At 45.4% G+C, this 71,082-nt stretch overlaps 4 gene segments (V, D, J or C); all 4 read left to right on the forward strand.

Moving 5' to 3' along the window:
* Positions 1-27,420: 27,420 nt before the first annotated feature.
* On the forward strand, positions 27,421-27,910 carry LOC125444344. The segment is given in 2 exon segments: positions 27,421-27,497; positions 27,600-27,910. Coding segments are annotated over 2 exon segments (357 nt in total).
* An 8,910-nt stretch (positions 27,911-36,820) lies between these two features.
* Positions 36,821-42,076, forward strand: LOC125444770. The segment is given in 2 exon segments: positions 36,821-36,868; positions 41,754-42,076. Coding segments are annotated over 2 exon segments (369 nt in total).
* Positions 42,077-42,775: 699 nt separating this feature from the next.
* LOC125444345 lies at positions 42,776-55,218 on the forward strand. The segment is given in 4 exon segments: positions 42,776-42,791; positions 42,890-43,054; positions 48,299-48,399; positions 55,006-55,218. Coding segments are annotated over 4 exon segments (495 nt in total).
* A 10,455-nt stretch (positions 55,219-65,673) lies between these two features.
* On the forward strand, positions 65,674-68,611 carry LOC125444346. The segment is given in 3 exon segments: positions 65,674-65,719; positions 65,818-66,199; positions 68,338-68,611. Coding segments are annotated over 3 exon segments (702 nt in total).
* Positions 68,612-71,082: the final 2,471 nt, after the last annotated feature.

Consider the following 71,082-nt stretch of genomic DNA (forward strand, 5'->3'; position numbering starts at 1 on the left):
ACCACCCCAGGTGTAGAATATAAGCACTTCGTAAATCTTATATTCTGCCAGGGAATTAAGCCTGAACTTCTCAGGGGCTACCAAGAATGGTACAAATCCAATGAGCGTCACTTACCATATGGAGTTACTATTTGGCAATCAGAGGCTCATTCCGCATGTGGAGAATAATGCACTTTCAAACTGCTTTCAGTGCTCTTTGAAGCTGTGCGGAATGGCAAAATCGACTTGCAAACAGTTGTGAAAGTGGTTTGAAAATGCATTATTTTGCGTGTGCGGAAGGGGCCAGAGGCACACTGCCCCTGTACCTAGTGAAAATCGTAGGTTCATTTTCCACACCCCATTTAATTCTTTATTTTCTTAGACTCTGTATGAATGAATCACCTTAAGATGACTGTAATAATATTTATTATTTTTCTGAGACTCAATAAAAACTCTATTGTCAAAATAGTTCTTATTATTGAAAGGTCAAAACACCTGTATACATTAGTGGAGAGATTCCACAGTTACCCACCTCTTGCATCAATTAAAAATCCCCACCATAATTTACTTGGTTGCAGACCACTAATGTGGGTAACACAATGACCGTCCTTTCTACGGCAGTGGCGTAGTGGTTAAGAGCAGGTGCATTCTAATCTGGAGGAACTGGGTTTGATTCCCCCACCCTGCCGCCACGTGTGGAGGCTTGTCTGGGGAATTCAGGATTGGCTTGTGCACTCTGCACACACGCCAGCTGGGTGACTTTGGGCTAGTCACAGCTTCTCGGAGCTGTCTCAGCCTGCCCACCTCACAGGGTGTTTGTTGTGAGGGGGGAAGGGCAAGGAGATTGTCAGCCCCTTTGAGTCTCCTGCAGGAGAGAAAGGGGGGATATAAATCCAAACTCTTCTTCTTCTTCTTCTTCTTCTTCTTCTTCTTCTTCTTCTTTTTCTTCTTCTTCTCTCTTCTTCTTCTTCTTCTTCTTCTTCTTGTTGCATATTGTGATACTGTTGTCTGAAAGCTAAATCAATAAAGCAGAGATGAAATGACCCCATCGCGCTCTCACCACTAGGTGGGAGCAGCTACCTTCCTCAATACCTCATTCTCAATTTTGATCCATTTGGGCAGCAACAAATGAGAAGGAAGCGAGGAGCAAATCTCCCGCTCACGCCTGCTTCCAAAACCATCATTATATTTCATAAGAACATAAGAACTAGCCTGCTGGATCAGACCAGAGTCCACCTAGTCCAGCTCTCTGCTACTCGCAGTGGCCCACCAGGTGCCTTTGGGAGCTCACATGCACGATGTGAAAGCAATGGCCTTTGCTGCTGCTGCTGCTCCCGAGCACCTGGTCTGCTCAGGCATTTGCAATCTGAGATCAAGGAGGATCAAGATTGGTAGCCATAGATTGACTTCTCCTCCATAAATCTATCCAAGCCCTTTTTAAAGCTATCCAGGTTAGTGGACTCATAACTCACAGGAGGAGGGACTCATGCAAATCCCACCTGAGGTCCGTGGGGTCACGATAAACTCAAAAAGGGACCCAAACACTTACGAAGCTCACTTCTAGTCCAAGGTCATCGCTTCACCCTTCCTGCTAAACGAAGCATTTTCTTTTGTTTACATCATGAAAATAATTATATTTTCCTTCTTTTTGGTGGTGGCTGCCCCGAGATGTAAGCATACGCCCCATGAGAATGTTACGAACATTGGTTTAGTTACAACTCCGATTCTATGAGGTTCTGAATTCATTGCAATGTTCTTTTTTCCCAAGGGGCCTTTTCAGATATTCAGATGACATCGTCTGGACCAGGAATAGTGAAACTCGGAGAGCGTCTCAGCCTGGTCTGTAAAGTGACAGGATACTCCATTTCTACTTCCGACTACGCTTGGAGCTGGGTCCGGCAGCCTCCTGGAAAAGGTCTGGAATGGATTGCAAGAGTGCACCCATATGCTGCGAGCAAGTACTTCAACCCTTTGCTGCAAAGCCGGGTGACTATTTCTGCAGACACCTCCACCAACCAGTTCTCCCTCCAGCTGAACTTTGTAACGGCTGCCGACTCTGCTGTGTATTTCTGTGCCAGAGAGGCACGGTGGAGCAAGGTCCATTGGAGACGTATCAAAAAGAGGAACACATTTATTTGGTCCCTATAAGTCTCAACTGTAGTGTTGGAAAACAAAGACTCTTAGAATGCAGCAGGCTTTTCCTCTGGAGCACGCTCCCATGCTTCCTGTAACATTCATGCACAACACCACGACATCACACATGCAAAAATCTGAAGCGTTCCGCTGCCGTAGTTGACAGGAGTGCAAGATAGGGTTGCAGGCAGAGGTGGGATCCAGCAGGTTCTCACAGGTTCCCGAGAGTAGGTTACTAATTATTTGTGTGTGCCGAGAGGGGGTTACTAATGGGTGATTTTGCCACGTGATTTTTGCCTTAGTTACACCCCTCCTCTCAACAGTAGCGCGCAGAACGTGAAGCAGTCTAGCGGGAGGTGCACCGGCGTGCGTGGCAGCCTGCGCCTGGGTGCACTCGTTTCCCGCCCAAGGACCGGCGCAGAGGCTGCGTCCTTGCCACAGCGCCCTCACTCGGAATGCCCCCCCGCCCCCAGAATGCCCTCGCCATGCCCTCTGTCAGTGTGTCTCACCCAGCCCCATTGGCACTATGCCACAGTTTGAATCCCACCACCATGGGAACCTGTTACTAAAATTTTTGGATCCTACCACTGGTTGCAGGTCAGATTAGCAATTAATGCTGCTTCTCTTGTACCTTTGGCAGCAAATTGATAGCAGAAGAACAAGTTTTTTTCTGCCAAAAGGAGTCTCAAAGCGACTTATTCACCTTCCTTTCCCCACCCCACAATAGACATCCTGTTAGGGGCTGACAGAGTTCTGAGAGAATTGTGACTGGCTGAAGGTCATGTGGAGGATTGGGGAACTGAACCCAGTTTTCCAGATTAAAGTCTGCAGCACATGGGTTGGAGTGGGGGATCAAACCTGGTTGTCAAGATTAGAGACTGTGTTGGAGGGGTGAATTGAACCCAGTTCTCAATAGTCGAGTCTGTGGCTGATGTGTTGGAGTGGGGAGTCAAACCCGATCCTTCAGACTAGAGTTTGCGGGTCACGTGTTGGAGTGGGAAATTAAACCCAGGTCTCCAGACTAGAATCTTCAGTTCACGTGGCAGAGTGGGAAATCAAACCAAACTTTCCAAATAAGAATCTATGGCTCATGTGCTAAAGTGGGGAATCAAATTCAGTTCTCCAGATTAGAATCCACTATTAGGAGCAGCAGTGGCGTAGGAGGTTAAGAGCTCATGTATCTAATCTGGAGGAACCGGGTTTGATTCCCCGCTCTGCCACCTGAGCTGTGGAGGCTTATCTGGGGAATTCAGATTAGCCTGTACACTCCCACACACGCCAGCTGGGGGACCTTGGGCTAGTCACAGCTTCTCGGAGCTCTCTCAGCCCCACCTACCTCACAGGGTGTTTGTTGTGAGGGGGGAAGGGCAAGGAGATTGTAAGCCCCTTTGAGTCTCATGCAGGAGAGAACGGGGGATATAAATCCAAAGTCGCTGCCGGGTTGCTGCCGTCAGTCAGTCAGTCGTCAGTTGCCGCTGCCGTCGTCTGCCGTCACTGCCGCTGCCGTCAGTCGTCTTCTTCGTCTTCTTCTTCTTCTTCTTCTTCTTCTTCTTCTTCTTCCTACTACTACTACTACTACTACTACTACTACTACTACTACTACTACTACTACACCAAACTGTCTCTAAAGTGATTGTGGAGAGTATCATATTCCTATCCTACCAATTCACTCAGCAAAGTTTATTGTCTTTATTAAAATGTGTATACCCGAACCTTTCCACAGACCTAAGCTTGAAGTCTTCTACAAGAGTCAAGGGCAGTGGCGGAGCTACCACAGGGTACAGTGGAGATAGGCACCGCAGACAGTCACCATTGGGGTCACGGAGGGGGTGGAAAATTGCCCCTACACCCTCCCCTCCATCCTCCCTCACCCTGCCCAATCAAGCCTGGCAGAGGCTGCTGCCAGGTGCTCCTGCATGGCCCCGCCCACACCAGGCCCTGCCGCCAGCTAAAGTAACTGGGGCATGGGGGGCAGGGGAGGCACGGAGATCCATGGGGGGCCCCCGGAAAACTCAGAGTCTGCCACAGGCTCCATTTTCCCTAGCTATACCCCAGATCAAGGGACTTCCTCCATCTCAAATGGCTGTTTGGTTGGGGGAAGATTCCCTTAATTTGGAGGAATTGCAACATTGAGGATAATTAGATCTACACACATTATCGCTATTCCATATTCAGAAGATTTATGCTCCACTAGAAGAAGAAGAAGAAGAAGAAGAAGAAGAAGAAGAAGAAGAAGAAGAAGAAGAAGAAGAAGAAGAAGAAGAAGAAGAAGAAGAAGAAGAAGAAGAAGAAGAAGAAGAAGAAGAAGAAGAAGAAGAAGAAGAAGAAGAAGAAGAAGAAGAAGAAGAAGAAGAAGAAGAAGAAGAAGAAGAAGAAGAAGAAGAAGAAGAAGAAGAAGAAGAAGAAGAAGAAGAAGAAGAAGAAGAAGAAGTTTGGATTTATATCCCCCCTTTCTCTCCTGCAGGAGACTCAAAGGGGCTGACAATCTCCTTGCCCTTCCCCCCTCACAACAAACACCCTGTGAGGTGGGTGGGGCTGAGAGAGCTCAGAAGAACTGTGACTAGCCCAAGGTCATCCAGCTGGCGTGTGTGGGAGTGCCCAGGCTAATCTGAATTCCCCAGATAGGCCTCCACAGCGCAGGTGGCAGAGCGGGGAATCAACCCGGTTCCCCAGATTAGAATGCATCTGCTCTTAACCACTATGCCATTGCGACCTCTGTTGATGTCTTCAGCATTATTTTCACCCCATCCACTCATTCCCGCTTCTTACACCCTCTTTATATCTCCTCTGCTGCTGCCGAAGGACTCATGCAAATGTCTCCCGGAAGCCTTAAGGGGCCTTCCTCAAAAGGAAGACCCTCCCATTCATGATCCTCACTTTCTCCCGAGTTCAGAGCTTCAAGATTCCTGACAAGCCAAGCCAACGGTTCATCTAAATCATGGCAATTTTTCTGTTCTTGTTTTCTTTGGTGACCATTCCAAGACGTAAGCATGTACTTAAGGATAATTTTATTTATTTATTTATTTATTAGGTTTATAGACCGCCCTCCCCCGGAGGGCTCAGGGCGATGAACAATATAAAGAGAACAATCAATTAAAATACAATATCAATATAAAATTAGGATGGCTCTGATAAAAATAAACCTTACTCTATTAAAATGCAGCATTAATAATTTAGTTCCAGATGGCGCCTACTATCATTCTCACAGAAGCCCCAGAGTGGGGGTTTGTAGGTCTTCATGATGTCAAAGAACAAGAAGGGAGGGAGGGAATTTTAGAATTCTACGTTTGGTTAAATCCTCTCTAGCAGTATGTTATTGATTGATTGCCATGTTCTGTTTTTCCCAGAGGCCCTTTCAGATGTTCAGCTGGTCTCATCTGGGCCAGGAACACTGAGACCTGGACAGAACCTCCATCTGGTCTGCAAAGTGACAGGTTTCTCCATCTCTAATAGCGGCTATACTTGGCACTGGATCCGTCAGCCTCCTGGGAAAGGTCTGGAATGGGTTGCACGAATATACCCATACGATGGGAGGAAATACTACGCCCCTTCTCTCCAGAACCGTGTCACCATTTCTGCAGACGCCTCCAAGAACCAGTTCTCCCTCCAGCTGAACTCTGTGACAGCTGCCGACTCTGCTGTGTATTTCTGTGCACGAGATGCACAGTGAAACAAAGTCCATTGGAAGCTCATCAAAAAGGGGAACCCACAGTTCTAGTTTTATTTCATGTTGACAAATCTTTAAATATTTCATATAAATGGTCAGCTAATGTTTTCTAAATTTTGTTTTCTAAATTGTGGTTCTAAATGATAACAAGGCAGATGTACCATGTATGATGGCAAGGGCAGGAGAAACCGTCACAAAGAAAGCCAAATCTTATCCAACCAGTGGCCCTTATTTTGATTACTTTGTGCACGCCTTCTTTAATAGAGAGATGAGTCAGCCACGATACACAGTGGCCCAGGAATGAGCTGGCACAACTAGGGAAAGCCACTCGCTTTCTCTCGATCGCAGCTTGATCACAGCTTCGATCCATCTGATCACAGCTTCGATTTAACTGTTAGGCTTAGAAGACAGAGAAGTCCAAAGAGCAGTCTGCTCAACCCTGGTTCTGATGCCCTCTTTAAAGATCATCTGCTGCTGGAGGAAGAGCTCATGCAAATGTTTCAAAGAAGACTTGGGGGTCCATGTGACCTCTTCCTCAAAAGGAAGAACCTCCCATTCATGATCCTTGCTCTCTCCCAAGTTCAGAGCTTCAAGATTTCTGACGAGCTCAGCCAATTGTTCGTCTGAATCATGGCAATTTTTCTGTTCTTGTTTGCCTTGGTGACCATTCCAAGACATAAGTATGTACTTTAGGAGGATTTTAGCAATCTACATTTGCTTTAATCCCCTCTAGCAGTATGTTCTCAATTGATTGCCATGTTCTGTTTTTCCCAGGGGTCCTTTCAGATGTTCAGCTGGTATCATCTGGGCCAGGAACACGGAGACCTGGACAGAACCTCCATCTGGTCTGCACAGTGACAGGTGTCTCTATCACTACACAGGTTTATGATTGGAACTGGATCTGTCAGCCTCCTGGGAAAGGACTGGAATGGATTACAGCAATAAACTGATATACCGGGACCAAATACTACTCCTCTTCTTTCCAGAGCCGTGTCACCATTTCTGCAGACACCTCCAAGAACCAGTACTCCCTCCAGCTGAACTCCCTGACAGCTGCCGATTCGGCAGTTTATTTCTGTGCTCGAGACACACAGTGAAAGAAAATCCATTGGAAGGTCATCCAAAAGAGGAACACACATTTCTAGTTTTATTTCATGTTGACAAGTCTTAACTGTAGGACAAAAAGGGCTCTAGAAACGGAGCAGGCTTTCCTACCTGAACATGGTTCTATCACTGGCATAATGCCCATTGGACAAGGTGGGCAGCAGCCCAGGGCATCACCTTGTGGGGGGCATCAAAATGCTGGGTTCGTTTTTGGGTATTTTAGTGGTTTTCCATTTTTGGCCTGCAGGGGGCGCAGCTTTTAGGCTAGCGGCACCAATATTTCATGGTATCATCTGGAGATGATGGCACCCCCCAAGTTTGGTGCAGTTTGGTTCAGGGGGGCCAAAGTTATGGACCCTCAAAACTGTAGCCCCCATCTCCTATTAGCTCCCATTGGAAACAATGGGGGATGGGGCACCCCTTTGGGAGTCCATATCTTTGGACTCCTTGAACCAAACCTCACCAAACTTGGGGAGTCGCATAAGGACAGTCTCCTGATGATAAGGCTGGAAATTCCTTTTGGTGCTGGGATAATGCCTAAAAAATGCACTCTGTGCAGGCACCAATGTCCTGGTGCAAAAAGAAATTTGGTCGTGGTGGAGTGGCCACCCATGGGGGGGGTGGGGGGGCGCATCCAACTCAGGTTTTGCCCAGGGCTACAGTTTGCCCAGGGCTGCCTCGTTACGCCCCTGGGTTCTATGCTAGCTTTAAAGTTCATGCACAGCACAACAACATCACTCACGCAAAAGTTCTGAAGGGCTCCACAAGACAGAGTTGCAAACAGGACAACCAATTAATGGCGCTCCTCTTGGGCCTTCGGCAGCAACTTCATAGCAGGAGAAACTGTTCCTGCCATATGGAGCCTCAAAGCATCTTACAATCACCTTAAGAACATAAGAACATAAGAACTAGCCTGCTGGATCAGACCAGAGTCCATCTAGTCCAGCATTCTGCTACTCGCAGTGGCCCACCAGGTGCCTTTGGGAGCTCACATGCAGGATGTGAAAGCAATGGCCTTCTGCTGCTGCTGCTCCTGAGCACCTGGTCTGCTAAGGCATTAGCAATCTGAGATCAAGGAGGATCAAGATTGGTAGCCATAGATTGACTTCTCCTCCATAAATCTGTCCAAGCCCTTTTTAAAGCTATCCAGGTTAGTGGCCATCACCACCTCCTGTGGCAGCATATTCCAAACACCAATCACACGCTATGAAGAAGTGTTTCCTTTTATTAGTCCCAATTCTTTCCCCCAGCATTTTCATAATGAATGCCCCTTGGTTCTCAGATAGTGAGAAAGAGAGAAAAATTTCTCCTCTGTCAACATTTTCTACCCCATGCATGCTACTCTTATATAGACTTCAATCATATCCCCCCTCAGGACGTCTCCTCTCCAAACTAAAGAGTCCCAAACGCTGCAGCCTCTCCTCATAAGGAAGGTGCTCCAATCCTTTCAATCATCCCTCGTTGCACCTTCTCTGCACTTTTTCTATCTCTTCTCAAGTATCCTTTTTGAGATACGACCAGAACTGTGAAACACAGTACCTTAAGTGCTGCCGCATCTGACGGTTTTATATAAGGGCATGACAATCTTTGCAGTTTTATTCTCAATTCCCTTCTCCCACTATCCCCAGCATAGAGTTTTGCCTTTTTTTTCACCGCTGCCATGCATTGAGTTGACATTCCTAATGGAACTATCAACTAAGACTTAAATCCCTTTCCTGGTCTGTGACTGATAGCACTGGACCCCTGTAGCGTGTATGTGAAGTTTGGATTTTTTGCCCCTAATGCATCACTTTACATTTTGCTACATTGAACTGTATTTGCCATTTCTGAGCCCACTCACCTAATTTATCAAGGTCCGCTTGGAGCTCTTCGCAATCCTTTGTGGTTCTTACCACCCTACATAATTTGGTATCATCTGCAAACTTGGCCACCACACTACCCACCCCTACTCTGTCAGGTCATTTATGAATAAGTTAAAGAGCACTGGTCCCAAAACGGGATCCTTGGGGGACACCACTCCCTACATCTCTCCATTGTGAGAACTTCCCATTTATACCCACCCTTTGCTTCCCGTTCCTCAACCAGTTTCTTAATCCATAGGGAGGGACTTCCCCTCTTATTCCTTCATTGCTGAGTTTTCTCAATGTTCCCAAGAGAGGAACTTTGTCGTGCCTTTTGGAAATCCAAGTAGACAATGTCCACTGGTTCCCCCCTTATCCACATGTCTGTTTACACCCTCAAAGAACTCTAGTAAGTTTGTAAGACAGGATCTCTACCTCTACAAAAGCCATGCTGACTCTTCCTCAGCAGGTCTTGCTTTTCTACATGTTTAATAATTTTATCTTTAATGATAGATTCTACTAATTTACCAGGAACAGATGTCAAACTGACTGGCCTGTAATTTCCCGGGTCCCCCCCCAGACTCTTTCTTAAAGATTGGTGTGACATTGGCCATCTTCCAGTCTTCAGGGATGGAGCCTGATTTCAGGGATAAGTTGCATATTAATGTGAGAACATCAGCAATTTCATGTTTGCGCTCTTTAAGAATGCTTGGATGATTGCCCTCTGGGCCAATAGGATCGGTAAAGCATTTAGTTTATCAAATGGCTGCCAGAACTTCTTCCTCCTTCTTGTCTCATACCAACTTCGCTTAGTTCCCTCGGATACACCTCCTAAGAAGCTTGGTTCAGGTGCAGGAATTTTCCTCAATTCCTCTTGCGTGAAGACAGATGTAAAGCACTCATTCAGCTTCTCTGCAATCTCTCTGTCACCCTTTTAGTACTAACCTTTTGTTCCTTCATCGCCTAACGGACCTACCGCTTCCCTTAGCTGGCTTCCCTGCTTTTGATGTAATTTAGCAACTGTTTGTTGCTAGCCTTGATGTTCGCAGCCATGCGTTCCTCATAGTCCTTTTTTGCCTCCCCTACAGCTAACTTCTGCTTCTCTTTTGCCACCATTTTGTGTTCTCTCTGGTATTCTTCATCAGTTAAGTTGGACTTCCCCCATTTTCTAAAAAGACATCTTTTTTTTTCCTAATAATTACCTCAACCTCCCTTGTTAACCACCATGGTGGCTTTCTTTTGGACTGGGAGCTGCCTTTTCCTAACTCAAGTGGAACATATTCCAGCTGAGCTTTTAAGACTGTGTTTTTAAATAACCTCCAAGCACCTTGGACATTTTTGACTCTCTCTTTGATTTTCCTTTTCAGCTTCCCATGCGCACTATCCCCCTCATCTTTGAGAAATTTCCCTTTCTGGAAGGCAAATGTAACTACATTAGTAGTTGTCACTTGTTCGCATGCAGAGATACTGAATCTGACAGTATTGTGGTCGCTGTTCCCTATCGGCTCAACAACACAATTGACTTCAAGCATTCAGGTCCTGGGTCCTACATAGAATTAGATCTAGGATCACCTCTCCCCTGGTTGGTTCTACAACCATCTGCTCTAAGCCACAGTCATTTAGCATATCCAGGGAATGTTCTCTCCTTACTAAGGACCTGAACATGCATTTTTCCAGCTTATGTGGGGATAGTTAAATCATTTCCCATTACCACAACATATTTTGCTTTTGTTGGCTCCCTCTAATTTTTTTTTTTTTTTTTCCTCCTTAGACTCCTCTTGTGCACTTTGGTCAGTGGGACGATAATTATATTCCTCAATGTTAAACTTCTTGCTTCACCCCCTCTGGTATTGATATCCACAGTGCTTCTGTAGAGGAATCAGCTCCCCCTGCATTGTCTATTTTATGTGACACTATGCTTCCTTTGGATGTAGAGGGCCACCTCACCCCCAACACGCTCTGTCCCATCCTTCCTGTAGAGCCTGTAACCTGGGATAACAGCATCCCACTGGTTCTGCTCTATTCCACCATGTCTCTGTGGATGCCCACTATATCAATGTCCCTCCTTCAAAACTCTGTACTCTAGCTCCCCCATTTTAGGGTCGAATAATGCTTCTATTATTAGTATAGAGACACTTGTATACTCTGTCTCTGTCCCTACCATGGGATTTATGTGTTTTGCCCTCTAGCCTTTTGTAGACACTATCACTTATCACATTGCTATGCTCCCCGCCAGTATGTGGTTGGATTTAGAAAAACCTCTCTCTGTGTCTGTATCCCCATGGACTCTTGTATTCCTGGAACCTGTCACCTCAGCTCCTGTCGGCTCTCCCCTTAAAGGGATCAGTTTAAAAGCTGTTCTGCCACCTTTTTAACGTTGAGCTTAGCAGTCTGGTTCCTCTTTGGTTAAGATGAAGTCTGCCCCTTTTGTACAGGTCTGCCTTATCCTGTGTTGGTTCCCCAGTTCCTGACAAAGCTGAAACCCTCTGCCTTACACCACCTTCTCATTCACGCATTGACAGACCCTTGTATCTCCGCTTGCCTAGCTCTCCCTGCGCGTGGAACAGGTAGCATTTCTGGAGAATGCCACCTTGGGGGTCCTGGATTTTAACCTTTTTCCTAGGCAGCCTAAATTTCATTTCCAGAACCTCCTGGCTACATTTCCTAAATGCTCATTGGTACCAATGTGGACTACAACTGCTGACTCTAATTCCCAGCACTGTCTAACAGCCTATCTAGACGACTTGTTGGGACATCCGCAACCTTCTGCACTCAGGCAGGTAAGTCACCATATGCGGTCATCAATGCCTCTGTCACAAACTCCAACTCTCTATATTCCTAATGATCGGGAATCACCCACTACAAGGGAGCCCCCCACCTCCCCGGTGGGTATCCCTAGTGCGAGAGGATATCTGACCACCAGCTAAGGGAAGGGGTCCCATCTAAGGGAGCATCTTTCCACCACCTCAGACTGGTGCACCCCTCCACACCCAGACTTCACATTCTCCATGACATCTGAAGAGATGTCACCTTGGGAGTGGGACCTGGCTGCTAGGTCCCCTGAAAGCCTCGCTTTGTTGCCCTCTCTGCCTCTCTCAGCTTCTCCAGGTTCAAGCACCTTAGCCTCAAGAGAACGCACATGTTCCCTTGAGTGCTTGGAACTCATTGCATGTAGGGTATTCCCACGCATTTCTGCCCTAGTGGCAGATAGTCATACATGCGACACTCAGTGTAAAACACTGGGAAGCCCCCCCATCCCCCTCCTGGCTTTCTGTATTCATATCTAATTCTGTTTTGTTATTCAAATCCCAATTTTAATTAGTGCCTCCCTCCTCAGGTTTCCTATAATTCCTTCTACTATCCCTTAAAATATGTTTTTATTTAGTAAAACATCTGCACAAGGCCATAGGGCTACTGGTTCCAGAGAGACCAACTGAAAGATTTTAAAATGTGAGAAGCCCCACCCCTTCAGCACTAACTGAAAAAGATTTACAAATGTGAGAAGCTCCCACCCTTCAGTAGCTCCCACCAATCAGCAGCCCTAGGACAAGGAGAGAAAAGAGAAAACCCCTGTTTAAAATACACTGTTTACATGCCTGGTGAAAGCTCCCCTGTCAAGCTTCCCCAGCCCTTTCTGGGGCTCCACTGCTGTCCCTCCACTGCCTCTCTGCTGGTTCCAGAGACTAACTGAAAAGATTTTAAAAATGTGAGAAGCCCCCACCCCTTCAGCACTAACTGAAAAGCATTTTACAAATGCAGAAAAGCCCCACCCCTTCAGCAGCAGTTTCCACCAATCAGCAGCCCCAGGACAAGGAGAAAAAGAGAAAACCCCTTGGTTTAAAATACACTGCTTAAAAGATGTGGTTGAGAAAGCCCCCAACAAGCTCCTCAGCCCCTTTCTGGCTCCACTGCTGTCCCTCCACTGCTCCTCTCTGCTGCCCTAGAGACCAACTGAAAGATTTAAAATGTGAGAAGCCCCACCTCAGCACTAACTGAAAAGATTTACAAATGTGAGAAGCTCCCACCTTCAGCAGCTTCCACCACAATCAGCAGCCCTAGGACAAGGAGAGAAAAAAAGAGAAACCCTGTTTAAAAAATACACTATTTAAAAAAGATGTGGCTTTGAGAAAAGCCCTCTGTCAAGCTCCCTCAGCCCTTTCTGGGCTCCACTGCTGTCCTCCACTGCTCCTCTTCTCTGCTGGGGTCTCAGAGACTAACTGGAAAGATTTTAAAATGTGAGAAGCCCCACCCTTCAGCACTAACTGAAAAGATTTACAAATGTGAGAGCCCCCACCCTTCAGCAGCTTCCCACCAACTGCAGCCCTAGGACAAGGAGAAAAAAGAGAAACTCTGTTTAAAAATAATAATTGTTTAAAAGATGTGGCTTTGAGAAAAAGCCCCTCTGTCAAGCCTCAGCCCTTTCTGGCCCACTGCTGTCCCTCCACTGCCCTCTTCTCTGCTGGTTCCAGAGACTAACTGAAAAGATTTAAAATGTGAGAAGCCCCACCCCTTCAGCACTAACTGAAAAAGATTCTACAAATGTGAGAAGCTCCCACCCTTCAGCAGTTTCCACCAATCAGCAGCCCCAGGGACAAGGGAGAGCAGAAACCCCCCTGTTTAAAATACACTGTTTAAAAGATGTGGCTTTGAGAAAGCCCCTCTGTCAAGCTCCTCAGCCCTTTCTGGCCCAATTGCCTGTCCCTCTCCTCCTCCTCCACTGCTCCTCTCTGCTGGTTCCAGAGACCAACCTGAGTAAGATTTTAAAATGTGAGAGAAGCTCCCACCCCCCTTCACAGCACTAACTGGAAAAGATTTACAAATGTGAGAGAAGCTCCCACCTTCAAAAAAGTTTCCCACCAATCAGCAGCCTCTAGGGACAAGGAGAAAAAAGAGAAACCCCTGTTTAAAATACACTGTTTAGTATGGCTTTGAGAAAGCCCCTGCCTAAGCTCCTCAGCCCTTTCTGCCCACTGTCCCTCCACTGGGTTCTCTCTCTGCTGGTTCCAGAGACCAACTGGAAAAGATTTAAAATGTGAGAAGCCCCACCCCTTCAGCACTTCAACTGAAAAAGATTTACAAATGTGAGAAGCCCCACCCTTCAGCAGCTTCCCACCAATCAGCAGCCCTAGGGACAAGGGGAGAGAAAAAAAGAGAAACCCCTGTTTAAAATACACTGTTTAAAAGATGTGGTTTTGAGAAAAGCCCCTTGTCAAGCTCTCAGCCCTTCTGGCTCCACTGCTGTCCTCCACTGCTCCTCTCTGCTGGTTCCAGAGACCAACTGGAAAAGATTTAAAAATGTGAGAAGCCCCACCCCTTCAGCACTAACTGAAAAAGATTTACAAATGTGAGAAGCTCCCCACCCTTCAGCAGCTCTTACCCAATCAGCAGCCCTAGGACAAGGAGAGAAAAGAGAAACCCCCTGTTTAAAATAATACATCATATTTAAAAGATGTGGCTTTTGAGAAAAGCCCTCTGTCAAGCTCCTCAGCCCTTCTGGCCCAATTAAGCTGTCCTCCTCCACTGCTCCCTCTCTGCTGGTTCCAGAGACTAACTGAAAAGATTTAAAAATGTGAGAAGCTCCACCCCCTTCAGCACTAACTGAAAAAGATTTCACAAATGTATAGCTCCTGACCTTCAGCAGCTTCCTTCACCCAATCAGCAGCCCTAGGACAAGGGAGAAAGAGAACCCCTGTTTAAAATACACCTGTTTAAAAGATGTGGCTTTGAGAAAGCCCTCTGTCAAGCTCCCTCAGCCTTTCTTGGCCCACTGCTGTCCCTCTCCACTGTTCTCTCTCTGCTGGTCTCCAGAGACCAACTGGAAAGATTTAAAATGTGAGAAGCCCCAACCCCTTCAGCACTAACTGAAAAGATTTACAATGTGAGAAGCTCCCACCTCCTTCTGTAGTAGCTTCCACCAATCAGCAGCCCTAGGACAAGGAGAAAAAAGAGAAACCCCCTCTGTTTAAAATATTAATTGCTTAAAAAGATGTGGCTTTGAGAAAAGCCCTCTGTCAAGCTCCCCAGCCCTTTCGGGCCCACTGCTGTCCCACTGCCCCTCTCTCTGCTTTTCGGTTCCAGAGACTAACTGAAAAGATTTCTAAAATGTGAGAAGCCCCACCCCTTCAGCAATCTTTCAACTGAAAAGATTTACAAATGTGAGAAGCCTCACCCTTCAGCAGCTTCCCACCAATCAGCAGCCCTAGGACAAGGAGAAAAAAGAGAAACCCCTGTTTAAAATATTAACTGTTTAAAAGATGTGGCTTTGAGAAAAGCCCTGTCAAGCCTTCCTCAGCCCTTTCTGGCCCACTGCTGTCCTCCACTGCTCCTCTCTGCTGGTTCCAGAGACTCAACTGGAAAAAGACTTAAAATGTGAGAAGCCCCACCCCTCTGTGCGCACTAACTGAAAAGATTTTACAAATGTGAGAAGCCCCACCCTTCAGCAGCTTCCCACCAATCAGCAGCCCTAGGACAAGGAGAAAAAAGAGAAACCCCTGTTTAAAATACCACACTGTTTAAGATGTGGCTTTGAGAAAAGCCCTCTGTCAAGCTCCTCAGCCCTTTCTACCCACTGCTGTCCCTCCACTGCTCCTCTCTCTGTTGGTTCCAGAGACTAACTGTGCAAGATTTAAAATGTGAGAAGCTCCCACCCTCAGCACTAACTGAAAAGATTTCTACAAATGTGAGAAGCTCCTTAACTCCTTCATGCAGCTTCCCACCAACTGTAGCAGCCCTAGGACAAGGAGAAAAAAGAGAACCCTGTTTAAAAATAATAATTGTTTAAGATGTGGCTTTTGAGAAAAGCCCCTGTCAAGCTCCTCAGCCCTTTCTGGCCCACTGCTGTCCCTCCCACTGCTCCCTCTCTCTGCTGGTTCCAGAGACCAACTGAAAAGATTTTTAAAATGTGAGAAGCCCCAAATCTTCAGCACTAACTGAAAAAGATTTACAAATGTGAGAAGCTCCCCACCCTTCAGCAGCTTCCACCAATCAGCAGCCCTAGGACAAGGAGAAAAAAAGAGAAACCCCTGTTTAAAATACACTGTTTAAAGATGTGGCTTTGAGAAAGCCCTCTGTCAAGCTCTCAGCCCTTTCTACCCACTGCTGTCCTCCTCCACTGCTCCCTCTCTGCTGGTTCCAGAGACTAACTGAAAAGGTTTAAAAAAATGTGAGAAGCCCCACCCCTCTTCAGCACTAACTGAAAAGATTTACAAAATGTGAGAAGCCCACCCTTCAGCAGCTTCCCACCAACCAGCCCTAGACAAGGGAGAAAAAAAGAGAAACCCCTGTTTAAAAAATACACTGTTTAAAGATGTGGTTTTGAGAAAAGCCTTCAATAAGCTCCCTCAGCCCTTCTTGCCCACTGCTGTCCCTCCACTGCTCCTCTTCTCTGCTGGTTCAGAGACTAACTGAAGTATTTAAAATGTGAGAAGCCCCCCACCCCTTCAGCACTAACTGAAAAGATTTACAAATGTGAGAAGCTCCCACCCTTCAGCAGCTTCCCACCAATCAGCAGCCCTAGGACAAGGGAGAAAAAAGAGAAACCCCTGTTTTAAAACACACTGTTTAAAAGATGTGCTTGAGAAAAGCCCTCTGTCAAGCTCCTCAGCCCCTTTCTGGCCCACCCACTCAGTTGTCCCTCCACTGCCTCTCTCTCTGCTGGTTCCCAGAGACCAACTGAAAAGATTTAAAATGTGAGAAGCCCCTTCGTAGCACTAACTGAAAGATTTACAAATGTGAGAAGCTCCCACCCTTCAGCAGTTTCCCACCCAATCAGCAGCCCTATGGGACAAGGAGAAAAAAGAGAAACCCTGTTTAAAATACACTGTTTAAAAAGATGTGGCTTTGAGAAAAGCCCTCTGTCAAGCTCCTCAGCTCTTTCTGGCCCACTGCTGTCCCTCCACTGCTCCTCTCTCTGCTGGTTCCAGGAGACTAACTGAAAAGATTCTAAAATGTGAGAAGCCCCACCCCTTCAGCACTAACTGAAAAAAGATTTACAAAATGTGAGAAGCCCCACCCCTTCAGCAGCTCTCCCACCAATCAGCAGCACGAGGACAAGGAGCAAAAAAGAGAAACCCCCCCATTAAAATACACTGCTTATAAGATGTGGCTTTGAGAAAAGCCCTCTGTCAAGCTCCTCAGCCTTTCTGGCCCACTGCTGTCCCTCCACTGCTCTCTGCTGGTTCCAGAGACAACTGAAAAGATTTCTAAAATGTGAGAAGCCCCACCCCCTTCAGCACTAACTGAAAAGATTTACAAATGTGAGAAGCTCCCACCCTTCAGCAGCTTCCCACCAATCAGCAGCCCTAGGGATTTAAGAGAAAAAAGAGAAACCCCTGTTTAAAAATACACTGTTTAAAAGATGTGGCTTTGAGGTGCCCTCTGTCAAGCTCCTCAGCCTTTCTGGCCCACTGCTGTCCCTCCACTGCTCCTCTCTGCTGGTTCCAGAGACTAACTGAAAAGATTTAAAATGTGAGAAGCCCCACCTCTCAGCACTAACTGAAAGATTTACAAATGTGAGAAGTCTCACCCTTCAGTAGCTTCCACCAATCAGCATTCTAGGACAAGGAGAAAAAGAGAAACCCCTGTTTAAAATACACTGTTTAAAAGATGTAGCTTTGAGAAAGCTCTGTCAGCTCCTCAGCCCTTCTTGCCCAATTGCTGTCCTCCACTGCTCCTCTTTCTCTCAAGTTGGTTCCAGAGACTAACTGAAAAGATTTAAAATGTGAGAAGCTCCCACCCCTTCAGCACTAACTGAAAAGACTTACAAATGTGAGAAGCCCCACCCTTCAGCAGCTTCCCACCAATCAGCAGCCCTCTAGGACAAGGAGAAAAAAAGAGAAACCCCTGTTCTAAAATACACTGTTAAAAGATGTGGCTTTGAGAAAGCCCTCTGTCAAGCTCCTCAGCCCTTTCTGGCCCAATTGCCAAGTCCCTCCACTGCTCCCCTGCTGGTTCCAGAGACTAACTGAAAGATTTAAAAAATGTGAGAAGCCCCACCCTTCAGCACTAACTTGTGCAAGATTTACAAATGTGAGAAGCCCCACCCTTCAGCAGCTTCCACCAATCAGCAGCCCTAGGACAAGGAGAAAAAAAGAGAAACCCCCTGTTTAAAATACACTGTTTAAAAGATGTGGCTTTGAGAAAAGCCCTCTGTCAAGCTCCTCAGCCCTTTCTGGCCCACTGCTGTCCTCCACTGCTCCTCTTCTCTGCTGGTTCCAGAGACTAACCTTCTCTTCCTTACCCCGCTATAGACACCTTGTGGGGTAGGTGGGGCTGAGAGAGCTTAGTAAATAACAACTATCCATACTACCATTCTGTCTACGCTCATGGTTTCTTTATTGTGTATCTGTAGCTGAAGGAAAGACTCGTACTCCAGGAGGCTCTGAGAGCTCCTCTTAATAAGGAAGATGCTAACATTTACACGACACACTTTCTCCCCACTTCAGCCCTTCAGGATTTCTGACAAACAAACTAGTTCTTCATCTGCATAATGGCTTCCTCTGTTGAATCAATCCATCTCCATGAATGTGGGTGTTCCCTTTGATCCACAAGGCCAGTAGACATTCAAGAATTCAAGGAGCAGCAGTGGCGTAGGGGAGGTTAGCAGCCCCAGCCCAATCTGGAGGGGAACCGGCTTGGATTCTGCCTCCCTGCCACCTAAGCTGTGTGGAAAAGCCATATCTGGGGAAATCAGTGATTAGCCCGTGCATAATCTCCACACACACGCCAGCTGGGCACCCTTGGGCTAGTCACAGCTTCTCAGAGCTCTCTCAGCCCCACCTACCTCACAGGGTGTTTGTTGTGAGGGGGGAAAGGCAAGGAGATTGTCAGCCCCTTTGAGTCTCCTGCCGAAGAGAAAGGGGGGATATAAATCTAAACTCTTCTTCTTCTGCATAAGTCATGCTTTACAATAAAACACCTTAAATCCATCTATGTTCATGGCCCTATCAGAATTCGACTGGGGATCTAGTGACTTTGCTGATTTAAGTTGAATTTTGCCATTTCAACTCTGCCTCCCCCATTTTGAGAAACAAGTCCACACGACTTTGTATAGTACGTTTGTCCCTCTTTCTTACACTAGATATCGCCTGTTACAGTGAATAGGAAAATTAATGTCTTCAGCATTATTTTTACATGAGTGTGTAACCTACTTATCCTTGGCCACATCAATCTCCATTGGAGACTTAGGAAATAATATATGACAGCACCCTGTGGCTTAACAACCCAATATGAAATTGCTTGAACAAATTAACAAACTTTTAATCTTAGCACAACTTTCTATCATTTAAGGATAAATAATAGTGAATATATAGTGAGTATATATATACAGCACAACTCACTGGCCAGGGAGAAAATCTTCAGTGCTGGTTTTTTAAGAAAAAAGCACTCTCAGAACAGTTGTCAGCCTACTAAGAGTGTCCAGTAATGAAAGAATAGCAGTAAAGTCCAAACTATTAATCAAGCAGGGCTTCTTTCTCTCATCTGGCCTTCTGCATCTGATGTAGCTGCTGCAGGTCTTCCCTCAATTTGGGCCTGTAAAAAAAATAAGTCATTCCCTCAATTAAGCTGCAGGCCTTCCTTCTCCTGCTGCAGGCCAGATCAACTCAGGAGGGTAAGGCTCTTGCAGTTGGTAAGCTTACCAACTGCACATGCTCAGTGATCTTTTATCCCCCGGGCCCTAAGATCCAACAAAACCAAAAAATACTAAAATGGCATGGGTTACAAGTGGCATTTAATAGTCATCTAATGTTTTCTAAATTGTGACGGTGTCCAGTGATAGCCAGGCAGGTGAAGCAAACAAAATGACAAGGTAAGGATACACCATCACAAAGAAAACCAAATCTTATCCAGCCAGTGGCCCGTACTTGGTTTGCTTTGTGCACGCCTGCTTCTGTACTTATTCGAGTCAGCTACGATTCACAGCGGCCCAGGAATGAGCTGGCACAAGTGGGGAAGGCCAACCACTTTATCTCTGCATGCTTGATTGTAGCTTTGATCAATCTGGAAAGACAGGGAAATCCAAAGAGCAGCCTACTCATCCCGGCTTCTAGCACCTGCTTTATAGCTGGTCTGCTGCTGGAGGAAGAACTCATGCAAATGTCTCCAGGAAGTTTTGGGGGTTCATGGGAGCTCTTCCTCAAAAGAAAGTCCCTCACATTTACGATCCTCACCCTCTCCCAAGTTCAGAGCTTCAAGATTTCTGACAAGCTGAGTCAATTGTTCATCTAAATCATGGCAATTATGCTGTTTTTGTTTGCCTTGGTGACCATTCCAAGACGTAAGCATGTACTTCAGAGAATTTTAGCAATCTACGTTTGCTTCAGTCCCTTCTAGCATTATGTTCTTAATTAATTGCACTGTTCTGTTTTTCCCAGGGGTCTTTTCAGATGTGCAGCTGGTATCATCTGGGCCAGGAACACTGAGACCTGGACAGAACCTCAATTTGGTCTGCAAAGTGACAGGGATTTCAATCACATACATTTCATACTGGCACTGGAGTCCGCTGGGGCCTCCTTAAAAGGTCTGGAAATGGGTTGCAATTTAATATACTCCATATGATGGGGAGCGAAAGACTATGCCTCTCCAGAGCCGTGCCACCATTACTGAGCTTCTGCAGACACCTCCAAGAACTCAGTTCTTCCCTCCAGCTGAACTCCCCTGACAGCTGCCGACTCTGCAGTTTATTTCTTGTGCCTCATGGACTCACAGTGAAACAAAGTCCATTGAGGAGCTCATCCCAAAAGAGGAACACAACAGTTCTAGTTTTATTTCACGCAGACAAGTCTTTAACTCAGAAAGTGTTGGACAAAAAAAGGCTCTTAAAATGGAGCAGGCTGTCCTACCTGAACATGTTTCTTTGCTACCCGTAATCTTCATACACAACACAACAACATCACTCACACAAAGATCTGAAAAGGTCCACAAGAGTTGCAAGCATGGTGGGCAATTCAAGTTGCTTCTCTTGGGACTTTGGCAGCAATATGGTAGGAGAAGAAACTTTTTTCTGCCATATGGATCCTCTGTTGCTTTCTACAATCATGCCTTTCCCCAACGCTAATAATAGATACCATGGTTCTTTCCACACACGTATTAATGTATGCTTTCAAACCACTTTCACAATCATTGTTTGTAAGTGGGATTTTGCCATTCTGCACAGCTTCAAAGAGCACTGGAAAGCAGTTTGAAAGTGCATTATTCTGCATGTGCGGAAGGAGCCCATGTGTGGCTGAGAGAGTTCTGAGAAAACTGCGGCTGACACAAGGTCACCCAGCAGACTTCACACAGAGGAATGGAGAATCAAACCCAATTCACTAGATAGGAATTCAAGTGGGTACAAGTGGGGGAGTCAAAACCCGGTTCTCCAGTGGCAGGTCTGTTACATAATTTATATTACACTGGCTCTACAGTGATAATAGAGAGAGTATTACCCCTAACCTACCATTCCACTCAGAAAAGCTTATTTATATCATTATTGAAAGTTTTTTGGCACACCTTACCATGTCCTAAAGCTTGAAGTCTTCCACCAGAGTCAAGTGACTTCTGCCATCTTAAATGGCTGTTTGGTTGGAGGAAGCTTCACTTAATTTGGAGGAACAACAACATTTAGGATGGCTGGATCCACCCTACTGATGATGCCCCTGTCATGGAAAGGAATCCCCCCTCTGCTCATTTCTGCTCTTGAAGACACAAAAGCTGATAGGTCAGCAGGAAAAACAACCTAATGGGGACCATTTGGACCATTTGAAGCTGCTGTCAACCAGATTCCCCACCGCAGTCTCAAAATAATTTTACAGGATTCATAATAACCACTAGTATGGAAATTGCACTTGACCTGAATAACATAAGATGTAAAACACCACCGCTGAATGGGAGGCATAAGACAATTGTAAATCATATGACCTGGATAGAACTTTGTCAAGTCCCTGGGCCCTTGTCCAGGGAATTGCCACCAGAGGGAGAGAAAGATTGCTGACAACACAGAGCCTTGATGTTAGTTAATAAAACAAACACTTTATTTATGGTATAAATGTGGCTGGGTAGCCAAGAATTTCACGGCTTGACAGAATAGGGCGTATCGGCGCAGGCATGGGTCTGATCCGGTGCTGAGCAGCCTTGTGGCTGTCCTCAACACCTCTCAAACCCGCCTGTTTGAGGAAACAGAACCAACTAGCCAGTGGCAGGCAGCGCAATGAAGGGAAAACTCAAGGCTTGGGCCGCTGTTTGATAATTTTCCCAGCTACTGTGGGCTTAAAGCCAAACGTCCACACTCAGCCTCAAACGATCCCTGGTTTCTGTTCTCTACCCCAAACCTCATTAGAGGTTCCCCTAATGGTTAGCAGGCAGCTAACCTGACCCAACGGATCGTCCACCATGCGCAAACTGCAGACATGCTAACCAGCAAACGAGCATTAAATTTCACAACAAGCTGGGAGGGAGGGCAGGATGCTCATTGGCAAAGTCAAGTAAAGAGGGCAGCCAATGGTGGGCCGCCCCAGCTTTTAAGGGAGGGGCTATCAGGCCAACGCCATGGCTGTGCGCCTCTTTCCCACCCCATCAGCTTCTATTGCTCGGGTTAGGACGCCTGCACTGCACGCCTGGGTGCTACCGGCAGGGGAGGGGCTTGATGGCGACGCTGCAGCTGCTCCTCCCCAGTCGGGTAGTCGGCGGCCCCCGGTAAGTCGGGTTGCTCCTTTATCTCGACATGAATTTCAAAATATCTTGTTAGTAAGTGTGTGCTGCCCGCATTCAGTGCCAGTGATTGTTGGGAGTGTTTTCTTGGACAGAAGGTAACCTCACCCCACCCAGAACTCCCCCCCCCCCACACAATAATAATAGCAGTTTCAACTAGAAAAAACCCTGGAGAAAGCCGAGACATGGAGGACCACATTACTCCATATGACTCCAATGTCCATCTAGTATCACAACACAGCCAAACATTTGTCCCTTTCCATCAATGCTGATATCTGAGGTTCAGAGGAGTTCTGCTCCCCCACAGATCCTGCCCCCTCCTTTTATGTCTGTGACTTATGCAAAAACAGGCACCTTCCTCCTCCCCATTTAAACCCTCCATGGCTCTTGATGGCACTCAGACTTCCTGGCTCAAGAGACGGAGCTCGGCTATGCTTCACTTCCATTTTCCCACCATGTTGTCCATCTCTTGTCTACACTCGTGTTCTTGGTCATTTTCCCCAAGTATGTTGGCCTTTCAGATTTTAATTCCCTCCCTCATTACAGTTGGGTCCTATGTGACAACCACTACCTGATGGTATTCTCAACCATTTCTCCTTCTTCTTTCCCTGACAGGTGTCCTCTCCCAGGAGGTTCTCACCCAGTCAAGTCCTGTGGTGAAAAAACCAGGAGAATCTCATAAGCTGACCTGTGCAGTCGCGGGGTTTAATCCTAACAGCTACTGGATGGTTTGGGTCCGACAGAAACCCGGAAAGGGATTGGAATTCTTAGTTAACTATGATACCCCAAGTAATAGCTATTATTCTCCTGAGATCCAAGGACGATTCACCGCCTCAACGGACAGCTCCAATTTCTACCTGCAAATGAACAACCTGAAAACTGAGGACACGGCCGTGTATTACTGTGCAAGAGACTCACAGTGACAAGAACTTTGGCAGAAGTCTGGCAAAAACCCTTCCCTGCTTGAACTTCTCAGAAAAATGTCCAGAAGGGGTGCCAGAGAGCTAAAAATATGAAGCCCTGATAGAAGAAAAAATATGCTGAGTAGAAAGAAGTTGCACATTCACTGGAGGTTTCGCAAGCAGTCACAGTATACTGCTTGGTAAACGTCTCGATAAACTTGTTGGGATCCCATTGCAAATGACTTCAGGAGGCTCTGAGGTTCTCTGAGAGCTCCTCTTAAAAAGGAAGATCCTCATGTTTACTCTCCACACTTTCTCCCCGCTTCAGCCCTTCAAGCTTTCTGATAAGCTAAACCCGTTCTTCATCTGCATCATGGCGTCCTTCGTTGAATGATTCCATCTCATAAGAACATAAGAACATAAGAACTAGCCTGCTGGATCAGACCAGAGTCCATCTAGTCCAGCATTCTGCTACTCGCAGTGGCCCACCAGGTGCCTTTGGGAGCTCACATGCAGGAGGTGAAAGCAACGGCCTTCTGCTGCTGCTGCTGCTCCTGAGCACCTGTGGCTCCTGAGCACCTGAGCATCTCCATGAATGTGGGTGTTCCCTTTAATCCACATGGCCAGTTTACATTCAAGAATCTGTCCCACATCAGTCAAACTTTTTTTTAAAAAAAGAAACCCTTAAATCCATCTGTGTTCATGGGCCTATCAGAATTCCACTGGGGATCTAGAGACTTTGCTGATTTATGTTGAATGTTGTCATTTCAACTCTCTCTCTCCCGTCAGAGAAATGAATCCACACAACTTTGTTTTCTACCTTTGTCCCTCTTTCTTATATCAGATTTTGCCTGTTTCAGTTAATGGGCAAATAAACCTCTTCAGCATTATTTTTGAATAAGCTGCATATAAATAGCAAATGTTTTCTAAATTGTGATGGTGTTCAGTGATACCAAGGCAGATGAACCGAAAACAATTGCAAGGTCAGGATACACCATCACAATGAAAGCCAAATCTTGTCCTCCAGTGGCCCATATTTGGCTTGCTTTAATGGAGATACGGGTCAGATATGATACACAGTGGCCCAGGAATGAGTTGGTACAAGTGGGGAAGGCCACCATCTTTCTTTCAATCACAGCTTGATCTCACCTTCGATCCAACTGGTAGGCTAAAAAGTCAGGGAAGTCCAAAGAGCAGTCTGTTCAACCCTTCCAGCCCCCTCTTTATAGCTCATCTGCTGTTGGAGGAAGGACTCATGCAAATGTCTGCGGAAAGCTCTGGGGGTCTGTGGGAGCTCTTCCTCAAAAGGAAGACCCTCACATTTATGATTCTCACTCTCTCCCAGATAAAGAGCTCCAGGATTTCCAACGAGCTAAGCCAATTGTTCATCTAAATCATGGCAATTATACTGTTCTTGTTTGCCTTGGTGACCATTCAGAGAGGTGAGTTTGTATTTTAGGAGAATTTTAAAAATCTACATTTGCTTCTAGCATTATGTTCTCAATTGATTGCAATGTTCTGCTTTTCCCAGGGGCCCTTTCAGATGTTCAGCTGGTATCATCTGGGCCAGGAACACTGAGACCTGGAGAGAACCTCCATCTGGTCTGCAAAGTGACAGGATTCTCTATCTCTACACGATATTATTCTTGGAACTGGATCCGTCAGGCACCTGGGAAAGGACTGGAATGGGTTGCATATATATACCCATATGATGGGACCATATACTATGCCTCTTCTCTCCAGAGTCGTGCCACCATTTCTGCAGACACCTCCAAGAACCAGTTCTCCCTCCAGCTGAACTCCGTGACAGCTGCCGACTCTGCAGTTTATTTCTGTGACCGAGAATCACAGTGAAACAAAGTCCATTCGAAGCTCATCAAAAAGGGGAACACCAAGTTCTAGTTTTATTTCACGTTCACAAGTCTTAACTGTACTGTTGGACAAGAACAGCTCTTAAAATGGAGCAGGCTTTCCTAGAAGAGAAGAAGAAGAAGAGTTTGGATTTATATCCCTCCCTTTCTCTCCTGCAGGAGACTCAAAGGGGCTGACAATCTCCTTGCCCTTCCCCCCTCACAACAAACACCCTGTGAGGTAGGTGGGGCTGAGAGAGCTCGGAGAAGCTGTGACTAGCCCAAGGTCACCCAGCTGGCGTGTGTGGGAGTGCACAGGCTAATCTGAATTCCCCAGATAAGCCCCCACAGCTCAGGTGGCAGAGCGGAGAATCAAACCCGGTTCGTCCAGATTAGATACACAAGCTCTTAACCTCCTACGCCACTGCTGCTCCTACTTGAACATGTTTCCATGCTACCCATAATATTCATGCACAGCACAACAACATCACACGCAAAAAGTTCTGAAGGTCTCCACAAGACAGAGTTGTAAGTAGGTTGGCCAATTAATGCTGCTCCTTTTGGGCCTTTGCCAGCAACTTAGTAGGAGAAGAAACTTTTTTCTACCATATGGAGCATCAAAGCGGCTGACAATCACCTTCCCCTCCCCACCCCAGTAGCGATACCTTTTGGGGTAGGTGGGGATGAGAGAGTTCTGTGAAAATTGTGACTGGCACAAAGTTACCAAGCAGGCTCCGCAAGGAGGAGTGGGGAATCGAACACACTTCACCAGAGAAGAGTCTTAAGTAGTGGCATGGGGAATCAAACCCAGTTCTTCAGAGAACAACTGTCATTATTACCACTACATTCCACTGGCTCTACGGTGATTATGGAGAGAATATTACCCCTGACCTTGTGGGGTAGGTGGGGCTGAGAGAGTTCTGAGAAAATTGTGACTAACGCAAGGTTACACAGCAAGCTTCACGTGGAGGAGTGGGGAATCGAAGACATTTCACCAAGTAAGGCTCGTTCCGCACATGCAGAATAATGCACTTTCAAACTGCTTTCAGTGCTCTGTGAAGCTGTGTGGAATAGCAAAATCCACTTGCAAACAGTTGTGAAAGTGGTTTGAAAACGCATTATTTTGCGTGGGCGGAAGGGGCCTAAGAGTCTTAAGTAGCTTAAGTAGAAGAGTGGGGAATCAAACCCAGAACTTTAGATTACGTCTGTCGTTATTACCACTGCATCTCACTGACTCTACAGTGACAATGGAGGGAATCTTACCCCTGACCTTCCATTCCACTCAGCAAAGTTTATTCAAATCTTTACTAAAATCTTTATTGGCCCACGGTGCCATGTCCTTAAGCTTGAAGTCTTCTACCAGAGTTCAGATTTCTTCCATCTTAAATGGCTATTGGGTAGGAGGAAGATTCACTTAATCTGGAGGAACAGCAACATATAGGATGGCTGGATCCACCCTAAGGATTATCCCCATGTCTTGGAAAGGAATCCCTCTTCTGCTGATTTCTGATTTCATCAAAGACCCCAAAGTTGATAGATCAGCTGGCAAACCAGCCATTTGGACCTATAACCCTGCTCCCAAGAAAAGAAAATTCCACACCACCATCTGAAATAGTACGCAGAATTCAAAATAACCACTAGAATGGGAATGTCACTTAACCTGAATAAGAAAATCTAAAAATGGGAGGCATAAACAACTGCAAATAATATCACTTAGGCCCCTTCCGCACATGCAAAATAATGCGTTTTCAAACCACTTTCACAACTGTTTGCAAGTGGATTTTGCTATTCTGCACAGCTTCAAAGAGCACTGAAAGCAGTTTGAAAGTGCATTATTCTGCATGTGCGGAATGAGCTTTAGATCAAACTTGACCTGAGAATCAGGCGGCATGTCTGTAAAATCTTTTGTTAGCAATGGCTCCTCCCCCACCGGCCAGTGATTGTTGAATCTGCTTTTTGGACAGCAGGCAACCCCAGCCCACCAGAATCCCCCTACTCAGTTTCAGTCAGCCCTGGGGAGACCCAAGACGTGGCGGATCATTTGACTCCAACCTACATCCAGTCTCACAATACGGCCAAACATTTGTCAACTTGCATCAATGCTGATATCTGAGGTTCAGAGGAGTTCTGCTCCCCCACAAATCCTGGCCCCTCCTTTTATGCCTGTGACTTATGCAAAAACAGAAACCCTCCTCCTTCCCATTTAAACCCTCCACAGTCCTTGATGGCACTCAGACTTCCTGGCTCAAGAGAACAGAGTCCGGTTGAGATTGTCTCCGTTTTCCCACCATGCTGTCCATCTTGCCCACACTCATGTTCTTGGCCATCTCCCCAAGTATGTTGGCATTTCAGGTTTTAATTCCTTCCCTCGTGACTGATGGATTCCATGTGCTGGTATTCCCATCTCAACCATTTCTCCTTCTTCTTTCCCTGACAGGTGTCCTCTCACAGGTGGTTCTCACCCAGTCAGATCCTGTGGTGAAAAAACCAGGAGAATCCCATAAACTGACCTGTGCAGTCACGGGGTTCAATCCAAACAGCTACTGGATGGATTGGGTCCGGCAGAAACCTGGAAAAGGATTGGAATGGTTAATTGAGTACTATGATACCTCAAAAACAATCTATTATTCCCCTGCGATCCAAGGGCGATTCACAGCTTCCAAGGACAGCTCCAATTTCTACCTGCAAATGAACAGCCTGAAAGCTGAGGACACGGCCGTGTATTACTGTACAAGACTATCACAGTGACAAAGACTTTGGCAGAAGTCAGGCAAAAACCCTCCTCTGCTTGAAGTTCTCAGAAACATTTCCAGAAGGGGTGCCAGAGAGCTAAAAATATGAAGGCCCGATAGAAGAAAAAATATGCTGAGTAGAAAGAAATTGCACGTCCCCTGGAGGTTTCGCAAGCAGTAACAGTATACTGCTTGGTAAACGTCTCGGTAAACTTTTTGGGATCCCATTCCAAATGACTTCAGGAGGCTCTGAGGTTCTCTGAGAGCTCCTCTTAAAAAGGAAGATCCTCATGTTTACTCTCCACACTTTCTCCCCGCTTCAGCCCTTCAGGGTTTCTGACAGCTAAGCCTGTTCTTCATCTGCATCATGGCGTCCTTTGTTGAATAATTCCATCTCCACGAATGTGGGTGTTCCCTTTAATCCACATGGCCAGTTTACATTCAAGAATCTGTCCTGCATAAGTCAAACTTTTTTTAAAAAAAAGAAACCCTTAAATCCATCTGTGTTCATGGGCCTATCAGAATTCCACTGTGGATCTAAAGACTTTGCTGATTTATGTTGAATGTTGCCATTTCAACTCTGTCTCTCCCTTCGGAGAAATGAGTCCACACGACTTTGTTTTCTACCTTCGTCCCTCTTTCTTATACAAATACAAATACAAATACAAAACCTTTAATGGCATATAAAAAGGGTAAAATACAAATTATGTTAAAACCAATTGACTAAAATTTACACAAAGGTTTCACTCTTGATCCAAGTGCCTTTGTTAAAAACCTGGCAACTGATTCAGTAGTGTGGGGATGATGGTCACTAAGCAGGTATGAAACTATTTCCTTGTCTGATCTCACTGAAAATTTCTTCAAGATGGCGTCGAGAAAAAGCAACCGATAGACTGCCAAATCTTTACAATGAAGGAGCACGTGTTCAGTTGTTTCGGGTAGGCCCGCTGCACAGGAACAAGTCCTGTTCTCCTGTGGGATGCCATGATATCTGCCTCTTGTTTGGGCAGTCGGTAACACATTTAGCCGAGCAAGCATAAAATATCTATGGAGATGTGGATTGATTAAATTACTCATGTATTTAGCCATAAAACCCGGCAATGGTGGTGAAATGCCATAAAATGTGGGAGAACAAGTTCTGCAGGCTCCAGCTGTGAGAAGCTGCCCTTCAATGTCAAGAGTACGTTGTTTCAAAACTCCGAAAGCCTGTCTTTCGTCCATCAGTAGGAGTTGGTCAAAAGATACACCTATGTTGTTTATTTGATTGATAATTTTGGTGTGCCAGGTGGAGTGGAAGTGGTCGCTTAACAGAAGATATGTCAGGCTGCCCGGGAGGGCTCTAAAATGAAGGCGAAGCCAGTATTTAAACAAAGAAAGCCAAGCCGAGGAAAAAATGGAGTCTTGGCTCCGGTTTCTAAACAAAGAGCAGTGCATTGACTGAGTTTGGAAGACCCAATAAGCGACGAAAAAACAAAGATTGAACACTCTCTAATTTCTCAGCGGTTTTTGCTCCCCAGATTGGAGCTCCGTAAAGTAATTGTGGCAGTAGTTTTAACTGAAAAACTTCCATTGCGGCTGGAAAAAATTGACCGCCTCTGGTGTGAAAAAATCTGGATATTGCCAACACTTTGGTTTTACTTGTATTGAGAGTCCGGTGGATATGAGAGGTCCAGGTTAAGGAATGGTGGAAGGTGATTCCTAAATATCTGTATGAATGGACCTGTTCAATCAATGTGCCGTTTATTTTCCACATGCTGAGTTTTTTTTAATTCGAAAAGATCAGCACTTTGGATTTGTTATAATTAATCGACAGGGCACTGTCGATTAATATACCAGATTTTGCCTGTTTCAGTTAATGGGCAAATAAACCTCTTCAGCAATATTTTTGAACAAGCTGCATATCAATAGCAAATGTTTTCTAAATTGTGATGGTGTTCAGTGAGACCAAGGCAGATGAACCGAAAACGATTGCAAGGTCAGGATACACCATTGCAAAGAAAGCCAAATTTTATCCCTCCAGTGGCCCGTATTTGGCGTACTTTGTACACGCCTGCTTCACTAGAGATACAAGTCAGCTACGATACACAGTGGCCCAGGAATCAGCTGGCACGAGTGGGGAAGGCCACCTGCGTTCTCACTGCATGCTTGATCACAGCTTCGATCCATCTGGAAGGCTAAAAAGATAAGGGAAGCCCAAAGAGCAGTCTGAACATCCTCACTTTTATCACCTGCTTATTAGCTCCTCTGCTGATGGAGGAAGGACTCATGCAAATGTCTGCAGGAAGCTTCGGGGGTCTGTGGGAGTTCTTCCTCAAAAGGAAGTCCCTCCCATTCATGATCCTCACTCTCTCCCAGGTCCACAGTTTCAAGATTTCTGACAAGCTAAGCCAACGGTTCATCTGAATCATGGCCATTATCCTGTTCTTGTTTGCCTTGGTGGCCATTCCAAGACGTAAGCTTCGGAGAATTTTAGAGATCTATGTTTGCTTCAAACCCTTCTAGCATTCTGTTCTTAATTCATTGCAATGTTCTGTTTTTTTTTCCCAGAGGCCTTTTCAGATGTTCAGCTGGTATCATCTGGGCCAGAAACACTGAGACCTGGACAGAACCTCCATCTGGTCTGCAAAGTGACAGGATTCTCAGATTATTATACTTGGCACTGGATCCGTCAGCCTCCTGGGAAAGGTCTGGAATGGGTTGCATACATATTCCCATTTGATGGGAGCAAAGACTATGCCTCTTCTCTCCAGAGCCGTGCCACCATTTCTGCAGACACCTCCAAGAACCAGTTCTCCCTCCAGCTGAACTCCCTGACAGCTGCCGACTCTGCAGTTTATTTCTGTGCAAGAGGACCACAGTGAAACAAAGTCCATTGGAAACTCATCCAAAAGAGGAACACAACATTCTAGTTTTATTTCACGCAGACAAGTCTTAACCGTAGTGTTGGACAAAAAAAGGCTCTTAAAATAGATCTGGCTGTCCTACCTGAACATGTTTCTTTGCTACCTGTAATCTTCATACACAACACAACAACATCACTCACACAAAGATCTGAAAAGGTCCACAAGACACAGTTGCAACCAGGGTGGCCAATGAATGCTGCTTCAATCTCAGTGAATGTGGGTGTTCTCATTAATCCACATGGCCAGTAAACATTCATGAATCTGTCCTGCATGAATCAAGCTTTTTTTTTTTAAAAAAAAAAGTTACATTTAATGGGCAAATTAACCTTTTCAGAATTATTTTTGGATGAGAAGAAGTAGAAGAAGAAGAAGAAGAAGAAGAAGAAGAAGAAGAAGAAGAAGAAGAAGAAGAAGAAGAAGAAGAAGAAGAAGAGGAGGAGGAGGAGGAGGAGGAGTTTGGATTTATATCCCCCCTTTCTCTCCTGTAGGAGACTCAAAGGGGCTTACAATCTCCTTGCCCTTCCCCCCCCACAACAAACACCCTGTGAGGTAGGTGGGGCTGAGAGAGCTCCGAGAAGCTGTGACTAGCCCAAGGTCACCCAGCTGGCATGTGTGGGAGTGTACAGGCTAATCTGAATTCCCCAGATCAGCCTCCACAGCTCAGGCGGCAGAGCTGGGAATCAAACCCGGTTCCTCCAGATTAGATACACAAGCTCTTAACCTCCTACGCCACTGCTGCTCACCAATATGGCCACCAATATGCAGATATCCCAGCTTGTTCACTACTTAGAAGAGGAGGAGGAGGAGTTTGGATTTATATCCCCCTTTCTCTCCTGCAGGAGAGAAAGGGGCTTACAAGGGGCTTACAATCTTCTTGCCCTTCCCCCCTCACAACAAACACCCTGTGAGGTGGGTGGGGCTGAGAGAGCGTCGAGAAGCTGTGACTAGCCCAAGGTCACCCAGCTGGCATGTGTGGGAGTGTACAGGCTAATCTGAATTCCCCAGATCAGCCTCCACAGCTCAGGCGGCAGAGCTGGGAATCAAACCCGGTTCCTCCAGATTAGATACACGAGCTCTTAACCTCCTACGCCACTGCTGCTCACCAATATGGCCACCAATATGCAGATATCCCAGCTTGCTCACTACTTAGAAGAGGAGGAGGAGTAGTTTGGATTTATATCCCCCTTTCTCTCCTGCAGGAGAGAAAGGGGCTTACAAGGGGCTTACAATCTTCTTGCCCTTCCCCCCTCACAACAAACACCCTGTGAGGTGGGTGGGGCTGAGAGAGCGCCAAGAAGCTGTGACTAGCCCAAGGTCACGCAGCTGGCGTGTGTGGGAGTGTACAGGCTAATCTGAATTCCCCAGATAAGCCTCCACAGCTCCGGAGGCAGCAAATGGCGGGGAATCAAACCAGGTTCCTCCAGATTAGATACACGAGCATATAAATGGTCAGCCAATGTTTTCTAAATTGTGTTTTCTAAATTGTGCTTCTACATGATAACAAGGCGGATGAACCATGTATGACGGCAAGGGCAGGATTCACCATCACAAAGAAAGCCCAGTCTTATCCAGCCAGTGGCCCTTATTGCGTTCACTTTGGGCACGCCTGCTTCACTAGAGATACGAGTCACCTACGATATACATTGGCCCGGAATGAGCTGGCACAAGTGGGGAAGGACGTCCGCCTTCTCTCTGTGCGCTTGATCAAAGCTTCAATTTATCTGGAAGGCTTAGAAGACAGGGAAGCCCAAAAGAGCAGTCCTGTGTTCAGCCCTCGCTTCTGATGCCCTCCACTTTAGCAAAGCTCTTCTGCTGCTGGAGGAAGGCGACTCATGCAAATGTCTCCTGGAAGCCTTGGGGGTCCGTGGGATCTCTCCTTCTCAAAAAGGAACACCCCTCCCATTCATATGATCCTACACTCTCTCCCAGGTTCAGACCTTCAAAGGTTCGGACGAGCTAAAACATGCATTTGTTCATCTAAATCATGGCCATGATCCTGCTCTTTGTTTGCCTTGGCGATGCATCGCTCCAAGGCAGTAATAGCATGAACTTTCGAAGCGAATTTTAGCTTAATCCGTCTTTGCTTAAATCCTCCTCCTAGCGAGTATGTTCTTAATGGATTGCCATGTTCTGTTTTTCCCAGGGGCCCTTTCAGATGTTCAGCTGGTATCATCTGGGCCAGGAACACGGAGACCTGGACAGAACCTCCATCTGGTCTGCACAGTGACAGGAATTGTCCTCACATCTCTGGTAGTAGCAGCTACTTGATTGGTACTGGATCGCGTCAAGCCTCCTGGGAAAGGTCTGGAATGGGTTGCACGCTACACGCTATATCCATATGGCCGTGAGGAACATACACTACGCTTTTCTCTCTCCCAGAGTCGGGCCACCATTTCTGCGAGGACACACTCCAAAGAACCAGTGTAATACTCCCTCTCCAGCTGAATTCCCTGACAGCTTGCCGACTCTACGAGATTTATTTCGTGCATGGCTGGAGCCTCAAAGTGAAAACAAAAGGTCCATTGGAAGCTCATCCAAAAGAGGAACACAACATTCTAGCGTTTTTTTTATTTCACGCAGACAGAGTCTTAACTCATAGTGTTGGACCAAAAAAAGGCTCTTCGCTAAAAATGGAGTTGAAGCTTTCACTACCTGAATAACATGTTTCCTTGCTGCTACCTGTAATCTCTTCATACACAAGCACAACAACATCACTCACACAAAAGATCTAGAAAAGGTCCACAGGACACAAAGTTGCTTAATCCAAGGGATTTGGCCAATGAAGATGCACAGCTCACTCTGGGGCTTTTGGCAGCTTAACTTGGTAGCAGAAAGAAACTTTCCCTGCCATATGGGAAGCCTCAAAGTGGCATTGACGATAAATTCTCCTTCCCCACCCCATACAATAGACACACCGTGTGGGGTTAGGTGGGGGGCAGAAGAGTTCTGAGAAAGAAGCTGCTTGACTAGAGACAAGGTCACCCCGGCAGGCTTCACATGGAGGAGTGGAGAATGGAACACAGTTCAGCAGACCAGATAACAATCTGTGGCTCAAATGGGGGAGTGGAATGGTTGGTTACGCTACTTTGCTGCCTCAAAAGGAGTAACTCTTATTCTCCTCGCGATCCAAAAGATGATTCTGCCGCCTTCAAGGACAGCTGCAATTTGCGCCTGCAAATGAACAACCTGAGAAGTTGAGGACACGGCTCGTTCCCATTACTGTGCAAAGAGAGTCAAAGCTGGAAAGGAATTTGGGCCAGAGAGTCCAGGCTGGAGAATTCCTTCCCTGCATAAACTTCTCAGACATTCCGCACATGCAGAATAATGCACTTTCAAACTGCTTTCAGTACTCTTTGAAGCTGTGCGGAATAGCAAAATCCACTTGCAAACAGTTGTGAAAGTGGTTTGAAAATGCATTATTTTGCGTGTGCGGAAAGGGCCAGAAAGATTTCCACAAGGGGTGCCAGAGAGCTAAAAATATGAAGCCCTGATGGAAGGAAAAATAGGCTGAGTAGAAAATAATTAAACGTTCCCGGGAGGTTTCCCAAGCAGTGAACAGTTACTGCTTGGTGAACTTATCAATAAACCTATTGAGACTCCATTGCCTGCCCCACCACTGCTCTCTGCCCCCTCCACCAGCACTTGTCTTTTTCATATTCATTGAGCATTTTGGGCTCCCTAGATTTTGTGGTTAGTCTTGTATTTGTCTGTTTTCTCTCATGGAGGCAAATGTTGTAGCTTTTACACACTCTGTATGCACTGCACAATCTATAATTTAGGTATAGGATTGATTAATAGCTGGATACTGTGGGAAACGTCAAAGATAAAGTGTCACTGTGTGTCATCAAACCTACTATGGGTTCATACATATACCATATACTAAGGGTTCAGTTCTCCTCCGCAGGGTAACTGAAATGGCTGTTAGGGTTTGAAACGGCTTGACTTTAATCTGACCTCTACAGACGCGTGCAAGACTGCACAGACACACAAACCTATTCCTCTTTTCTAATGCACTTGTGCTTTTCATTTATCTGAATTTTAAAAGAATTGGGTCTTCAATGGGTCTTGAGTCTCATCAGGAAAGGTGAGCTGCAACAAACAAATAACAACTATCCCCACTTGGTCAGGCTCAAGGCCGCAAATGCTGTAGCTATCACCGCCCATTTCCTTCTTAAGCTACTGCACATTTGGCCTGAGGGAAAATGTTGGCCATAACATGATTGCTGAAGAAGAAGAAGAAGAAGAAGAAGAAGAAGAAGAAGAAGAAGAAGAAGAGTTTGGATTTATATCCCCCCTTTCTCTCCTGTAGGAGACTCAAAGGGGCTGACAATCTCCTTGCCCTTCCCCCCTCACAACAAACACCCTGTGAGGTAGGTGGGGCTGAGAGAGCTCCGAGAAGCTGTGACTAGCCCATCTGGGCCAACCAGCTGGCTAAGCGGTGTGCCCAGGAGTGCACAGGCTAATCTGAATTCCCCAGATAAGCCTCCACAGCTCAGGCGGCAGAGCGGGGAATCAAACCCGGTTCCTCCAGATTAGATACACAAGCTCTTAACCTCCTACGCCACTGCTCATACAAACATCTCCAGGAGGCTCTGAGGGTCTCCGAGGGTCTCCGAGTGCTCTTCCTCAGAAGGAAGATCTCCCATTTCCAGTCCTCACTTTCTCCCCACTTTAGCCCTTCAGGTTTTCTGAGGATCAAAGGCAGTTCTTCATCTACATCGTGGCTTCCTTTGTTGAATCAATCAATCAATCTTTCTCACAATTCATTAAAAATGCTGGGGGGAAGAATTAGGACTAATAAAAGGAAACACTTCTTCATGCAACGTGCGGTGATTTGTGGTGTTTGGAATATGCTGCCACAGGAGGTGGTGATGGCTTCCCACTCACCTGGATAAGATAGCTTTAAAAGGGGCTTGGACAGATTTTATGGAGGAGAAGTGGATTTATGGCTACCAATCTTGATCCTCTTTGATCTGAGATTGCAAAGGCCTTAACAGTCCAGGTGCTCGGGAGCAACAGCAGCAGAAGGCCATGGCGTTCACATCCTGCACGTGAGCTCCCAAAGGCACCTGGTGGGCCACTGCGATTAGCAGAGAGCTGGACTTGATGGACTCTGGTCTGATCCAGCTGGCTTGTTCTTATGTTCTTAGGTTCTTAATCTCAGTAAATGTTGGTGTTCCCATTAATCCACATGGCCAGTAAACATTCATGAATCTGTCCTGCATGAATCAAGCTTTTTTTAAAAAAAAACAGAGTAAATGAGTCGAAGCTCACGGCCTGATCAGAATTCCACTGGGGATCTGCAGACTTTGCTGATTTCAGTTGCATCATGTTGCCATTTCAATTCTGTTTCCCCGTTCGGAGAAATGAGTCCACAAGGCTTCGTTTTTTGCCTTTGTGCCTCTTTCTTGCCCTAGACTTTGCCTGGCTACATTTAATGGGCAAATTAACACTTTTTCAGAATTATTTCTGGATGAGATTCATATCAATAGTCACCCAATGTCTTCTTAAATTGTGTTTTCTAAATTGTAGCTTCTACAGATAACAAGAAGGCGTGATGAAGCCATGTGTATGACGGCAAGGGCAGGATTCACCATCACAAAGAAAGCCCAGTCTTATCCAGCCAGTGGCCCTTACTTTGTTCACTTTGCGCATGCCTGCTTCACTAGAGATACGAGTCACCTACGATACACAGTGGCCCGGAATGAGCTGGCCCATTTGCCTAGAGTGGGGGGAAAGGACTTCGCTTTCTCTCTGCGCTTGATCAAAGCTTGTGAATTTTATCTGGAAGGCTTAGAAGACAGGGAAGCCCAAAGAGCAGTCTGTTTCCTCGCCTTCTGACAGCCCTCTTTATAGCTCTTCTGCTGCTGAGAGGAAGCGACTCATGCAAATGTCTCCTGGAAGCCTTGGGGGTCCGTGGGATCTCCTTCTCAAAAGGAACACCCTCCCATTCATGATCCTCACTCTCTCCCAGGTTCAGACCTTCAAAATTCCTGACGAGCTAAACCATTTGTTCATCTGAATCATGGCCATGATCCTGCTCTTGTTTGCCTTGGCGACCATTCCAAGACGTAAGCATGAACTTCGGCAAATTTTAGCAATCCATCTTTGCTTAAATCCCCTCTAGCAGTGGTACATGTTCTTAATGGATTCACATGTTCTGTTTTTTTCCCAGGGGCCTTTTCAGATGTTCAGCTGAATTGTACATCTGGGACCCCAGGAACACACAGAGGCTTTTGAGAGAGAGAACTCCTCCATCTGGTCTGCAAAGTGATACAGGTGTCTCATCTCTAGTGGCCCAGCTATACAAGCGTTTGGCACTGGATCCGTCCATGCCTCCTGGGAAAGGTCTGTCTGGAATGGAATTTGCAGCAATATACTCCTTTATCCTGGGTTGATTGGAGCAAATATTTCAGCCTCTTCTCTCTCCAGAGTCGTGCCACCATTTTCTGCGGGACAATCCTCCAAGAACCAGTTCTCTCTTCAGTCTGAACTTCCCTGACAGCTGCCGACTCTGCAGTTTATTTCTGTGCCCGACAACCACAGTGAAACAAAATCCATTGGAAGCTCATCAAAAAGAGGAACAAAAAGTTCCAGTTTTATTTCATGCAGACAAGTCTTAACCGTTGTGTTGGATGGAAAATGCTCTTCAAATGGAGCAGGTTTTCCTACCTGAACATGTTTCCAAGCTACCTGTAATGGTCATGCACACCACAACAACATCACTCACGCAAAGTACTGAAAAGGTCCACATGACAGAGTTGCAAGCAGGTGGGGAATTAATGCTGCTCCTCTGGGGCTTTTGGCAGCAACTTGGTAGCAGAAGAAACTTTTTCCTGCCATATGGAGCCTCAAAGTGGCTGACGATAAATTCCCTTCCCCAATACACAGAGCACCGTGTGGGGTAGGTGGAAGGCAGAGAGAGTTCACCGAGAAGACTGTGACTGACAGCAAAGGTCACCCCGGCTGAGCTTCACATGGAGGAGTGGAGAATGGAACAACAGTTCAGCAGATAACAATCTGTAGGCTCCAAATGGGGGGAGTGGAATGGTTAGTTACCGGCTACTCATGCTGCACTCAAGCAGATAACTCTTTATTCCCCTGCGATCCAAAGCATGATTCTCCGCCTCCAAAGGACAGCTGCAATTTCCACCTGGCAAATGAACAACCTTCCGAAAGCTGAGGGAGGATTACCGCTCTGCTGTTACTGTACAGGAGAGAGTCACAGTGAAGCCAGGCATTTTGGGCAGAAGTCATGGCAAAAACCCTTCCCTGCATGAACTTTTCAGGAAGATCTCCAGAAGGTTTGCCAGCGAACCAAAAATATTAAACCCTGATGGAAGGAAAAATAGAGCTGAGTAAAACTAGAAACTAAACGTTTAGGGTTTTCCCAAACCCCAGTGCACAGTTATTTCTGGTGTGTAGAAGCTCTTGAAAAAACTTCCTGGGACCTTCCATTACCTGCACCAACTTCACTGCTCTCTGCCCCCTCCACCTGCACTTGTCTTCTTTTTTCAAAATTCATTTATATTTCTGTTAGTATTTTGGGCTCCCTAGATTTGGGTGCTTAGTCTTTGCATTTGTCTGTTTCTCTCCTTGGAGGCAAATGTTGTAGCTTTTACATATTCTGCGGTCTATGCACTGCACAATCTTATAATTTTAGGTACATAGAGTTGATTAATAGCCGGATACTGTGGAAATGTAACCTAGAATTTGTTGTCCTGTGTGTCATCCAAACCTACTATGGGTTCAGTTCTCCTCACGAAGAAGGGTAACTGAAATGGCCGTTAGGGTTTGAAATGGCTTTTGTCTGACCTCTACAGACATGTCCAAAGACACACAAACCTATCTCTTTTCTTAATGCTTTGTTTATCTGAATTTTTAAAAAATTCTCAAATGGGTCTTGAGTCTCATCAGGAAAGGTGAGCTGTAAACAAAACAAATAACAACTATCCCCACCGCCATTCCTTCTGTGCTATTCCAGTGACCTCTTTATTGTGTAACATTTGCTGAGGGAAAGACTCATAAAGCAAGCCTGCTTTAATAGAGATACGAGTCACCTATGATACACAGTGGCCTGGAATGAGCTGGCCCAAGTGGGGAAGGACTTCCGCCTTCTCTCTGTGCGCTTGATCAAAGCTTCAATTTATCTGGAAGGCTTAGAAGACAGGGAAGCCCAAAGAGCAGTCTGTTCAACCCCGCTTCTGACGCCCTCTTTACTCAGCCGCTCTTTACTGCTTGCTGGAGGAAGGACTCATGCAAAATGTCTCTACCGGAAGCCTTGGAATCCCCTATAGGACCTCCTTCTCAAGCGCGAACACCCTCCCATTCTAGGATCCTCACTCCTCCTCCCAGGTGCTATTCAGACCTTCAAAAATTCTCTTGACGAGCATTAAACCATATGTTCCATCTGAATCATGGCCATGATCCTGTTCTTGTTTGCCTTGGCGACCATTCCAAGACGTAAGCATGAACTTTCGGCCAATTTTAGCAATCCGTCTTTGCTTAAATCTCCTCTAGCAGTATGTTCTTAATGGATTGCATTGTTTCTGTGTTTTATCCCAGGGGCCTTTTCAAGATGTTCAGCTGGTGTCATCTGGGCCAGGAAGAGCATTGAGACCCTGGACCAGAACCTCCATCTGGTCTGCAAAGTGACAGGTGTCTCCATCTTCTAGTAGCAGCTATATGCTTGGCACTGGATCCGTCTAGCCTCCTGGGAAGGTCTGGAATGGAGTTGCAGGCAATATCACCTGTAAATAATGGGAGCAAATACGTCATTAGCCTCTCTTCTCTCCAGAGTAGATTGCCACCATTTTTTCTGTGCAGACATTCCTCCAAGAACCAGTTTCTCCCTCCAGCTGAACTTTACATGACAGCTGCCGACTCTGCAGTTTATTTCTGTGCCTGACAACCACAGTGAAACAGAAATCCACTGGGAAGCTCCACATCCAAAAGAGGAACAAAAAAAAAAGAGTTCTCGTTTTATTTCATGGACCAGAGAAAGTCTTAGCACTGTAGTGTTGGATGATGAAAAGGCTCAAAGTGGAGCAGGCTTTTTCCTACCTGAACTTATGTTCCTAAGCTACCTTCGTAATGTTCATGCAAAGCTGCTTAACAACATCACCACACACAAAGGTGAAGGGGCTGTTCCACAAAAGACCAGAAGTTGCAAAAGCAGGAGTAGCAAATTAATACTGCTCTTCTTGGGTCTTTGGCAGCAACTTTGATTAGCAGAAGAAACTTTTTCTGCCATATGGAAACTCACAATGCTGACTAATCACCTTCCCATACTCCCTTACCCCACAACAGGCGGTCTTGTGGTGAATTAGGTGGGACTGATAGAGTTTTGAGAAAACTGTGACTGACACAAGGTCACCGCAGCCGACTTCACATGGAGGAGTGGAGAATCAAACCCAGTTCTCCAGATATAAGAATCTGGCCAGGCTTCGCAAGTGGTGGATTGGGGAATGAGGCCTCGGGTTTTCCAGGATTACCAGTCTGCAGTTCGCTATTACCACTATATTACACTGGCTCTACAGTGATAATAGAGAGAATATTACCTCTCACCTACCGTTCTAATCAGCAAAGTTTATCCATATCTTTATTAAAATGTTTTCGGCACACCTTATCATTCCCTTAAATTTGAATTCTTCTACTAGAGACAAGGGATTTCCTCCATCATAAATGGCTGTTTGGTTGGAGGAAAATTGACTTAATTGCTGACTTAAACAGCAACATTTAGGATGGCTGGATCCATCCTGCGGATTATCCCCGTGTCATGGAAAGGAATCAGACCTCTTATGATTGCTGCATCTTGAAGACACAAAAGCTGATAGGTCAGCAGGCAAAAAGATCTACCAGGGGCCATTTCAACCCAATGTAACCTGCAGGTAGGTCGTAGCTTAAGATTCCCACCACGACAATTTTTACAATTGAAATAGTTTTACAGGGTTCATAATAACCACCAGAATGGGAAATAGCACTTGACTGAATAACATAAGACGTAAAACATCACAGCTGTATGTGAGACAAAAGACAAGTTCAAATTATATCACTTGGATAGACTTTGCAAATCCCTGGATTCTTGTCTTGTAAACCATGTGACATAAATGTAAAATTATTTGTTACAAACTGCTCAACACCAGGGAGTGTTGATACTGCAGACCCCCCCCCCCCCGACCCCTCCCCCATACTGTGGAGAGTGAGAAATGACCGATCACATCACTCCATTTGACTCTATCCTACATCCAGTCTCACATACAAGTCAGCTATGGCCCCTTCCGCACACAAAAAATAATCGTTTTTCAAAAGCAACACTTTCACAACTGTTTGCAAGTGGATGCCTTTGCCATTCCGTGTTTCAGCGTTCAAAAGAGGCACTGAAAGCAGTTTGAAAGTGTATTATTCTGCCATGCGTGCGGAAGGGAGCCCATGAAACAAAGCAGCTCCAGGAATAATCTGGAACAAAATGGCGGAAATATCCAACTTTTTCTCCTCCTGCTCGATCAGTGCAGCTTCAGTCCATCAGGCAGGCTACAAAGGGATAGGGGCATTGTTTCTCGGAGAAGAGCCATCCACTCCAATATCCCACACTTCTGAGCGCATCTCTCTTTATGCAAGCTGCCTCTTGCTGCTGGAGGAAGGACTCATGCACAAAATGTCTCCAGGAAGCCTTAGGGAGTCTGTGGAAGCTTCTTCCTCGAGCGAAGACATCCCTCACATCTCATGGCGATCCTCACTTTCTCTCCCAGGCTCACAGCTTCAGTGTTTCTGAGCAGTCTTGCTGAATTTCTGTTCATTTAAATCATTGGTAATTTTACTGTTTCTTGTTTCTTTGGTGAGCCATTCCAAGACGTAAAGTGTGTTACTTCTTAGGAGAATTTTAGAGAGCTATGTTTGCTTAAGTCCCTTCTAGCACTATGTTCTTAATTGACTGCAATGTTCTGTTTTTCCCAGGGGCCTTTTCAGATGTTCAGCTGGTATCATCTGGGCCAGGAACACTGAGACCTGGACAGAACCTCCATCTGGTCTGCAAAGTGACAGGATTCTCTATCACTACCCAGGGTTATGGTTGGAACTGGATCCGTCAGGCTCCTGGGAAAGGTCTGGAATGGGTTGCATACATATACCCAAAGGATGGGAGCAAATACTACACCTCTTCTCTCCAAGGTCGTGTCACCGTTTCTGCAGACACCTCCAAGAACCAGTTCTCCCTCCAGCTGAACTCCCTGACAGCTGCCGACTCTGCAGTTTATTTCTGTGCCCGAGACTCACAGTGAAACAAAGTCCATTGGGAGCTCATCCAAAAGAGGAACACGAAGTTCTTGCTTTATTTTATGTCGACAAGTCTTAATCATAGTGTTGGACAAAGAGCTGCTCTTCAAATCAGAGCAGGGCTTACCGCCTGAACATGTTTGCATGCTACCTGTAATCTTCATGCACATCACAACAACATCACTCACACAAGGGTCTGAGGAGCTCCATAGGACAGAGTTGTAAGCACAGTGGCCAATTAATGATGCTCCTCTTGGGCCTTTAGCAACAACTTCATAGCAGAAGAAACTGCTCCTGCCATATGCAGCCTCAAAGCATCTTATACTCACCTTGCCTTCCACCCCACAACAAACCCTTTGTAGGGAAGGTAGGGCTGAGAGAGTTCCGAGAACTCTGTGGTCATCCACAGACTTCTAAAATCCTCTTTATAGCTCATCTGCTGCTGGAAGAAGAACTCATGCAAATTTCTCCAGGAAGACTTGGGAGGTCCATGAGATATCTTCTTCAGAAGGAAGACCCTCCCGTTCATGATCCTCACTCTCTCCCAAGCTCAGAGCTTCAAAATTTCTGACAAACTTAGTCAATTGTTCATCTAAATCATGGCAATTATATTGTTCTTCTTTAACAACATAAGAACATAAGAACAAGCCAGCTGGATCAGACCAAAGTCCATCTAGTCCAGCTAGATCTAGTTCTTTGCCTTGATGACCATTCCCAGATGTAAGCATGTACTTTAAGAGAATTTTAGAAATCTGGGTTTGCTTAAGTCCCTTCTAGGCTTATGTTCTCATTTGATTGCAATGTTCTGCTTTTCCCAGGGGCCTTTTCAGATGTTCAGCTGGTATCATCTGGGCCAGGAACACTGAGACCTGGACAGAACCTCCATCTGGTCTGCACAGTGACAGGATTCTCTATCAATACACAGAATTCTGGCAGGGAACTGGGTCCGTCGGGGAGCCTCCTGGGAACCCAGTCTGGAATGGGTTGGACCCGGAAAAATAAACCCACATGCTGGGACAGACCATGCTATGCTTCTTCTCTCTCCAGATTTGGTGCACCACCATTTCCATCACGGATACCTCCAAGGCTAAGAACCAGTTCTCCTCCAGCTACGAACTCGGCACAGCCGCCTAGACCACTCTGCAGGTGTATTTCTGCAGCCCGCATTCACAGTGCGCGGTATAGAAACAACAATATTCCATTACGGAGCCTTCATCAAAAGCAGAAGAACAATAACGTTCTAGGATTTTTATTTCATGTTGACAAAGTGCCCGACTGTCGTGTTGGACAAGAAGGGCTCTTTAATGGAGCAGGCTTTACCTTGCATGAACATGTTTTCACATGCCTACCCGTAATTCTCTTCATGCACATAAATGCTATCACTATATAGAAAATTCTGAAGGGCTCCACGAAGGTGAGTATCGCTATAGGGTGGGACCATTAATGCTGCATTGGCCCTTGAGGTCTTTGTTGGCCCACCATTCGAGCATGAGAAAGAAACTGTTCTTCGCTTCGCCATATGGAGCCTCTAAAAAGTTGCTACAGTCACCTTCCCTTCCTCACATCATGACGGACACCTTGTGGGGTAGGTGGGGCTGAGAGAGTTCTGAGAAAACTGTGACTGACGCAAGGTCACCTGAGCAGACTTCAGTCTGAAAATCGTTTTACAGGATTCCTAATAACCACTAGAAAGGAAATTGCACTTGACCTGAATAACATAAGACGTAAAACACCACAGCTGAATGGGAGGCATAAGACAATTGTAAATCCATAAGGTCACTTGAAGTCTCAATTACAGATCCCTGATTGCTTGTCCCATAGGGAAACCATGAGAGGCGGCGTATAATCATAAAACGCGTTTGTTAAAAACTGCTCCTCCCCAACCAGCCAGTGATTGCTGGGATTGCAGACACACACACCCCGCCCACACACAATAAATAATACAATTCCCATATAATCTCATATATCAAGGAAATCCCGCAGTGGAGAGTTAGAAATGGCTGATCACATCACTCCATATGACTCCAACATACATTCAGTCTCACTTCGAGGAATAGAAAACATTTTTCTCACTTTCCATCAGTGCTGAGTATCTGAGGTTCAGAGGAGTTTCTTGCTCCCAATGTGACAACCCTCCTTTCTGGCCCTCCTCTTTGCCTGTGACTGCAAAAAAAGCAAGGACCTCTCCTCCTTCCCTCCTAGACATTTAAAACTCCTCCACGAGCCTTTGATGGCACTCCAGACTTCCTGAAGCAAAGAGAGGCGGAGTCCGGGTTAAGATCTCCTCCGCCGTTTTTTCCACCATGCTGTCCGTCACTTTGCCTACTCACACTTCCGTGTTCTTGGCCCATCTCTCCAAGTATGGGCGGCAGCACCAGATTTTTAATTCTTCCCTCGGTGACGCCATATTGGGATCCGCCATGTAGCGATCGTATCACTGCTCGGGTAATTCTAGATCTCAACCATTTCTCCTTCTTCTTTCCCTGACGAAGCGTCCTCTCTCACAGGCAGGTGGCGGTTCTCACCCAGTCAGGTCCTGTAGGTAGAAAACAGGAGAATCCCCATAAACTGACCTGTGCAGTCACAGAGTTTAATCCAAACAGCTACTGGATGGTGTGCAGGTCAGCCGCAGAAACCTAGAGCCACAAGGACTGGAATGGATAGTTAAGCTACGCTTCCATGGCTAGCATCAACTATTATTCCCCTCTGCGTATCCAAGGGCGTTTATTCACTGCCTCAGCGGGACGATGCCTCCAATTCCTACCTGCAAAGTGAACAGCCTGAAAGCTGGAGGACCATGACGGCCGGTATTGCTGTACCCAAAGAGGACTCGTGGCAAGAACTTTGGCCGAAGTCTGGCAAAAACCCTTCTCTGCTTGAACTTCTCAGAAAAATTTCCAGAAGGGGTGCCAGAGAGCTAAAAATGGAAGCCCTGATATAAGAAAAAAATAGACTGAGGAGAAAGAAATTACACGTTCCCTGGAGGTTTCCCAAGCAGTAACTGTATGGTAAACATCTCGATAAACCTCTTAGGACTCCATTGCCTGCCCAACCACTGCTCTCTGAACCCTCTGACACCACTTGTCTTTTTGAGTTTGGTTTATATTTCTGTCAGTTTTTTTCAGCTCTGTGGAGTTTCTGCTTAGTTTTGTGTCCATGTCTTTGTCTCGTGCATACAGCTGTGTAGCTTTGACATACATTTAATACACTGCAAAATGAACCATTTGGACCAGGGGTAGGGAACCTGTGGCTCTCCAGATGTTCAGGAACTACAATTCCCATCAGCCCCTACCAATGTACCGAATTGGCAATGCTGGACAGGAAACTGATGGGAATTGTAGTTCCTGAACATCTGGAGAGCCGCAGGTTCCCTACCCCTGATTTGGACTATGGTTGATTAGCATTTCATTTATGTGGAAATTTCTATATTTCACAGAATAAGTTTGCTGTTTGTCGTCAAAATCTACTATGGGGAAGACCCACAAACATATATCTTTTTTAACACTTTGTTTGTGTGAATTTATAAAAATTCTGTAATATAGGGCGATAGGGCGGTATATTAAATCTAATAAAAAAATAAATAAATAAATAATGTTTCTTGAGTCTCATCGTGAAAAGTGAGCAGCAAGCTTATTAAATAACAACTATCCACACCACCATTTCTGACTGTGCTAATGGTTTCTTTTATGGTGCCATCTGCTAGCCAATAGTAAAAAAAAAAGAGACTCCCGGGAGGCTCACAAGGGTCTCTGAGAGCTTCTCTTAAAAGGAAGACCCCTCCATTTCTGAACAATTTTCACTTTTCCCCACTCCGACTGCTTCGGGGGGTTGGGTGGTATAAAAGCCGAAAAAATAAATAAATAAATAAATAAATAAATAAATAAATAAATAAATAAATAAATAAATAAATAAATAAATAAATAAATAAATAAAAGATAGATAGATAGATAGATAGATAGATAGATAGATAGATAGATAGATAGATAGATAGATAGATAGATAGAATAGATAGATAGATAGATAGATAGATAGATAGATAGATAGATAGATAGATAGATAGATAGATAGATAGATAGATAAGATAGATAGATAGATAGATAGATAAATGGAATGGAGGAAAGTTAAAACCAGTTCAGCCGATTCTGTACGCCTGGAGTCCTTTGTTGAATGAATCCATCTCTATGAATGTGGGTGTTCCCTTTAATCCACATAGCCAGTAGACATTCAAGAATCTGTCCTGCATAAGTCAAGCTTTAAAAAAAACAACTTTGAATCCCATCTATGTTTCCGACCGCCTTCATCAGATTCCACCTTGGGACCTGCGGGAGAAAACGCTGATTTATATGCTGAATGTTCGCCATTTCTACTCTGGCTCTCCCTTGCAAGAAATGAGTCCAGACGGCTAATTCTTGTTTTGTGCCTTTGTCCCTCTTTCTGCTTGCCTCCTAGACTTTTGCCTGTTTTCACTTAATACTGGGCAACTGCTCACTCTTCAGCATTATTTCTTTTGCTCCAGTTGCATATAGTCAATAAAAAGGTTATCAGCTTAAATTGTGATGGTGTTTCAAGTGAGTAGCAATGAAGGCAGATTGAACCAAACCTGTTGGCCATTTCCAGACAGGATACACCAATTCATCAATTTAAGAAAGTCAAATCTTATCCCTCCAGTGCGGCCTTTTCTGGTTTCTTTGTGCACACCTGCTTTTAACAGAGGCTCATTCCGCTTTCATTCGAGACTGCAGAATAAATGCACTTCTCAAACTGCTTCTCAGTGCTCTTTGAAGCTATGCGGATAGCAAAATCCACTTGCCACGGAAAACAGTTGTGAAAGTGGTTTGAAAATGCATTATTTTACAGTGGTGGTGGTAATGGAAGGCCAGAACCAGGTGGTTCTTTCCCCCACCCTGGATACTCCAACAGGTATATATACTCCACTTGCTTTCCTACTATCAGAACCTCTGAAGAACCTTTTTCTCATCCTGCTCAGTTACTGCTATGATCCATCTGGAAGACTAAATGGATAGGGCAGACTGAAGAGCCATTGGCTCCCACCTCACTTCTTGACGCCTCTCTCTTTATAGCTCTTCTGCTCCTGGAGGAAAGCGGACTCATGCAAATGTCCTCCAGGAAGCCACTTACATGGGGGGAATCCACTGACCCTCTTCCTCAAAAGGAAAACCCTCACATTTAGGATCCCTCACATGTCTCCCAGGTTCCACAGGTTCCGCGGCCAAATATCTGACGGCTCGTAGGCCAATTGTTGAAGAAAATCCAAATCACTTAGCAATTATGCAACGTTCTTGCTGCTATTTGGTGACCATTCCCAGATGTAAGCATTTTAGAAATCTATGTTTGCTTAAATCCCTTCTAGCATTATGTTCTTAATGGATTGCAATGTTCTACATATTTTCCCCAGGAATGGCCTTTTCTTTCAGATGTTCAGCTGGTATCATCTGGATAGGCTAGAACATGAGGACCTGGACAGGAACCTCCATCTGGTCTGCACCCAGTGACAGGATTTTCTGCCATCCAATACACAGCATTAATGCACTCACTTGGGAACTGGATCCCGGCCAGCCTCCTGAGGAGAAGGTCTGGAGTGTCAGTTGCATGGGATTATCACCAGCTATATGGTGGGAGCATATACTATGCCCTTCTCCAGAAACCCGTGCCACCATTTCTGCAGACACCTCCAAAGTCTGAACCAGTTCCTCCCTCCTCAGCTGAACTCCCTGACAGCTGCCGACTTCATGTGCATGGTATTTCTTGTGCTCCGATGGTCACAGTGAAACAGAAGTCCTTTGGAAGGCTCATCCAAAAGGAAGGGAACACTTGAAGTTCCTAGTTTTATTTCTTGTTGAACTAAAGTCTTAACTGTAGCGTTGGAAAAAAACTCTTCAAATGGAACAGGCTTTCAGCCCTTCCTGAACAACATGCCTCCATGCTACTTTTAATTAATATTCATGCAAAACCTGACAAAACCACCTCAATTTCACACAACCTAGAAGCGTCTGCCCAGTTATACACAAGGCTCATTCCAACATGCAGAATAACAATTCACTTTTTCAAACTGCTTTCAGTTCTCTTTGAAGCTGTAGCGGAATGCAGCAAAATCCACTCTTGCAAAACAGTTGTAGAAAGTGGTTTGAAAACACATTATTTTAAGTGCGACGCGGAAGGGGCCAGAGTTTCCATTTTAATGTTGCTCCTCTTGAGCCTTTTGGCAGCCTTGCAGCAGAAGAAACTGTTCCTGCCATATGCAACCTCAAAAGTGTCTTTACATATCACTTTCCCCTTCCCCATCCCACAACAAGACCCTTGTAGGAAGGTAGGGGCTGAGAGAGAGTTCTTGAGAAAACTGTGAGCTGACGCAAGGTCTACCTGAGAGCAAGACTCCACATGGAGGAGAGAGGGAGAGAGAATCAGACCCAGTTTACAGATAAGAGAGTTCTATGCAAGCGCTTTCTACCCCGCGGCCATTTCACGTGCATACGCAACTAACTTCGCCCCAGGGAGCCGCTCTTCGCATTGCATGGCTGGCTGTGAAAATGTAGCAGCGCCGGCCTGGCTCCCTCACACTCCCCTAGGGCGTCGGGCCAGTCACTTCCGCTAAAAATTCTCCTCCTGGACTGGATTAAGGAGTTTTTTGCCAGGGGAGAAAACAGTGCTGCGTTCGACCTTGCGACCACGGTCGTGCTTAACGGGTAGCACCCGCCCGAACACGCAACTGTTTCCCCATCCCTCTCCCCTCCAATCTCTTATCGCCCGCCCGTGCCTGCTGGCCTCCTGGAGCCCTCCCTCGCTGTCCTCCACCCCTGGAGTCGGAGGGCATGGGCGTGTGGTCTTAAGAGACAGCCAGGGCTTAACAAAGGTGACTGAAATATGAAGATGGGAGAGGGGCCCGAGGAAGAGGCTGACTCGCGTCTTGAGGGGCAGCTCGCCGCGCTCCGTCGAACGCGCCTCTCCTCCGCAGGCGGGGAATTCTTGCCACTGCGGTGCAGAAACCCTTTGACCCATCACGGCGCGAAAGGGCCTATGGCTCAAGTGGTGGATTGTGGAGTCAAACCCGGTTCTGCAGATTACAGTCTGTTGCTATTACTATTGTATTACGCTGGCACTACAGTGATAATAGAGAGAATATTACTAGGTTGAGTGCGGAAACCCAATCTTACTGTTCTTTCTCCTCCTGCTCAGTGACAGCTTTACCGTTCATTTTGACAGGCTTAAAAAAGATAGGGAAGTCCAAAAGAGCAGCCTACTCATCCTGGCTTCCTAAAGCACCGCAGCACCTTACAGCTCATCTGCTGCTGGAGGAAGGACTCATGCAAATGTCTCCAGGAAGCCCTGGGGGTCTGTAGAAGCTCTTCCTCAAAAGGAAATATTTCCAGGAAGACTTGGGGGTCCGTGGGAGCTCTTCCTCAAATGGAAGACCCTCACATTTAGGATTCTCACTCTCTCCCAAATTCAGAGCTTCAAGATTTCTGGCAAGCCGCTTCAGTTGTTCATCTAAATCATGGCTTTTATACTGTTCTTGTTTGCTGCTGTGAGGTCACCATTCCGAGGCAGACGTAAGCATGTACTCTTCTTTAAGAGAGTTTTAGAAATCTATATGTGCTTAAATCCCTTCATGAAACTCTACTAGCATTCTGTTTTCTTAATTAATTGCAATGTTCTTAATTAATTGCAATGTTCTTAATTAATTGCAATGTTCTTAATTAATTGCAATGAGGAGCACGCAGTGGCGCGTGGAGGTTAGAGAGCTGCGTATGTCAATCTGAATGGAGAACTTTCAGGGTTTGATTCAGCCTCTGCCTTGGAGGCTGTGGGAGGCTTATCTGGGGATTCAGGATTGGGCCTGTACAGCATTCCCCACACACGCCAGCTGGGTGACCTTGGAGCCCTAGCGTCACAGCTTCTCGGAGCTCTCTCACCCCCACTCACCTCACAGAGATTATTTTGTTGTGAGGGGGGAAGAGCATAGAAGGATTGTCCAGCCCCTTGAGTCTCCTGCAGGAGAGAAAAGGGGGATATAAATCCAAACTCCTCCTCCTCCTCCTCCTCCTCCTCCTCTTCTCCTTCTCCTTCTCCTTCTCCTTCTCCTTCTTCTTCTTCTTCTTCTTCTACCAGTATGTTCTCAATTGATTGCAATGTTCTGCTTTTCCCAGGAGCCTTTTCAGATTTTCAGCTGGTGCCATCTGGGCCAGGAACACTGAGAGGCATCTGGACAGAACCTCCATCCCTGGTCTGCTAGAAGTGACAGGAGTCTCCTTATCATGGCGAGCTGCTATAAGAATATAATTATTAGGACTGGGCTCAAGTCAGCCTCTAGGAGGAAAGGTCTGGAATGGGATTTGCACGGGCCATATACTCCATATGCTGGGGACAAATACTACGCCCCTTCTCCTCTAACAGAACCGTGTCGCCATTTTCTGCAGACGCCGCCAAGATTCAGTTCTCCCTCCAGCTGAACTCCGGTGACAGCTGCCGACTCCTGCAGTTTTCTATTTGCTTGTTAAACCACCAGCAGGGAAATAAAGTCCATTGAAAGCTCATCAAAAAAGAGGAACATAAAAGTTCTAGTTTTATTTCCTTAGCGTTGACAAGTGCTTAATTATTATTTATTTTATTCATTTATTTTTTTATTTATTTATTTATATTTAAACTTATAGACCCGTAGCCTATCGGAGGGCCTTGTGGGTGTCAGTTTACAAATAACTGACAACTTAATAACTAATAACAAATAATACAGCCGCACAGTAAGTACCGTTACAAATTAAACATGACATTTAAAATCATAATATAAAATTTCAGAATAGCAAACCAATGGCACCTATTGGCTAAAACTCCTCTAGAGGGACAGCAGGGTCCAGCGCTGTTAAAAGGTACGGGAGGAAAGGGAGGGGGGGAAGGAAAGGGAAGGGAGGGGATATCACGCTGGCCTCCCAAAAGCCGATTGTGAATAAGCTCAGTCTTACAGGCCCTGCGGAACTCACTAAGGTAGTGTTGGATGGAAAATGCTCTTAAAATGGATCCGGCTTTTCTAACTGAACATGCTTTCATTGCTGCTTGTAATATTTATGGACAGCACAACAACATCACTCACACAAAGGTCTGGAGGGCTACACAAGAGAGAGTTGTAAGCAGGGTGGCCAGTGCCGCTGCTCCTCTAGGGCTTCCTTTGGCAGCAACTTCGTGAGCAGTGAGAGAAACTGTTCCCTGCCATGTGCAGCCTCAAAATCTTCTTACACTTTCTCTCCCCACCCCACGTAACAGACCCCCTTGGCAGGTGTTGTGGGCTGAGAGAGTTCTTGAGAAACTGTGGCTGACAAAGGTCACCCCTTGGCAGGCTTCAATGGGGAGAGGAGAATCGAAGGCTCACCACCTGATAAGCCGCCTGGGCTCAAGTGGTGGATTAGGGAGTCAAACCCAGTACTCCAGATGACAGTCTGTTGCTATTACCACTATATTACAGCTGGATCTACATTGATACTACAAAGAATATTACGCCTAACAGACTAAAAAAAGCCTCCCTTTATGAACTTCTCAGAAAAAATTTCCAGAAGGGTGCCCGAGAGCTGCTCCAGCCCTGGTAGAAGAATAAAATAGCTCGAGTAAAAAAAAATTATTGACCTTCCCTGGAGGTTTCAGCAGTTATATAGTTACTTCTTTTGTTAAAACTCTTGAAAAAAATTCAATGTGGACTCTATTGCCGGATCTTAACCACTCGCTCTCTCGCCACTTCACTTTGGTCTTTTTTTCTATAATCATTTATATTTCTGCCTAGTTTTTTTTGGTTCACTGGATTCATTATTTAGTTTCGTTGTGGTCATGTGTTTCATTCGATGGATACAGGTCGCTCATTACCATTACACATTAATGCGTAATTGCACAATCTATGAGATTAGATCAGGGTTCGACTAGGTTCTTCGATAGCCATTATGACCACAAATTTCATCAGCCCTGCCACTTGGCCATGCTGGCAAGGGCTGATGGGAATTGTAGTCCATGAACATCTGGAGGGGCATAGTTTGAAGACCCCTGATTAAGATATATGATTGATTAATATGTGAATAATGTGGGAAATTTCTATATTTTATAGGTTAAGTTTGCTGCTTGTCGTCAAAACCGACTATGGGCTCAGTTCTTGGTTTGCTTTGCGCACACCAGCTTTAATGAAGATAGAAGTAAGCTACAAGACACACTGGCGCAGAAATGAGCTGCCACAAGTGGGGAAGGCCAACCACTTTATCTCTGGATGATTGATCACAGCTTCGATGCATGAGGAAGGCTAAAAGATAGTAGTCCAAAGAATAGCTCCATATTCACTTTGCGTTCAGCAATCTGCATTTTATAGCAAGTCTTCTCATCTACTGCTAGAGAAAGGACTCATGCAAATGTCTCCGTGAAGCCTTTAAAGTCCGCTTGGAGGTCTTTCCTCAAAAAAAGAAGTCCCTCACGCTTATGATCCTCACTTCTCCCCAGGGTCACAGCTTCTAACATTTCTAACAAGAAGTCAACTGTTCATCTCAAATCATGGCAATTATAATAATGTTCTTGTTTCTGCCTTGGTGGCCATTCCCAAGGATGTAAGCGTATTCTTTAGGAGAATTTTAGCAATCTACATTTCTGCTTTAACTCCTTCTAGTAGTATGTTCTTAATGGATTGCAATGTTCTGTTTTTTCCCAGGGGCCTTTCTTTTCAGATGTTCAGCTGGTATCATCTGGGCCAGGAACACTGAGACCTGGAGAGAACCTCCTCCATCTGGTCTGTGGAAGTGACAGGGTTCTCGATCACCACATACCGGCGAGCACAACTGGATCCGTCCAGCCTCCTGGGAAAGGTCTGGAATGGTTGAGAGAAGTATATCCACTTCTGCTGGGAGAGGAAACTACGCCCCTTCTCTCTCCAGAGCTGTGCCACCTCATTTCTCTGCAGACTCCTAAGAACCAGGTTCTCCTTCTCCAGTTGAACTCCGTGATAAGGCTTGCTGTGTTCCCAGTGTATTTCTCTGTGCTGAGATGCACAGTGAAACAAAGTTCATTGAAAGCTCATCATCCAAAAGAGGAACACAAAAGTTCCGGTTTCGCTTCATGTTGGACAAAGTCTTTAAGTGTAGTGTTGGATGGAAAAATGCTCTTAAAATGGAGCAGGCTTCCTAATCTAAACATGTTTTCATTGTTGCTTTTAAATGCTTTATGGATAGCAATGTTTAAATACCGTCGCTGCAGCGTCTGAGAGAGCTACACACAAGAGTAGGAGTTGTAGGCAGGGCGGGCTTACCACGCTGCCCTCTTTCCCCTGCCTCTTTTGGCAGCAACTCCTCAGTAAAGTAGAAGAATTGTTCTGCCCTGTGCAGCCTCCTCAAAATGCTCTTACAATCACTTTCCCCACCCCACACAATATGACCCTCTCTTGCAGGAAGCAAGGTGTAAGGCTGGAGGAGAGCCTTCTGAGAAAACTGCTGACAAAAGGTCACCCCGCAGGCTTCACATGGAGGAGAGGAGAACTGGACGCTGTGTTCACCTTGATAAGCTGCCTGGGGCTCTCATGGTGGGATTAGGGGAGTCAAACCCAGTACACCAGATTACAGTCTGTTGCTATCACCACTATATTATGCTGGATCTACATTGATACTACAGAGAATATTACGTCTGACAGACGAAATCCCTTCCTTGCATGAACTTCTCAGACAGAAATTTCCAGAAGGGGTGCCAGAGAGCTAAAAATATGAAGCCCTGGTGGAAGATAAAATAGGCTGAATAAAAAATTACACCTTCCCTGGAGGTTTCCCAAGCAGTATATAGTTACTTCTTGGTAAACCTCTTGAAAAACTTTACTGGGACTCCACTGCTGACCTGCAATCCACTGCTCTTCGCCACCACTTGTCTTTTTTTTTCATAACACTCATTTATATTTCTGTCAGTTTTTGGGTTCACTGGAATTTCTGTTTAGTTTTGTGGCATGTGTTTATCTGATGGAGACAGGTCGTCTAGCTTTCACACATACATTGCGTAATACACTGCACAATTCCTATATTTAGATATCAGGGGTCATTCAACCAGAGTGAACTACAATTCCCATCAGCCATGCTGGCAGGGGCTGATGGGAATTGTAGTCCATACACATCTGGAGGGGCATAGTTTGAAGACCCCTGATTTAGATATATGATTGATTAATATGTGAATAATGTGGGAAATTTCAATATTTTATAGGTTAAGTTTGCTGCTTGTCGTCAAAACCTACTATGAGTTCAGTTCTTGGCTGGCTTTGTGCACACCAGCTTTAATGAAGATAGAAGTAAGCTACAAGACACGCTGGCGCAGAAATGAGCTGGCACGAGTGGGGAAGGCCAACCACTTCATCTCTGGATGCTTTTCGATCACAGCTTCGATGCATGTGGAAGGCTAAAAGATATAGGAAGTCCAAAGCAAACAGTCTACTCATCCCTCTGCTTCTAGCACCCATTTTATAGTTCATCTACTGCTAGAGGAAGGGACTCATGCAAATGTCTCCAGGAAATCTTTAGGGTCCGTTGAGGCAAGGTCTTCCTCCTCAAAAAAGATGTCCCTCACGCTTATTAGATCCTCCTCTCCCTATAGGTCACAGCTTCCAAGACATTTCTAACCAAGAAGTCAACTGTTCATCTAAATCATTGGCAGATTATACTGTTCTTGTTTGCCCTTTGGTGGCCCCTTCCAAGATGTAAGCATGTACTTTAGGAGAATTTTGAAATCTACATTTGCTTTAATCCCTTTCTAGCAGGTATGTTCTTATCAATGGATCGCAATGCTCCTTTCTTTTCCAGGGGCCTTTTCAGATGTTCCGCTGGTATCATCTGGAGCCAGGAACACTGAGACCTGGACAGAACCTCACATCCTGGTCTACTAGAAGTGACAGGATTCTCTATCACATCACACGACATATTTTTTGGAGACTGGATCCATTCGGGAAAGTCGGCCTCCTGGGAAAGGTCTGGAGTGGGTTGCACGAATATACCCATATGATGGGAGCAAATACTATGCTTCTTCTCTCCAGAGCCGTGCCACCATTTCTGCAGACACCTCCAAGAACCAGTTCTCCCTCCAGCTGAACTCCGTGACAGCTGCCGACTCTGCTGTGTATTTCTGTGCTCGAGATGCACAGTGAAACAAAGTCCATTGAAAGCTCATCCAAAAGAGGAACACAAAGTTCCGGTTTTATTTCATGTTGACAAGTCTTAAGTGTAGTGTTGGATGGAAAATGCTCTTAAAATGGAGCAGGCTTTCCTAACTAAACATGTTTTCATTGTTGCTTTTAATGTTTATGGACAGCACAACAACATCACTCACACAAAGGTCTGGAGAGCTACACAAGAGAGAGTTGTAAGCAGGGTGGCAATTAATGCTGCTCCTCTTGGGCCTTTGGCAGCAACTTCGTAGCAGAAAGAAACTGTTCCTGCCCTGTGCAGCCGCCTCAAAGATGTCTTACAATCACTTTCCTTCCTCTACCACACAACAGACCCCTTGCAGGGGAAGGTGGGGCTGAGAGTTCTTGAGAAACTGTGGCTGACAAAAGGTCACCCCGGCAGGCTTCACATGGAGGAGAGGAGAATCGGACGCGGTTCACCTGATACGCGTCTGTGGCTCAAGTGGTGGATTAGGGAGTCAAACCCAGTACTCCAGATGACAGTCTGTTGCAATTACCTCTATATTATGCTGGATCTACATTGATACTACAGAGAATATTACGTCTAACAGACGAAAACCCTTCCTTGCAAGAACTTCTCAGACAGAAATTTCCAGAAGAGTTGCCAAGGAGATTGCCTAAAAAATATAAAGCCTTGGTGGAAGGAGAAAAAAATAGGCTGAGAAAAAAAAATTACATCCTTCCCTGGAGGTTTCTCAAAGGCAGTATATAGTTACTTCTTGGTAAACCTCTTGAAAACTTTTAACTGGTACTCCATTTGCTGACCTAACCACTGCTCTCCTGCCACCACTTTGTCTTTTTTTCTTCATATTCCAAGTTATATTTCAGTCGCCGTTTTTGGGCTCACGGGAGATTTCTGAAATTTAGTTTTGTGGGCATGTGTTTATCTGATGGATTACCAAGGTCGAGTCCCAAGCTTTCTTTACATACATTTATGTGTACACACTGCAGCCTATAATTTAGATCCAGGGGTCTTCATATGAGTGTCCCCCAGATGTTCATGAACTACATTTCCCATCAGCCCTGCCACTTGGCCATGCTGGCAGGGGCTGATGGGAATTGTAGTCCATGAACATCTGGAGGGGTATAGTTTGAAGACCCCTGATTTAGATATATGATTGATTAATATATGAATAATGTGGGAAATTTCAATATTTTATAGGTTAAGTTTGCTGCTTGTCGTCAAAACCGACTATGGGCTCAGTTCTTGGCTGGCTTTGCGCATACCAGCTTTAATGAAGATAGAAGTAAGCTACAAGACACACTGGCGCAGAAATGAGCTGGCACGAGTGGGGAAGGCCAACCACTTTATCTCTGGATGATTGATCACAGCTTCGATGCATGTGGAAGGCTAAAAAGATAGGAAGTCCAAAGAACAGTCTACTCATCCCTTTTTCTAGCACCCACTTTATAGTTCATCTGATGCTGGAGGAAGCACTCATGCAAATATCTCCAGGAAGCCTTGGGGGTCCGTGGGAGGTCCTCCTCAAAAAGAAGTCCCTCACATTTATGATCCTCACTCTCTCCCAGGTTCCCAGCTTCAACATTTCTAACCAGAAGTCAACTGTTCTTCTAAATCATGGCAATTATACTGTTTTTGTTTGCCTTGGTGGCCATTCCAAGACGTAAGTATGTACTTTAGGAGAATTTTAGTAATCTACATTTGCTTTAATCCCTTCTAGCAGAATGTTCTTAATGGATTGCAATGTTCTGTTTTTCTCAGGGGCCTTTTCAGATGTTCAGCTGGTATCATCTGGGCCAGGAACACTGAGACCTGGACAGAACCTCAATCTGGTCTGCAAAGTGACAGGTGTCTCCATCTCTAGTAGCAGCAGCTATGCTTGGAACTGGATCCGTCAGCCTCCTGAGAAAGGTCTGGAATGGGTTGGAGAAGTATATCCACATGCTGGGAGGACAAACTATGCCCCTTCTCTCCAGAGCCGTGCCACCATTTCTGCCTATTACCTCAAGAACTAAAATTCTCCCTCTCCAGCTGAACCTCCAGTGACAGCTGCACCGGCCTCAATTCTGTGTAACCATTTCTGTGCTCGAGATGCACAGTGAAACAAAGTCCATTGGAAGCTCATCCAAAAGAGGAACGCAAAGTTCCAGTTTTATTTCATGTTGACAAGTCTTAAGTGTAGTGTTGGATGGAAAATGCTCTTCAAATGGAGCAGGCTTTCCTAACTGAACATGTTTTCATTGCTGCTTCTAATGTTCATGCACAGCACAACTTCACCACTCACACAAAGGTCTGGAGGGCTACACAAGAGAGAGTTGTAAGCAGGGTGGCCAATTAATGCTGCTCCTCTAGGGCCTTTGGCAGCAACTTCGTAGCAGGAGAAACTGTTCCTGCCCTGTGCAGCCTCAAAATGTCTTACAACCACTTTCCCTTCCCCACCCCACAACAGACCCCTTGCAGGGAAGGTGGGGCTGAGAGCGTTCTGAGAAAACTGTGGCTGACAAAAGGTCACCCCGGCAGGCTTCACGTGGGGGAGAGGAGAATCGGACGCGGTTCACCTGATAAGCGTCTGGGGCTCAAGTGGTGGATTAGGGAGTCAAACCCAGTACTCCAGATTATAGTCTGTTGCTATTACCACTATATTATGCTGGATCTACATTGACACCACAGAGAATATTACATCTAACAGACGAAATCCCTTCCTTGCATGAACTTCTCAGACAGAAATTACCAGAAGGGGTGCCAGAGAGCTAAAAATATGAAGCCCTGGTGAGAGAAAAAATAGGCTGAGTAAAAATTACACCTTCCCTGGAGGTTTCCCAAGCAGTATAGAGTTACTTCTTGGTAAACCCCTTGAAAAGCTTAACTGGGACTCCATTGCTGACCTAACCACTGCTCTCTGCCACCACTTGTCTTTTTCATATTCATTTATATTTCTGTCAGTTTTTTGGGCTCACTGGAATTTCTGTTTAGTTTTGTGGTCATGTGTTTATCTGATGGATACAGGTCGTCTAGCTTTCACATACATTATATACACTGCACAATCTATAATTTAGATCAGGGGTCTTCAGGCAGTGGCTGGATGTTCATGAACTACATTTCCCATCAGCCCTGCCACTTGGCCATGCTGGCAGGGGCTGATGGGAATTGTAGTCCATGAACATCTGGAGGGGCATAGTTTGAAGACCCCTGATTTAGATATATGATTGATTAATATGTGAATAATGTGGGAAATTTCAATATTTTGTAGGTTAAGTTTGCTGCTTGTCGTCAAAACCGACTATGGGCTCAGTTCTTGGTTTGCTTTGCGCACACCAGCTTTAATGAAGATAGAAGTAAGCTACAATACACACTGGCGCAGAAATGCCAGGCTGCTTGCATCTAGTGGGGAAGGCCAAGCCACTCTTTTATCTCTGGATGCTTGATCACAGCTTCGCATGCATGTGGGAGGCTAAAAAGATAGGGAAGTCCGAAAAGAACAGTCTACTCATCCCTGCTTCTAGCACCCACTCTTTATATGGTTCATGTCCTGATGCTGGAGGAAGCACTCATGCAAATATCTCCAGGAAGCATTGGGGGGGGTCCCGTGGGAGCTCTTCCCTCAAAAAAAGAAGTCCCTCACGTTTATGATCCTCACTCTCTCTCAGGGTCACAGCTTCACCATTTCTAACCAGAAGTCAACTGTTCATCTAAATCATGGCTTGAATTATATATGTTCTTTTGTTTGCCTTGGTAGCAGCATTCCAAGATGTAAGCATGTACTTTTTAGGAGAATTTTAGTACGTCCCACATTTGCTTTAATCCCTTCTAGCAGTATGTTCTTAATGGAGTTGCAATGTTCTGTTTTTCTCAGGGGCCTTTTCAGATGTTCAGCTGGTATCATCTGGGCCAGGAACACTGAGACCTGGACAGAACCTCCATCTGGTCTGCAAAGTGACAGGATTCTCTATCACTACACGATATTATTTTTGGAACTGGATCCGACAGGCTCCTGGGAAAGGTCTGGAATGGGTTGCACGGATATACCCATATGATGGGAGCAAATACTATGCTTCTTCTCTCCAGAGCCGTGCCACCATTTCTGCCGACACCTCCAAGAACCAGTTCTCTCTCCAGCTGAACTCCGTGACAGCTGCCGACTCTGCTGTGTATTTCTGTGCCCGACAAGCACAGTGAGACAAAGTCCGTTAGAGGTGCATCAAAAAGAGGAACACAACGCTCTAGTTTATTTCATCTTTTCAAGTTGCAACTGTAGTTTTGGACAAGAAAGACTCTTGAAATGGAGGCTTTCCTACCTGAACATGTTTCTATGCTACTTGCAATGTTCATGCAAAGCACAACAACAACTTCACTCACACAAAGGTCTGAAGGGCTCTGTAAGGCAGAATGGCAGGCAGGGTTGCTAATTAATGCTGCTCCTCCTTTGTCTTTGGAAACAATTTGGTAGCCGAAGAAACTTTTTTCTGGTGCAAGCAGTTTTAAATTACACATTCCCTGGAGGTTACTGCTTGGTAAACCTATCGATAAACTTATTGGGACTCAATTGCCTACCCGCCACTGGTCTCTGCCACCTACGCCACCACTTGTCTTTTTCATATTCATTTATACGGAGTCCCAAAAAAACAAGACTTTGCCCATTACAGTTAATGGGCAAATGAATCCTCCTTTCTTGGGAGGGTTAAGTAAGGGTTTCATGGGACGTTGTGTTAGGACATAATTGCTGTTTTAAATTATATTTATGTTTTTATATATGATGTTTTATACTGTACACTGCCTTGAGCCCTTCGGGGATAGGGCGGTATATTAAATGAAACAAACAAACAAACAAACAAACAAACAAATAAATAAATAAATAAATAAATAAATGAAAATGAAAATGAAAATGAAAATGAAAATGAAAATGAAAAATAATAATTATAATTATAATTATAATTATTATTATTATTATTATTATTATTATTATTATTATTATTATTATTATTATTATTATTATTATTATTATAATTCTACCTAGCAAGGTCAGAAGGAGGAAGAGGGCTGCTCCACGTCAAGCAATCAGTAGAGGAAGAGAAAAGAGGCCTGAAAGAATATATCCAAGAAAGTCAAGAGCCAGCATTGAAAGAAGTCCACAAAAGCTGGAAATGCACAGAGAAGCCAAAGAATCAAAAGAGTATAGGAGTCCAACAGTTTAAAACACTGAAAGGGCCAGTGAGCTAAACAAGCCACTCCATGGAGTATATGCCAAGGTACTTTAAGAACATCATTGAAGGGAAGGATGACAGCAAGAGAAACATGGGAGTGGCTCAGAAGGGGGAACTTCTAAAGAAGGAAACTTGAGAGGCCCACAGTTCATTGATTTTGCTGCCCAGGAGCAAGCATTACGGACAAATGCAATAAAGACCACGAATTGAAAAGTCTTTACAATGACCCAAAGTGCAGTCTCTCTGCAAAGAGGGTGATGAAACCGGTGGAGCACATCATCATGCGTTGTTGTAAGAAAGTAAGCCCAAACTGACTATCTTTCGAACGTCAAAATAGGCTAGCAGCAATGTAGTGTGCACTGGAACCTTCTTGAAAGTCACGGGCTGCCCTGTATAAGCAAGACCTGGTATGAGCACAAGCCAGAGTAGCACCACAGAAAGTAAGAAGAAGCAAAAAATACTCTGGGACTTTTAGAATGACAGACAGACAGACACCTAAGCACAACACTTAACACCCCAGACACTTAACAGTGGTAGAGAAAAAGCATGTTTGGATCATAGATATTGCTGTGCCAGTTGACAGCAGGGTAGAGGACAAAGAGCTGGAAAAGATCACAAAATACAAGGACCTACAAATTGAAGTTGAACGATTGTGGCAAAAAAGAACAACAGTAATCCCACTAGTAGTCGGTGCTCTAGGAGGAATCCCAAGAAATCTTGAAAAACATCTGGAAAGCCTAAACTTGGACAGAACATCAGTCCACATGCTGCAGAAAGCAGCACTTCTAGGAACTGCACATATTCTACGTAAACACCTCTAACATCCTAGGTCCTTGGGAAGGACTCGATATTCAGAGATGAATTCCAGACACTTGTGCTGTGTTGTTATATGTATAATAATTCAACATTATTTTTGAACAGATTGCATATAAAAAGCTAAAGTTTTCTAAATTGTGATGCTGTTCAGTGATACCAAGGCAGGTGAGCCAAAAATGATGGCAAAGTCAGGTTACACCATCATAAATCTTCTCCCTCCAGTGGCCCGTATTTGGCTTGCTTTTTGCATGTCTGCTTTAATGGAGATACGAGTCAGCTTTGATGCACAGTGGCCCAGGAATGAGTTGGCACAAGTGGGGAGGGCCACCCGCTTCCTTTCAATCACAGCTTGATCACAGCTCCAAACCATCTGGCAAGCTAAAAAGATAGGGAATTCCAATTCTGCTCATCCCTGCTTCTGACACCCTCTTTATAGCTCATCTGCTGCTGGAGGAAGGACTCATGCAAATGTCAAATTATTTCAAATTATTTCACTTCGATAGACTTTGTCATATCTCTAGAATCTTGTACTGGAAACCACGTGACATGAATGTAAAACGTTTTGTTAAATATTGCTCCTTCCCCACCAGGCAGTGATGGTTGGGACTCCAGACCACACCCCCACCCGAACCCCCCATATATTTTGCACCAGAAAACCCTGGGGAGAGGGGAGAAATAGCAGATCACATCACTCCATATGACTCCAAAGTACATCCAGTCTCACATCACAGTCAAACGTTTGCCACTTTCCATCAATGCTGATATCTGAGGTTCAGAGGAGTTCTGCTCCCCCACAAATCCTGGCCCCTCCTTTTATGACTGTGACTTATGCAAAAACAAGGACCCGCCTCCTTCCCATTTAAACCCTCCACGGCTCTTGATGGCACTCAGACTTCCTGGCTCAAGAGACGGAGTCCGGTTGAGATCGCCTCCGTTTTTTCCACCATGCTGTCCGTCTTGCCCACCCTCGTGTTCTTGGCCGTCTCCCCAAGTACGTTGGCCTTTCAGATTTTGATTCCTTCCCTCGTGACAGTTGGGTCCCATGCGATGATCGTTGCCTGCTGGTATTCCCATCTCAACCATTTCGCCTTCTTCTTTCCCTGACAGGTGTCCTCTCACAGGTGGTTCTCACCCAGTCAGATCCTGTGGTGAAAATGCCGGGAGAATCCCATAAACTGACCTGTGCAGCCACAGGGTTTGATCCAAACAGCTACTGGATGAACTGGGTCCGGCAGAAACCTGGAAAAGGATTAGAATGGTTAATTTACTACCTAGATACCTCAAACACGATATATTATTCCCCTGCGATCCAAGGACGATTCTCCGCCTCTAAGGACAGCTCCAATTTCTACCTGCAAATGAACAACCTGAAAGCTGAGGACACGGCCGTGTATTACTGTGCAGGAGCGTCACAGTGACAAGAGCTTTGGCAGAAGTCAGACAAAAACCCTTCCCTGCATGAACTTTTCAGAAGACGATCCAGAAGGGGTGCCAGAGAGCTAAAAATAAGAAACCCTGATGGAAGATAAAACAGACGGAGTAGAAACAGATTACATCTTCCAGGAAGGTTTCTCAAGCAGCACACAGTGACACATATCACAGATAAACTTATTGGTTCTCCATTGCCAACTGGCACCAGTATTGTTTTGCTTATTCATATAACTACTACTTGAGCAATACTCACATGTCCAAAGACACACAAATCTATCCTTTTTCTTAATGCTTTGTTTATCTGAATTTAAAAAAAATGTGTGAGTCTTGAGTCTCATTAGGAAAGATAAATAAATAACAACTAAAAATTATGCATGGGGTAGAAAATGCTGAGAGAGAGAAATTTTCCCCTCTTTCTCACAATACTAGAACCAGGGGGCATCCATTGAAAATGCTGGGGGGAAGAATTAGGACTAATAAAAGGAAACACTTCTTCACGCAACGTGTGATTGGTGTTTGGGATATGCTGCCACAAGAGGTGGTGATGGCCACTAACCTGGATAGCTTTAAAAAGGGCTTGGACAGATTTATGGAGGAGAAGTCGATCTATGGCTACCCATCTTGATCCTCCTTGATCTCAGATTGCAAATGCCTTAACAGTCCAGGTGCTCGGGAGCAACAGCCGCAGAAGGCCATTGCTTTCACATCCTGCACGTGAGCTCCCAAAGGCACCTGGTGGGCCACTGCTAGTAGCAGAATGCTGGACTAGATGGACTCTGGTCTGATCCAGCTGGCTTGTTCTTCTGTTCTTATGTTAACTATCCCCACCACCATTCCATTTGTGCTACTCTAAATACTAATGGCCATTTAGTGTGTATCTGTAGTTGAAGGAAAGACTCATGCAAATACCCTGTTTCCCCGGATATAAGACATCCCCTGAAAATAAGACATAGTAGAGGTTTTGTTTGGAAGCATGTCTGACGAACAGAACACAGAAAGATAAGACATCCCCTGAAAATAAGACAGAGCGCATCTTTGGGAGCAAAAATTAATATAAGACACTGTCTTATTTTCGGGGAAACACGGTATCTCCAGGAGGCTCTGTTGGTCGTTGAGAGCTCTTCTTCAAAAGGAAGACCCACACATTTACAGTTTTCACTTTCTCCCCACTTCAGCGCTTCAGGCTTTCTGACAAGCTCAGGCAGTTCTTAATCTGCATCGTAGCTTCCTTTGTTGAATTAATCCATTTCTGTGAATATGGGTGTTCCTTTAATCCACATGGCCAGTAGACATTCATAAATCTGTCCTACATTTTAAAAAGTGCATCTAAGTTCACGGCCCTATCAGATTTCCACCGGGGATGCAGAGACTTCGCTGATTTATGTTGAATGTTGCCATTTCAACTCTGACTCCCCCTTCAGATTTCAATTTGTCAACTATGACAACTGCTGCCTGCTGGTATTCCCATCTCAACCATTTCTCCTTCTTCTTTCCCTGGCGGGTGTCCACTCACAGGTGGTTCTCACCCAGTCAAGTTCTGTGGTGAAAAAACCAGGAGAATCCCATAAACTGTCCTCTGCAGTCACGGGGTTTAATCCTAACAGCTACCGGATGGAGTGGGTCCGGCAGAAACCTGGAAAAGGATTGGAATGGTTAATTCGCTACTATGATACCTCAAACACAATCAATTATTCGCCTGCGATCCAAGGACGATTCACCGCCTCTAAGGACAGCTCCAATTTCTATCTTCAAATGAATAGCCTGAAAGCTGAGGACACGGCCGTGTATTACTGTGCAGGAGAGTCACATTGACAAGGACTGGCAGAAGTCAGGCAAAAACCCTTCCCTCCATGAACTTCTCAGAAAAATGTCCAGAAGGGGTGCCAGAGAGCTAAAAATATGAAGCCCTGATGGAAGGAAAAACAGGCTGACTAGAAAGAAATTGCACGTTTTCTGGAGGTTTCCCAAACAGTATACAGTTACTGCTTGGTAAACCTATTGATGAACTCATTGAAACTCCATTGCCAATGCAACCACTGCTCTCTACTACCTCTGCCAATATTTGTCTTTTACATATTCATTTATATTTATCTCAGCTTTTTGGGATCCCGGGAGGTTCTGCTTAGTTTTCTATTTGTGTGTTTGTCTCGTGGATACAGGTTGTGTATCTTTTACACACACTTTACACTGAAAACTGTAGCATTTGGACTTTGATTGATTAATATCTGAATGCTTTGGGAAATGTCTATATTTAATAGTATAAGTTTGCTGTTTGTCATCAAAACCTACTGTGGCTTAAGTTCTGTAGCTGAGGGAAAGACTCGTGCAAATATCTCCAAGGAGGCTCTGAAGGTCTCTGAGAGCTCTTCTTCCAAAGGAAGACCTCACATTTACCCTCCTCACTTTCTCCCCACTCCAGCCTTTCTGACAAGTAAAGCCAGTTCTTCGTCTTCATTATGGCTCCCTTTGTTGAATCAATACATCTCCATGAATGTGTGGCTGTTCCCTTTAACCCATATGGCCAGCAGACATTCATGAATCTGTCCTGCATGAGTCAAGCTTTTTAAAAAACCTGAAATTCATCTATGTTCATGGCTCTATCAGAATTCCACTGGGGATCCAGAGACTTTGCTGATTTAAGTTGAATGTTGCCATTTCAACTCTGTCTCTCCCTTCAGATAAATGAATCCACACAACTTTGTTTTCTACCTTTGTCCCTCTTTCTTACCCTCGATTTTGCTTGTTGCTTTGTGCACGCCTTTGTGCATGCCTGCTTTCATGAAGATATGAAGCCCAAAGAGCCATGCACTCATCCCCGCTTCTGACGCCCTCTTTATAGCTCTTCTGCTGCTAGAGGAAGAACTCCCATGGATCTCCATGGCTTCCTGGAGACATTTGCATGAGTCCTTCCTCAAAAGGAAGATCCTCCCATTCATGATCTTCATTCTCTCCCAGGTTCAGACCTTCAAAATTCCTGACGAGCTAAACCATTTGTTCATCGGAATCATGTCCATTATCCTGTTCTTGTTTGCCTTGGCGACCATTCCAAGATGTAAGCATGAACTTTCGGCAAATTTTAGCAATCAGTCTTTGCTTAAATCCCCTCTAGCAGTATATTCTTAATGGATTGCCATGTTCTGTTTTTCCCAGGGGCCTTTTCAGATGTTCAGCTGGTGTCATCTGGGCCAGGAACACTGAGACCTGGAGAGAACCTCAATCTGGTCTGCAAAGTGACAGGTGTCTCCATCTCTAGTAGCAGCTATACTTGGAACTGGATCCGTCAGCCTCCTGGGAAAGGTCTGGAATGGGTTGCATACATATACCCATATAATGGGAACAAAAACTTCGCCTCTTCTCTCCAGAGTCGTGCCACCATTTCTGCAGACACCTCCAAGAACCAGTTCTCCCTCCAGCTGAACTCCGTGACTGCTGCCGACTCTGCAGTTTATTTCTGTGCTCGATGGTCACAGTGAAACAAAGTCCATTGGAAGCTCATCCAAAAGAGGAACACAATTTTCTAGTTTTATTTCTTGTTGACAAGTCTTAACTGTAGTGTTGGATGACAACGGCTCTTAAAACGGAGCAGGCTTTCCTTCCTGAACATGTTTCCATGCTATCTGTAATGTTCATACACAGCGCAACAACATCACTCACACAAAAGTCTGAAGCGCTCCACAAGATGCTTTTCTTAACTGTTTATGTACATTTTTTAAAAAATCTGAATTGTGTCTTGAGTCTAATCCTGAAAGGTGAGCAGCAAATGTATTAAATAACAACCATCCCCACCATCATTCCATCTGAGCTAATAGTTTCTTTATTGTGTATCTGTAGCTGAAGGAAAGAGTTGTGCATATAACTCCAGGAGGCTCTGAGAGCTCCTCTTAAAAATGAAGACCGTCACTCCACACTTTCTCCCCGCTTCAGCCCTTTAGGCTTTCCGACAAGCTAAGCCCATTCTTCATCAAGACTTCCTCCCTTGAATCAATCCATCTCCATGAATGTGGGTGTTCCCTTTAATCCACGTGGCCAGTAGACAGTCAAGAATCTGCCCTGCGTAAGTCAAGCTCTTTAAAAAAACCCTTAAATTAATCTATGTACATGGCCCTATTAGAATTCCACTGGCGATCTAGACACTTGGCTAATTAAAGTTGGATGCTTCCATTTCAACTCTGTCTCTCCCTTCGGAGAAATTAGTCCACACGACTTTGTTTTGGACCTTTATCCCTCTTCCTTACACCAGATTTTGCCTGTTTAAGTTAATAGGAAAAGTAATGTCTCCAACATTATTTTTGCATGAGTGGCATATAAATAGTCAGCTAATGTTTTCTAAATTGTGTTGGTGTTCAATGATAGCAAGGCAGATGAACGATATATGATGGCAACGTCAGGATACACCCAATCATGCTCTCTGACACCTCTGGCACAGAGGTGGGATCCAGCAGGTTCTCACAGGTTCCCAAGAGTAGGTTACTAATTATTTGTGTGTGCCGAGAGGGGGTTACTAATTGGTGATTTTGCCATGTGATTTTTGCCTTAGTTACGCCCCTCCTCTCAGCAGTAGCGCGCAGAACTTGAAGCAGTCTAGCAGGAGGTGCACCAGCGTGCGTGGCAGCCTGCGCCTGCGTGCATTAGTTTCCCGCTCAAGGACCGGCGCAGCGGCTGCGTCCTTGCCACAACCCCGCCCAGGAATGCCCCACCCCTGGAATGCCCGGCCATGCCCCCAGAATGCCCCGCCCGGCCCCATTGGCGCTACGCCACACTTTGAATTCCACCACCATGGGAACCCGTTACTAAAAAATTTTGATCCCACCACTGCTCTGCCACCACTTGGCTTTTTCAATTTCATTGATATTTCTGTCAGTTTTTTTGGGATCCCAGGATTTTCCGCTTGGTTTTGTGATCGTCTGTTTGTCTCGTGGATACCAGTTTTACACACATTTTCTACACTGCACAATCTATAATTTAGATATATGATTGATGAATATCTGAATACTGAGGAAATTGTGACGGTGTTCAATGATAGCAAGGCAGGTGAACCAAACACGATGGCAACCAATACACCATCACAAAGAAAGCCAAATCTTATCCCTCCAGTGGCCAGTATCTGGCTTCCTTTGCGCACGGCTGCTTTGATGGAGATACGAATCAGGTATGATACACGATGGCCCAGGAATGAGCTGGCACAAGTGGGGAAGGCCACCAGCTTCCTCTCTGCATGCTTGAACACAGCTTCGATCCATCTGGCAGGTCAAAAAGATACGGAAGTCCAAAAGGTCGTCTGCTCATCCTTGCTTCTGACACCCTATTTATAGCTCACCTGCTGCTGGAGGAAGGGCTCATGCAAATGTCTCCAGGAAGCCTTGTGGGCTCGTGGGAGCTCTTCCTCAAAAGGAAGATCCTCAGATTTATGATCCTCACTCTCTCCCAGGGTCACAGCTTCAACATTTCGAACAAGAAGTCAACTGTTCATCTAAATCATGGCAATTATACTGTTCTTGTTTGCCTTGGTGGCCATTCCAAGATGTAAGCATGTACTTTAGGAGAATTTTAGTAATCTACATTTGCTTTAATCCTTCCTAGCAGTATGTTATTAATGGATTGCAATGTTCTGTTTTTCCCAGGGGCCTTTTCAGATGTTCAGCTGGTATCATCTGGGCCAGGAACACTGAGACCTGGACAGAACCTCCATCTGGTCTGTAAAGTGACAGGGTTCTCTATCACTACATACGGTTATGATTGGAACTGGATCCGTCAGCCTCCTGGGAAAGGTCTGGAATGGGTTGGAGAAGTATATCCACTTGCTGGGAGCAAAAACTACGCCTCTTCTCTCCAGAGCCGTGCCACCATTTCTGCAGACACCTCCAAGAACCAGTTCTCCCTCCAGCTGGACTCCCTGACAGCTGCCGACTCTGCAGTTTATTTCTGTGCTCATGAACCACAGTGAAACAAAGTCCATTCGAGGTGCATCAAAAAGAGGTGCATCAAAACGAGGTGCATCAAAAAGCTCATCCAAACGAAGAACACAAAGTTCTAGTTTTATTTCATATTGACAAGTCTTAACTGTAGTGTTGGAAAAAGCTCTTCAAATGGAGCAGGCTTTCCTTCCTGAACATGTTTCCATGCTACTTTTAATATTCATGCAAACCACAAAAACCTCACTCACACAAAGGCCTGAAGGGCTACACAAGACGGAGGCTCCTTCCGCACCTGCAGAATAATGCACTTTCAAACTGCTTTCAGTGCTCTTTGAAGCTGTGCGGAATAGCAAAATCCGCTTGCAAACGGTTGTGAAAGTGGTTTGAAAATACATTATTTTGCGTGCGCGGAAGGGGCCAGAGTTTCCATTTAATGCTGCTCCTCTTGGGCCTTTGGCAGCAACTTCGTAGCAGAAGAAACTGTTCCTGCCATATGCAACCTCAAAGTGTCTTACAATCACTTTCCCATCCCCATCCCACAACAGACCCCTTGTAGGGAAGGTGGGGCTGAGAGAGTTCTGAGAGTTCTGAGAGTTCTGAGAAAACTATGGCTGACGCAAGGTCACCTGAGCAGACTTCACATGGAGGAGAGGAGAATCAGACCCAGGCTGATTCCGCATGGGCCAAAAACAGTGGTGTGAAAACAGTGTGGAAATGGTGTAAAAGGATTTAAAATGGTGTAAAAGGGTTTACACCATTTTCACACCATTTTCACACCGCTGTTTTTGGCCCATGCGGAATCAGCCCCAGTTTAGCAGATAACAGTCTGTGGCTCAAGTGGTGGATTGGGGAGTCAAACCCGGTTCTCCAGATTACAGCCTGTTGCTATTACTATTGTATTACGCTGGCACTACAGTGATAATAGAGAGAATATTACTAGCTTGAGTGTGGAAACCCACCCACGTTTTCTTCTCCTGCTCAGTGACAGCTTTAGTTCATTTGATAGGCAAAAAAGTTAGGGAAGTCCAAAGAGCAGCCTACTCATCCCGGCTTCTAGCACCTGCTTTATAGCTCATCTGCTGCTGGAGGAAGGACTCATGCAAATATTTGCAGGAAGACTTGGGGGTCCGTGGGAGCTCTTCCTCAAAAGGAAGACCCTCAGATTCATGATCCTCACTCTCTCCCAGGTTCAGAGCATCAAGATTTCTGGCAAGCCAAGCCAACTGTTCATTTAAATCATGGCTTTTATACTGTTCTTGTTTGCTGTGGTGACCATTCCGAGAGGTAAGCATGTACTTTAAGAGAGTTTTAGAAAGCTATGTATGCTTAAATCCCTTAAATCCCTTCTAGCATTTTGTTCTTAATTAATTGCAATGTTCTTAATTAATTGCAATGTTCTTAATTAATTGCAATGAGAGCAGCAGTGGCGTAGGAGGTTAAGAGCTCGTGTATCTAATCTGGAGGAACCGGGTTTGATTCCCGGCTCTGCCGCCTGAGCTGTGGAGGCTTATCTGGGGAATTCAGATTAGCCTGTGCACTCCCACACACGCCAGCTGGGTGACCTTGGGCTAGTCAAAGCTTCTCGGAGCTCTCAGCCCCACTCACCTCACAGGGTGTTTGTTGTGAGGGGGGAAGGGCAAGGAGATTGTCAGCCCCTTTGAGTCTCCTGTAGGAGAGAAAGGGGGGATGTAAATCCAAACTTCTTCTTCTTCTTCTTCTTCTTCTTCTTCTTCTTCTTCTTCTTCTTCTTCTTCTTCTTCTTCTTCTTCTTCTTCTTCTTCTTCTTCTTCTTCTACCAGTATGTTCTCAATTGATTGCAATGTTCTGCTTTTCCCAGGAGCCTTTTCAGATTTTCAGCTGGTATCATCTGGGCCAGGAACACTGAGACCTGGACAGAACCTCCATCTGGTCTGCAAAGTGACAGGAGTCTCCATCGCAGCGCAATATAATTATTGGGACTGGGCCCGTCAGCCTCTTGGGAAAGGTCTGGAATGGGTTGCACGAATATACCCATATGCTGGGGACAAATACTACGCCCCTTCTCTCCAGAACCGTGTCGCCATTTCTGCAGACGCCGCCAAGAACCAGTTCTCCCTCCAGCTGAACTCCGTGACAGCTGCCGACTCTGCAGTTTATTTTTGCGCTAAAAACCACAGTGAAACAAAGTCCATTGAAAGCTCATCAAAAAGAGGAACATAAAGTTCTAGTTTTATTTCATGTTGACAAGTCTTAATTTTTATTTATTTTATTTATTTTAATTTATTTTTGTTTATTTATTTATATTTAAACTTATAGACCGCCCTCCCCCGGAGGGCTCAGGGTGGTTTACAACAACGACAACTAATAACAAATAATACAGCGGCACAGTAAGTACCGGTACAAATTAAACATGACATTTAAATCATAATATAAAATTTCAAAATAGCAAACCAATGGCGCCTATTGGCTAAAACTCCTCTAGGGGGACAGCAGGGTCCGAGCTGTTAAAAGACGGGGGGAA

This window comes from Sphaerodactylus townsendi, linkage group LG15, assembly GCF_021028975.2.
Source record: "Sphaerodactylus townsendi isolate TG3544 linkage group LG15, MPM_Stown_v2.3, whole genome shotgun sequence".
Classification (NCBI taxonomy): domain Eukaryota; kingdom Metazoa; phylum Chordata; class Lepidosauria; order Squamata; family Sphaerodactylidae; genus Sphaerodactylus; species Sphaerodactylus townsendi.